This window comes from Megalobrama amblycephala, unplaced genomic scaffold (genome assembly GCF_018812025.1).
Source record: "Megalobrama amblycephala isolate DHTTF-2021 unplaced genomic scaffold, ASM1881202v1 scaffold253, whole genome shotgun sequence".
NCBI classification, from domain to species: Eukaryota; Metazoa; Chordata; class Actinopteri; order Cypriniformes; family Xenocyprididae; genus Megalobrama; species Megalobrama amblycephala.
This window is the reverse complement of record NW_025953340.1, coordinates 820,999-893,087: the sequence shown is the minus strand read 5'-3', so window position 1 is coordinate 893,087 and position 72,089 is coordinate 820,999. Positions and strand designations below refer to the sequence as shown.

General features: G+C 39.6%; 2 protein-coding genes across 2 annotated transcripts; one reads left to right on the top strand and one right to left on the bottom strand.

The window, feature by feature from the left end:
* Positions 1 to 23,924: 23,924 nt before the first annotated feature.
* ednrba (endothelin receptor Ba) lies at positions 23,925 to 32,314 on the bottom strand. Its single transcript, XM_048179612.1, has 7 exons — positions 31,321 to 32,314; positions 29,610 to 29,722; positions 29,309 to 29,513; positions 29,005 to 29,154; positions 28,626 to 28,759; positions 28,322 to 28,430; positions 23,925 to 26,932 (listed from the first exon to the last, which is right to left on the bottom strand). The coding sequence occupies exons 1-7, from the start codon at positions 31,732 to 31,734 to the stop codon at positions 26,795 to 26,797; spliced, it is 1,263 nt and encodes a 420-aa protein (XP_048035569.1). The 5' UTR covers positions 31,735 to 32,314; the 3' UTR covers positions 23,925 to 26,794.
* Positions 32,315 to 44,895: 12,581 nt separating this feature from the next.
* Positions 44,896 to 48,221, top strand: LOC125261026 (zinc finger MYM-type protein 1-like). Its single transcript, XM_048179567.1, has 3 exons — positions 44,896 to 46,924; positions 47,004 to 47,147; positions 47,246 to 48,221. Exon 1 carries the CDS (start codon positions 45,056 to 45,058, stop codon positions 46,919 to 46,921), a length of 1,866 nt encoding a protein of 621 aa, XP_048035524.1. The 5' UTR covers positions 44,896 to 45,055; the 3' UTR covers positions 46,922 to 46,924; positions 47,004 to 47,147; positions 47,246 to 48,221.
* The last annotated feature ends 23,868 nt before the right edge of the window (positions 48,222 to 72,089 follow it).

Below are 72,089 nucleotides of genomic sequence, written 5' to 3'. Positions count from 1 at the left end.
AATATGAGTCATCAACACAAGGTCCCGAAGGAGCCTGAGAAGTTTCAAACCAGCGCCACCTAGTGTTTTTTTTTTCATTTGCTTATAACTTTTGATCTGGTTGACTTATTTTCACGGGAGTCATATCCTTAGCGAGTGTCATTTTTACCTCACTCTGACCATACCACATTAATTTGGTCACGGCACCACCTATTGATCAAAAGTGATAAACTTTTAAAGCTTTATAATTGACTGTATATATCATTTTTCAACTCTTTTGCCTAAAATGATCCTAATAGGTCTTTAAATGCTTAGTGTTGCAGCTGGTCTGATGCTCCCAGCCATCTTGGCTGGCTTGTTGTGCCTTTTTTGCTTGGCCCCGTAATCGCTGCTTTCAGCTATATTTAGGGGCCAAGCACCGAAGGTGCTTAGGCACCTATTGTTATTGTTAGTTTTCTTATTATTATTATTCTTCCGCTCTTGGAGTCTATGGCAGCCCATAGAACCGTATGGTAAAAAGTTGTGAAATTTGGCACACAGTTAGACGACAGTCGGAACTGTGTCCATAGCCAATTTGGAGTCTCTAACTCAATCCCTCTAGCGCCACCAGCTGTCCAAAGTTGCACTTATGTTTATGTTAATAACTTTTGAACCGTAAGGGCTAGAAACAAAATTCTTTTGTCCCCTGATTCCTTGGCTCATGCCGATTCGAAAGCACAATATGACGTCATTTTCCGTCATGACAATTTTCCCGCCATTTTGAATTTTCCGAATAACCTACTTTTTCGAACTCCTCCTAGGGCATTACTCCAATTTTCACAAAAATTGGACCAGATCATCTTCAGACCATGACTGCAAAAAGTTATCAAAAGCTTTTCGATAGATCCATCTGTTCTCAAATAGGGCACAAACGAATTAGACCGAAAGCTCGCAAAATCACACTTAAGGCTATATCTCCAAAATGATTTATCGTATTTTGACCAAACTTAATACATGTCATCACAAGCATGACTTAAGCCAACATGCAGTGTTTCAGTGCAGTGCCACCTACTGGTCCGGAGATACGAAAAATGGATATTTTGGCTAATAACTTCTGAATGGTTTGTCCAGAAATCATAAATGTGGTCACGTCAGATTCAGGGTATCATGCCGAGTCGAATGATAACCATTATTACCATATCAGCCATTTTGGCGTTATAGGATCGGCCATTTTGACTATTGTGAGTCAAAGTGCTAAAATGCTGTATTTTATGAACGCATCAGCGTATCGTCACAAAACTCGGTATGGGTCATCAGCATGATGCCCTGAACCAGCCTGAGAAGTTTCGCACCAGCGCCACCTAGTGGTAAAATCAAATATTCAAATGCTTATCACTTTGACTGTGGTCGACTTGTTTTCAAAAGAGTCATGTCCTTAGACTCCCGAATCCCTGCTGAGTCCAACGATACCAAACATGTTAGATTTCGAAATATGGTTTGTCCGCCATGTTGAATTTTGCGAAAAACCTACTTTTTCAAACTCGTCCTAGACATGCTTCATTTGATTGTCATGAAAATCAACATCAGATCATCCATTGTCAACCAGTTGACATGGCACAAAAGCCATAGAAATGCGTAGAGCACCCAATTTGGACTCATGGCTGTATCTCTGCTCATCATATTCAGACCAAAGTTCATACATTCATCCCAAGCAAGACCAGAGCCTTGCTGAGTTTTGGCGCAGCAGCACCAAACTGGTTTGGATACAAAAATGGTTATTGTTCTCTGCAATGCTTCAGATCATATTGTCCAAAAATCAAACTTTGGTCTTGTACATTAGGGGCATCATGCCGAGTCGAATGATAACCAAGACCAGGATAGCCTCAGCTGAGTTTGGTGTCGGCCATTTTAATTTTGTGCTAAAATGCTGTATTTTACGAATACAAATATCATCACAAAACTAGATTATGGGTTCAGTACGATGCCCTGAACGAGCCTTAGAAGTTTCTACCAGCGCCACAGATAGGTAAAATCAAATATCCAAATGCTTATCACTAAGTGTGGTCGACTTGGTTTTTTCAAAATTCGTCATGATCTTAGACACATTGAAGTCCCTGTCTGAGTCCAACGATACCAAACATGGTAGGTTTCGACATATAGTTTGTGCCTCATGTTGAATCTTGCGAAAAACCTGCTTTTTCGGCCGTCCTAGATGCTTTATTTGATTGTCATGAAAATCAAATCAGATCATTTCAGACCATGGGCAAAAAGTTATCAAAAGCTTTTTGATAAACTCAATCATGTCTCAAATAACACGCAAATTAATGTTAACGCAGAGCACGCATTTGGACTCATGGCTGTATTGTGCAATGCTTTATCATATTCAGAAACTCATACATATCATCCCAAGCAAGACTATAGTCATGCTCGTTTTGTCATAACAACCTACTGGCTGAGATACAAAAAAGCCAAAATAGCCATTATTTTTGCTGATAGCTTCAGTAGGTTTGTCCAAAGTCATAAAGCGCTTTTTCACGGGGCATCCTGCCAAGTCGAATGATATCCAATTTTCCCATGTCGGCCATTTTGGCGGGAGGACATATCAATTTTGAGTTTAAAATCTGTATTTTGTGACCTTAGTATATTGACTTGCAAACTCTGTATTCATCAGCACAAGGCCCTAAAAAATCTGAATAGTTCCAAACTTGGCACATGTATTTTCCTGGTTGACTTAAATTCGGGAGTCATATCCTTAGTGAGTGTCATTGTCACCTCACTCTGACCAAACCTTTCATTTGTACAGCGCCACCTATTGGTCGAAAGTGTAAACCAGTAATTTTATTACTGACTGTCCTTTGATGTTTAACTCTTTTGCCTAAATGATCGTAATAGGTCCTTAATTGCTCACTGTTGCAGTTGGCCTAATGCTCCCAGCCATGTTGGGCTGGCTTGTTGTTGTTCCTTTTTTGCTTGGCCCCGTAATTGCTGCTTGCAGCTATATTTAGGGGCCAAGCACCGAAGGTGCGGAGGCACCTATTGTTATTGTTGGCGTTCTTTTTTTTTTTTTTTTTTTTTTTTTTTTTTTTTTTTAGGGGCCAAGCACCGAAGGTGCGGAGGCACCTTTTGTTATTGTTTTTTTTTTTTTTTTTTTTTTTTTTTTTTTTTTTTTTTTCCGTCTTCCGGGGCTTTTTGGGGGCCTTAACATGCTCAAAAACTCTTGAAAATTGGCACACACATTGGAATCCGCTGCCAACTAGGGCCGGGCAGAAGCTGGTACCCGGGCGTGGCAGGGGGCTCAATCCCTTTAGCGCCCCTTGAAAAACTCTGAAAATTATGGTCCATATATGCTAATACACGCTTGAACCGTATTAGTGCTAGAAACTCGTACACATATAGACCTCATCGGGCCGAACGAACTTTCGATTGCTCTAAGTTAAACGTCATTTTCCGCCATGACAGGAAGTCAGCTATTTGAAGGGTTGTTCTGAAAAACGCATGCTCTGGAATTTCGATATACTCCTCCTAGACGATTAATCCGATCGCCACCAAACTCGGTCAGCATGAAGTCAAGACACTGATGATTAAAAATTGCCAGGGATTTTTGATATCTCGAACGGTTTGGCCGTGGCGAGGCAACGAATTTATGGCGAGAAAAAGGAAACAGGAAATGTGTTATAACGTCTGCATACATATATTGATCTTTATGAAACTTCACAAGTGTGTTCGTTATAGGAGTCTGATCACATGGATGTGACTATTGTGAGTCAAAGTTATAGCGCCACCAACTGGCAGCAGGAAGTGTATCACTTTTTGAAATGTTTTGAGATCACCCTCTTATTTTTACCTGTTTGCTTCAAACTTCATCAGAATAAACACGCGAACATATTGTACGAAGTGCTTGCGAAAATATACATAAGCTTCAAATTGCTGAAACTATCTCCGCAACGCTTTGGTGGAGGGGCTCAAACCTTTTGACAAAAGTGGGGGGTTAGTTTTTCCAAACACCAAACTTGGTACATATTGTCATCAAGCCGGAAATTTTCATGACATTCTGAGGACAACAGGAAGTCAGCATTTTGGTTTGAATGTTAATTTTTTGAAAAAACAGGCGAATTTTATACACTGCTCCTACAGGGTTTATCCAATTTACCCAAACTTTTTTTTAACTTGTGGTAACACATTGAAGAGATAATGCAAACGGATTTTGGATATCTAAACGGTTTGGCCGTGGCGAGGCAACGAATTTATGCAAGAAAAGGGAAACAAAGTGTTATAACTTCTGATGGGTAATTGTCCAAAATCACATCGTTGGATTTGGGGCATCATGTACAAGGCGAGTCACATGATATGATATTGTGATTCAAAGTTAGCCCATATCGGAAGCAGAAATTTCACTTTCAGCATACTGAGATCGGCCTTATTTTTACCTGATTTGCTTCAAAATTCATCAGAATGTGCTAAAATGCACATGTATTTTAAAATGGGCAGAACGCATATAGCGTATCTTTAGTGCAGTAAACTTGGTATGACATAGGTCCTTTGATGTTAACCGTTTTAGCACAATGCCCGCTGAAGGAGTCTAAGAAGTTTCGGACCAGTGCCACCTTGTGCTCAGCTATAAGTCTATAACAAAATTTACAACATGCTAATAACTTTTGTCTATATTAACCGATTGTAATCCGCGGCCATTGGTCTCAGTAGAGGCTTACCGGGCGTGGCAGGGGGGCTCACAGCGCCCCTGAAAAAAGTCTGAACATTGGTCCATATTAAACACGCTTGCACGTATTAGTATGAAACCATAGTTAGACTGAACAACTTCCTGTCCGCCGTATTGTTTTTCTTTAAAAAGCTACTTTTTCGAACTCCTCCTAGACCGTTGCTCCGATTTTCACCAAAATCGAACCGTATCATCTTCAGACCATGCTGACAAAAAGTTGCCATGGATTTCAAGTCGATAAGTCAAACCGTTTTCGTATACCAGAGCAACGAATTTGAGGCATGATGAAAAATGAAACAGGAAATGCTGTTATAACGTCTGCATACATATATTGATCTTTATGAAACTTCACGAGTGTGTTCGTTATAGGAGTCTGATCACATGGATGTGACATTGTGAGTCAAAGTTATAGCGCCACCAACTGGCAGCAGGAAGTGTATCACTTTTTGAAATTTTTGAGATCACCCTCTTATTTTTACCTGATTTGCTTCAAACTTCATCAGTGTAATGTCAATACACAGCAGATGTAGACCTATGACAGGATTTTTGATATTTGAAATATTGTTGCCATGGCAACAGGTCAAACTGTAATAATATTCTTGAGTGTTTTTGAGGCTCTTAACATGCTTCAAATTGCATGAAACTCGACACACACATCAATATTGTCAACCAGTAGACATGGACAAAGCCATAGAAATGGGCGTGGTGGAGGGGCTCAGTAGCGCCACCTTTTGACAAAAGTGGGGGGTTAGTTTTTCCTACAGTCACCAAACTCGGTACAAATGTTCTCATCAAGCCGGACAATTTTCTAATTTACATTCATTAGCTCCGACCAACAGGAAGTCAGCTATTTTGGTTTGAATGTTAATTTTTTGAAAAAACAGGCTATGAATTTTATACTACTGCTCCTACAGGGTTTATCCAATTTACACCAAACTTTTTTTAACTTGTTGCTAACACATTGAAGTTGTTTAATTGCAAACGGATTTTGGATTTCAAACGGTTTGGCCGTGGCGACAACAATTATGCAAGAAAAGGGAAACAAAGTTTATAACTTCTGCATACATTAATTGTTTTGATGAAACTTCGGCTTAGTCTTCGTTGTACAAGGCTGATCACATGGATGTGACTATTGTGATTCAAAGTAATAGCCACCAACTGGAAGCAGAAAATGTGTCACTTTCAGCATACATTGAGATCACCCTCTTATTTTACCTGATTTGCTTCAAAATTCATCAGAATAATGTTAAAACTTGGCACATGTAATCCTTTGAAAATGGGCAGGGAGGAGGGGCTCTATAGTGGCCCTTGTAGTGCAGTAAATGTGGATGAATTTGACAAGTCCTTTGATGTTTAACCGTTTTATGCCTATTGCCCGCTGTGCACAGTTGCCCTGAAGCCACCGGGTGGCGGTGCCACCGGGCTTGGCCCGCCACGCTGCTCGCAGCTATATTTATTATTATTATTTTTTTTTTTTTTTTTTTTTTTCCGTCTTCCGGGGCTTTTTGGGGCCTTAACATGCTCAAAAACTCTTGAAAATTGGCACACACATTGGAATCCGCGGCCATTAGGACGCCGAGAGGCTGGTACCCGGGCGTCAGGGGGGCTCGACAGCGCCCCCTTGAAAAAGTCTGAAATTTGGTCCATATATTAAACACGCTTGCACGTATTAGTATGAAACTCAGACACATATAGACCTATCGGGCCGAACAACTTTTGCTCTAAGTTAAACCCACGCCAACAGGAAGTCAGCTATTAAGGGTTGTTTGAAAAACGCATGCTCTGGAATTTGAATACTCCTCCTAGACGATTAATCCGATCGCCACCAAACTCGGTCAGCATGAAGTCAAGACACTGATGATGAAAAAGTTGCCAGGGGATTTTTGATATCTCGAACGGTTTGGCGTGGCGAGGCAACGAATTTATGGCGAGAAAAAGGAAACAGGAAATGTGTTATAACGTCTGCATACATATATTGATCTTTATGAAACTTCACGAGTGTGTTGTTATAGGAGTCTGATCACATGGATGTGACTATTGTGAGTCAATGTTATAGCGCCACCAACTGGCAGCAGGAAGTGTATCACTTTTTGAAATGTTTTGAGATCACCCTCTTATTTTTACCTGATTTGCTTCAAACTTCATCAGTGTAATGTCAATCAGGCAGATGTAGACCTATGACAGGATTTTTGATTTTGAAATATTGTTGCCATGCAACAGGTCAAACTGTAATAATATTCTTGAGTGTTTTTGAGGCTTTAACATTTCAAATTGCATGAAACTCGACCACACATCAATATGTCAACCGTAGACATGGACAAAGCCATAGAAATGGGCGTGGTGGAGGGGCTCAGTAGCGCCACCTTTTGACAAAGTGGGGGGGTTAGTTTTTCCTACAGTCACCAAACTCGGTACACATATTGTTCTCATCAAGCCGGACATTTTCAATTTACATTCATTAGCTCGACAACAGGAAGTCCTATTTTGGTTGAATGTTAATTTTTTTAAAAACGGCTAGAAATACTACTACTCCTACAGGGTTTATCCAATTTACACCAAGCTTTTTTTAACTTGTTGCTAACACATTGAAGTTGTTTAATTGCAAACGGATTTTGGATATCTCAAATGGTTTGGCCGTGGCGAGGCAACGAATTGGCAAGAAAGTGAAACAAGTAAACTCTGCATGTTAATTGATCATTTGAAACTTCGGCTTAGTGGTGTTCAGCCTGGATGTGACATTGTGATCTTAAGAGCGCCACCGTCTTTAATGTGTCACTTTCAGCATAATTGTTAAGCCATTGTTGGCCCCGTAACTATATTTTATTGGGGCCAAGCACCGAAGGTGCTTAGGCACCTATTGTTATTGTTGGCGTTCCGTACGCTTATTATTATTCTTCTTCTTCTTCCGCTCTTGAAGTCTATGGCAGCCCATAGAACCGTTGCGGGAAAGTTGTGAAATTTGGCACACAGTTAGAGGACAGTCTGAACTGTGTCCATAGCTAATTTAGAGTCTCTAACTCAATCCCTCTAGCGCCACCAGCTGTCCAAATTTGCACTTATGTTTATGCTAATAACTTTTGAACCCTAAGGGCTAGAAACAAAATTCTTTTTTCCTCTGATTCCTTGGGTCAAGCCGATTCAAATGTACTATATGACGTCATTTTCCGTCATGAAAATTTTTCCGCCATTTTGAATTTTCTGAAAAACGTACTTTTTCGAACTCCTCCTAGGCCGTTACTCCGATTTTCACGAAAATTGAACCAGATCATCTTCAGACCATGGCGACAAAAAGTTATGGAATTCAAGTTGATTCCTCAAACCGTTTTCGAAAAACACGCGAACAAATTGTACGTAGTGCTTGTGAAAATAGACATAAGACTGTATCTCCGCAACGCTTTATCGTATTCAGACCAAACTTGGTACCTGTCATCACAATCATGACCTGAGGCAACATGCAGCGTTTCGGCGCAGCGCCACCTACTGGTGCGGAGATATGAAAAATTGTCATGTTTTTGCTTATAACTTCTGATGGGTTTGGCCAAAAATCATAAATTTGGTCTCGTTAGGATTCGGGGCATCATGTCGAGTCGAATGATAACCAATTTTCCCATATCGGACATTTTGGCCGTCTGCCATTTTGAATTTTGTGCTAAAATGCTGTATTTTACGAACGCATTAGCGTAATCTTTACGAAACTCGGTATGGGTCATCAGCACAATGCCCTGAAGGAGCCTGAAAAGTTTCGGAACCAGCGCCACCTTGTGGTCAAAAGTTATAACAAAATTTACAAAAATGCTAATAACTTATCACTATTTTAACTCATTGTAATGAAACTGGTCTCATGTTGATTCCTTGGGTCATGCTGAGAACATAGATATCAAATTTGCCATAGTTGGCTGAACTTCCTGTCCGCCATATTGTTTTTCTTTAAAAACCTACTTTTTCGAACTCCTCCTAGACCGTTGCTCCGATTTTCACCAAAATTGAACCGTATCATCTTCAGAACCATGCCGACAAAAAGTTATGGATTTCAAGTCGATATGTCAAACCGTTTTTGTATAACAGGAGCAAAGAATTTGAGGCATGATGCAAAAATGACTCTTGAAGCTGTATCTCTGCAATGTTTTATCATATTCAGACCAAACTTGGTACTTCATCACAAGATGACCTGAGGCATCGTACAGTTTCGGCACAGCCACCTACTGGAGTGGAGATATGAAAACTTTGGAAGTGTCATTGTCACCTCACTCTGACCATACCACAACAATTTGGACACAGCGCCACCTATTGGTCGAAAGTTATGAACCAGTAAATCCTCATTTTTGATAATTTTTCAGCTCTTATGCCTAAAATGATCTTAATACGGTCTTTAATTGTTCACTGTTGCAGTTGGTCTGATGCTCCCAGCCATGTTGGCTGGTTTCTTGTGCCGTTTTTGTGCTTGGCCCCATAATTGCTGCTTGCAGCTATATTTAGGGCCCAAGCGAAAATTCGCGCAGGGCCCTCTTGTTTTTCTAAGGATTATTATTATTATTATTATTTTTTTTATTATTTTTTTTTTTTTTTTTTTTTTTCCGTCTTCCGGGGCTTTTTGGGGCCTTAACATGCTCAAAACTCTTGAAAATTGGCACACACATTGGAATCCGCGGCCAACAGGGCCGGGCAGAAGCTGGTACCCGGGCGTGGCAGGGGGGCTCAACAGCGCCCCCTTGAAAAAGGTCTGAAAATTTGGTCCATATATTAAACACGCTTGCGCGTATTAGTCTGAAACTCGGTACACATATAGACCTCATCGGGCCGAACAACTTTCGTGCTCTAAGTTAAACGTCACGCCAACAGGAAGTCAGCTATTAAGGGTTGTTTGAAAAACGCATGCTCTGGAATTTGATATACTCCTCCTAGACGATTAATCGATCGCCACCAAACTCGGTCAGCATGAAGTCAAGACACTGATGATTAAAAATTGCCAGGGGATTTTTGATATCTCGAACGGTTTGGCCGTGGCGAGGCAACGAATTTATGGCGAGAAAAAGGAAACAGGAAATGTGTTATAACGTCTGCATACATATATTGATCTTTATGAAACTTCACAAGTGTGTTCGTTATAGGAGTCTGATCACATGTATGTGACTATTGTGAGTCAAAGTTATAGCGCCACCAACTGGCAGCAGGAAGTGTATCACTTTTTGAAATGTTTTGAGATCACCCTCTTATTTTTACCTGATTTGCTTCAAACTTCATCAGTGTAATGTCAATACACAGCAGATGTAGACCTATGACAGGATTTTTGATATTTGAAATATTGTTGCCATGGCAACAGGTCAAACTGTAATAATATTCTTGAGTGTTTTTGAGGCTCTTAACATGCTTCAAATTGCATGAAACTCGACACACACATCAATATTGTCAACCAGTAGACATGGACAAAGCCATAGAAATGGGCGTGGTGGAGGGGCTCAGTAGCGCCACCTTTTGACAAAAGTGGGGGGGTTTGTTTTTCCTACAGTCACCAAACTTGGTACACATATTGTTCTCATCAAGCCGGACAATTTTCTAATTTACATTCATTAGCTCCGACCAACAGGAAGTCAGCTATTTTGGTTTGAATGTAAATTTTTTGAAAAAACAGGCTATGAATTTTATACTACTACTCCTACAGGGTTTATCCAATTTACACCAAGCTTTTTTTAACTTGTTGCTAACACATTGAAGTTGTTTAATTGCAAACGGATTTTGGATATCTCAAACGGTTTGGCCGTGGCGAGGCAACAAATTTATGGCAAGAAAAGGGAAACAAAGTGTTATAACTTCTGCATACATTAATTGATTTTGATGAAACTTCGGCTTAGTCTTCGTTGTACAAGGCTGATCACATGGATGTGACTATTGTGATTCAAAGTCATAGCGCCACCAACTGGAAGCAGAAAATGTGTCACTTTCAGCATACATTGAGATCACCCTCTTATTTTTACCTGATTTGCTTCAAAATTCATCAGAATAATGTTAAAACTTGGCACATGTAATCCTTTGAAAATGGGCAGGGAGGAGGGGCTCTATAGTGGCACCTTGTAGTGCAGTAAATGTGGAGTGAATTTGACATAGTCCTTTGATGTTTAACCGTTTTAAGTGCCTATTGCCCGCTGTGCACAGTTGCCCTGAAGCCACCGGGGTGGCGGTGCCACCGGGCTTGGGCCCGCCATCGCTGCTCGCAGCTATATTTATTATTATTTTTATTTTTTTTTTTTATTTATTTTTTTTTTTTTTTTCCGTCTTCCGGGGCTTTTTGGGGCCTTAACATGCTCAAAAACTCTTGAAAAATTGGCACACACATTGGAATCCGCGGCCAACAGGGCCGGGCAGAAGCTGGTACCCGGGCGTGGCAGGGGGGGGCGACAGCGCCCCCCCTGAAAAAAGGTCTGAAAATTTGGTCCATATATTAAACACGCTTGCGCGTATTAGTCTGAAACTCGGTACACATATAGACCTCATCGGGCCGAACAACTTTCGTGCTCTAAGTTAAACGTCACGCCAACAGGAAGTCAGCTATTAAGGGTTGTTTGAAAAACGCATGCTCTGGAATTTGATATACTCCTCCTAGACGATTAATCCGATCGCCACCAAACTCGGTCAGCATGAAGTCAAGACACTGATGATTAAAAATTGCCAGGGGATTTTTGATATCTCGAACGGTTTGGCCGTGGCGAGGCAACGAATTTATGGCGAGAAAAAGGAAACAGGAAATGTGTTATAACGTCTGCATACATATATTGATCTTTATGAAACTTCACAAGTGTGTTCGTTATAGGAGTCTGATCACATGTATGTGACTATTGTGAGTCAAAGTTATAGCGCCACCAACTGGCAGCAGGAAGTGTATCACTTTTTGAAATGTTTTGAGATCACCCTCTTATTTTTACCTGATTTGCTTCAAACTTCATCAGTGTAATGTCAATACACAGCAGATGTAGACCTATGACAGGATTTTTGATATTTGAAATATTGTTGCCATGGCAACAGGTCAAACTGTAATAATATTCTTGAGTGTTTTTGAGGCTCTTAACATGCTTCAAATTGCATGAAACTCGACACACACATCAATATTGTCAACCAGTAGACATGGACAAAGCCATAGAAATGGGCGTGGTGGAGGGGCTCAGTAGCGCCACCTTTTGACAAAAGTGGGGGGGTTTGTTTTTCCTACAGTCACCAAACTTGGTACACATATTGTTCTCATCAAGCCGGACAATTTTCTAATTTACATTCATTAGCTCCGACCAACAGGAAGTCAGCTATTTTGGTTTGAATGTTAATTTTTTGAAAAAACAGGCTATGAATTTTATACTACTACTCCTACAGGGTTTATCCAATTTACACCAAGCTTTTTTTAACTTGTTGCTAACACATTGAAGTTGTTTAATTGCAAACGGATTTTGGATATCTCAAACGGTTTGGCCGTGGCGAGGCAACGAATTTATGGCAAGAAAAGGGAAACAAAGTGTTATAACTTCTGCATACATTAATTGATTTTGATGAAACTTCGGCTTAGTCTTCGTTGTACAAGGCTGATCACATGGATGTGACTATTGTGATTCAAAGTCATAGCGCCACCAACTGGAAGCAGAAAATGTGTCACTTTCAGCATACATTGAGATCACCCTCTTATTTTTACCTGATTTGCTTCAAAATTCATCAGAATAATGTTAAAACTTGGCACATGTAATCCTTTGAAAATGGGCAGGGAGGAGGGGCTCTATAGTGGCACCTTGTAGTGCAGTAAATGTGGAGTGAATTTGACATAGTCCTTTGATGTTTAACCGTTTTAAGTGCCTATTGCCCGCTGTGCACAGTTGCCCTGAAGCCACCGGGGTGGCGGTGCCACCGGGCTTGGGCCCGCCATCGCTGCTCGCAGCTATATTTATTATTATTATTCTTCTTCTCCAAAGTGAATCGCATTTTAGAGGGCCTAAACGTGCTCGAAAACTCACGAAACTTTGCACACGCGTCAGAAGTGGTGAAAATTTACGTCTGTTATGGGTTTCGGAATTGGGCGTGGCAAAATGGCTCGATAGCGCCATCTAACGTACAGCCCCGCTCGCTACATAACACTAGGGGTTTGAAATTCGGTACACACATTTATCAGCTCAGTACCTACAAAAAATTCTCTTGGAGCGAAATCCGAAACCAAACAGGAAGTCAGATATTTTGAATTAATTCACCGTTTTTTGCATTTTCCAGACGTTGTACTTTAACGAACTCCTCCTAGAGATTTAATCAGATCAATGTCATTTTTGGTCAGTCTAATCTAAAGGCCTTTGTGACGTTAAATTGCGAAGATCTAGAGTTTTCGCTGAAGGGCGTGTCCGTGGCAGCCTGACAAAGTTTGATGTTTTCGCCATGAAAAAGGAAGTTGTTGTAACTCAGACAAACCATATCGGATCTGCCCCAAACTTCAAATGCTTTATCAGAGTCCTGACCTGAAGACATCTTCATAACAATATTCAGTTACAGTCATAGCGCCACCTGCAGGCAACAGGAAATGACATGTTTTACACTGTGATTAACTCCTTATGGAGATTTAACCAGATCAACATCATATGTTGTCAGTCTAATCTTAAGACCTTAGCGATGATAAATATCAAAGATCTTGAGTTTTCGCTGAAGGGCGTGTCTGTGGCGGCCTGACAAAGTCTGATGTTTCGCCATGAAAGAGGAAACTGTTGTAACTCCGGCATACTATGTCCGATCTGCTCCAAACTTCACATGTGTGATAAGAGTCCTAGCCTAAAGACGTCTATATGATAATATTCAGTTAGTCATAGCGCCACCTGCTGGCAACAGGAAGTGGCATGCTTTATACTGTAATTCACTACCAGATTCACATTTCATCATGCCACGAAGTACCAGACATGCTAGAAACATGTTAAATCATGCAACACTTGGCTGAGTGCTAATGTATGCGATTAACGCCACGAAAGAAACAGGAAGTTGTTGTAACTCAGGCATACAATGTCCGATCTGCTTCAAACTTCACGTGTTCAATGATAGTCCTGGCCTGAAGACATCAACATGGCAAAATTCAGTTACGGTAAAAGCGCCACCTGTTGGCCGCAGGAAGTGTGGCATTTTGAAATGACTTTGGCATAATTCTCCTGTATTCACTCACTTAAATGCATGACGCCCACTGTTCACTGTTTTCCTGAGGCCAACGGGTGGCGGTGAGCCCGGGTGCGAGGGCCCTCTCAACGCTGCTTGCAGCTTTAATTAGGGCCCGAGCAACGATGGTGTGAGGACCCTATTGGAATTGCTCAGCCAATTATTCTTCTTCTCCAAAATGAATCGCATTTTTGAGGGCCTAAACTTTCTCAAAAACTCATGAAACTTCGCACACGCGTCAGAAGTGGTGAAAATTTACATCTGATATGGGTTTCAGAATTAGGTGTGGCAAAATGGCTCAATAGCGCCACCTACAAAATTTCAATTAAGCGCCCTTCGTGCTACGTTTCACGTACAGTTATGAAATTCGGTAGACAGATGTAACAGCCCAATACCTACAAAAAAGCCCCGGTGCAAAGTTTGTAAACCCAACAGGAAGTGAGATATTTTGAATTTTCTCTACAAAATTTTGGCAGTTTTTGCCATTTCCACATGTTGTACTTTAACGAACTCCTCCTAGAGCTTTAATCAGATCAACATCATATTTGGTCAGTCTAATCTAAAGGCCTTTGAGACGTTAAATTGCGACGATCTAGAGTTTTCGCTGAAAGGCATGTCCGTTGCGGCCTTGCAAAGTTCGATGTTTCGCCATGAAACAGGAAGTTGTTGTAACTCGGGCATACGATGTTGGATCTGTCCCAAACTTCACATGTTTTATTAGAGTCCTGACCTGAAGACATCTACATGACAATATTCAGTAACAGTCATAGCACCACCTGGGGGCAACAGGAAATGACATGTTTTACACTGTGATTAACTCCTCATAGAGATTAAACCAGATCAACATCATATATGGCCAGTCTAATCTTAAGGCCTTTGAGATGTTAAATTGCAAAGATCTTGAGTTTTCGTTGAAGGTCGTGTCCGTGGTGGACTGACAAATTCTGATGTTTCTCCATGAAAGATGAAGCTGTTGTAACTCAAGCATACAATGTCCGATCTGCTCCAAACTTCACATGTGTGATAAGAGTCCTAGCCTAAAGACATCTATATGACAATATTCAGTTAGCCATAGCGCCACCTGCTGGCAACATGAAATGGCATGCTTTACACTGTAATTCACTACCAGATTCATGTTTCATTATGCCACGAAGTACCAAACATGCTAGAAACATGTTAAATTATGCAACACTTGGCTGAGTGCTAATGTATGCAAATAACGCAACGAAAGAAACAGGAAGTTGTTGTAACTCAGGCATACAATGTCCGATCTGTTTCAAACTTCACATGTTTGATGATAGTCCTTGCCTGAAGACATCAACATGGCAATATTCAGTGACGGTCAAAGCGCCACCTGTTGGCCACAGGAAGTGTGGCATTTCGAAATGACTTTGGCATAATTCTCCTGTATTCACTCGCTTACATGCATGTCGCCCACTGTTCACTGTTTTCCTAAGGCCAACGTGTGGCGGTGAGCCCGGGTGCGAGGGCCCTTTCATCGCTGCTTGCAGCTTTAATTATTATTATTATTCTTCTCCAAAGTAAATCGCATTTTAGAGGGCCTAAACGTGCTCGAAAACTCATGAAACTTTGCACATGCGTCAGAAGTGGTGAAAATTTACGTCTATTATGGGTTTCGGAATTGGGCGTGGCAAAATGGCTCGATAGCGCCATCTAACGTACAGCCCCTCTCGCTACATTTCACTAGGGTTTTGAAATTCGGTACACGTATTTATAAGCCCAATACCTACAAAAAAGTCTCTTGGAGCGAAATCCGAAACCGAACAGGAAGTCAGATATTTTGAATTAATTCACCGTTTTTTTGCATTTTCCAGATGTTGTACTTTAACGAACTCCTCCTAGAGCTTTTATCAGATCAATGTCCTATTTGGTCAGTCTAATCTAAAGGCCTTTGTGACGTTAAATTGCGAAGATCTAGAGTTTTCACTGAAGGGCGTGTCCGTGGCGCCCTGACAAAGTTTGATGTTTTCACCATGAAACAGGAAGTTGTTGTAACTCTGACAAACAATGTCCGATCTGCCCCAAACTTCACATGTTTTATTAGAGACCTGGCCTGAAGACATCTTCATAACAATATTCGGTTACAGTCATAGCGCCACCTGTAGGCAACAGGAAATGACATGTTTTACACTGTGATTAACTCCTCATAGAGATTTAACCAGATCAACATCATATTTTGTCAGTCTAATCTTAAGACCTTAGCGATGATAAATATCAAAGATCTTGAGTTTTCGGTGAAGGGCGTGTCCGTGGCGGACTGACAAAGTTTGATGTTTCGCCATGAAAAAGGAAGCTGTTGTAACTCAGGCATACTATGTCTGATCTGCCCCAAAGTTCACATGAGTGCTAAAAGTCCTGACCTAAAGACATCTATATGACAATATTCAGTTAGCTATAGCGCCACCTGTTGGCAGCAGGAAGTGTGGCACTTTTACATGATTTTGCCATAATTCTCCTGTATTTACTCGCTTACATGCATGTTGCCCATTGTTCGCTGTTTTCCTGAGGCCAACAGGTGGCGGTGAGTCCGGGTGCGAGGGCCCTTTCATCGCTGCTTGCAGCTTTAATTAGGGCCCGAGCACCGATGGTGTGAGGACCCTATTGGAATTGCTCAGCCAATTATTCTTCTTCTCCAAAATGAATCGCATTTTTGAGAGCCTAAACGTTCTCAAAAACTCATGAAACTTTGCACACGTGTCAGAAGTGGTGAAAATTTACATCTGATATGGGTTTCAGAATTAGGTGTGGCAAAATGGCTCGATAGCGCCACCTACAAAATTTCAATTAAGCGCCCTTCGTGCTACGTTTCACGTACAGTTATGAAATTCAGTAGACAGATGTAACAGCCCAATACCTACAAAAAAGCCCCTGTGCAAAGTTTGTAAACCCAACAGGAAGTGAGATATTTTGAATTTTCTCTACAAAATTTTGGCAGTTTTTGCCATTTCCACATGTTGTACTATAACGAACTCCTCCTAGAGCTTTAATCAGATCAACATCATATTTGGTCAGTCTAATCTAAAGGCCTTTGAGACGTTAAATTGCGAAGATCTAGAGTTTTCGCTGAAAGGCGTGTTCGTGGCGGCCTGGCAAAGTTCGATGTTTCCCCATGAAACAGGAAGTTGTTGTAACTCGGGCATACAATGTCTGATCTGCCCCAAACTTCACATGTTTTATTAGAGTCCTGACCTGAAGACATCTACATGACAATATTCAGTTACAGTCATAGCGCCACCTGGGGGCAACAGGAAATGACATGTTTTACACTGTGATTAACTCCTCATAGAGATTAAACCAGATCAACATCATATATGGCCAGTCTAATCTTAAGGCCTTTGAGATGTTAAATTGCAAATATCTTGAGTTTTTGTTGAAGGGCATGTCCGTGGTGACCGACAAAGTCTGATGTTTTGCCATGTAAGGTGAATAACTTTTTTGAGGGCCGAAACATACTCGAAAACTCATGAAACTTTGCAGATGCGTCAGAAGTGGTGAAAATTTACGTCTGATATGGGTTTCAGAATTAAGTGTGGCAAAATCGCTCCATAGCGCCACCTAAAAAAGTTCAACGAAGTGCCCCTGACACTACGTTTCACGTACAGGTATGAAATTTGGTACACACATCTAACAGCCCAATACCTACAAAAAAGTGTTTTGGAGTGAAATCAAAAAAAAAAAAAACAGGAAGTCAGATATTTTGAATTTTCTATGCAAAATTTGTGCAGTTTTTGCCATTTCTAGACGTTGTACTTTAATGAACTCCTCCTAGAGCTTTAATCAGATCAACATCATATTTGGTCAGTCTAATCTAAAGGCCATTGTGACGTTAAATTGCGAAGATCTAGAGTTTTCGCTGAAAGGCGTGTCCGTGGCGGCCTGGCAAAGTTTGATGTTTTGCCATGAAACAGGAAGTTGTTGTAACTCTAGCATACAATGTCTGATCTGCCCCAAACTTCACATGTTTTATTAGAGTCCTGGCCTGAAGACATCTTCATAACAATATTCAGTTACAATCATAGCGCCACCTGCAGGCAACAGGAAATGACATGCTTTACACTGTGATTAACTCCTCATAGAGATTTAACCAGATCAACATCAAATGTCTAATCTTAAGACCTTAGCAATGATAAATATCAAAGATCTTGAGTTTTCGTTGAAGGGCGTGTCCGTGGTGGCCTGACAAAGTCTGATGTTTCGCCATGAAAGAGGAAGCTGTTGTAACTCAGGCATACTATATCTGATCTGCTCCAAACTTCACATGTGTGATAAGAGTCCTGGCCTAAAGACATCTATATGACAATATTCAGTTAGCCATAGCGCCACCTGCTGGCAACAGGAAATAGCATGCTTTACACTGTAATTCACTACCAGATTCACATTTCATTATGCCACGAAGTACCAAAAATGCTAGAAACACGTTAAATCATGCAGCATTTGGCTGAGTCCTAATTTATGCGATTAACGCCACTAAAGAAACAGGAAGTTGTTGTAACTCAGGCATACAATGTCCAATATGCTCCAAACTTCACATGTTCGATAAAAGTCCTGGCCTGAAGACATCAACATAGCAATATTCAGTTACGGTCAAAGCGCCATCTGTTGACAGCAGGAAGTGTGGCATTTCGAAATGACTTTGCTGCGTACCGTGGGGGGCAGAGCGTTAGCTTTAGCCGTTACGCTTGTTTGGCTAAAGGTTGCAGGCTTGCCTTCCAGTGGCTTTGGTTTGCATTCGATGCATCCTCGATATCAAGAACACATCCGGGTACTTTCATGCGTCTTCCGTTCTTGCGTTCTTGAGTATTGGAATGAACTTCGACGGTTGATGATGACGTAGAGCAAGAACACAAGGACGCAAGATCGCTGAAGAACGCATATTGAGAAACAGCCATAGGGGCCGTTCAAAGTTGAAATTCTTTTAACTTGACACGGCGTCTTAAAAACGCAGCGCTCATGTGTGCTGCAAAAGATGCGAGACGCGAACGTAAACGGTCATGCACGTCCATCAAGCGCGTGTTTACATAGAAAAACAATGGGAAAGTAGCGCATTGGAAAAGAAAAACGCGTTCTGTGTGAATGGCCCCATAGTGTGGCCGCAGTGTGTCACTTGACAAGCATGACGCGTCGTCATGGAAACAATAAAGGGAAACATTCTAATCTAAAATAACAGTCGCCTTAATCTGGGAGGTCAGCCAGAATGTTTTGAACTTAAAGGGTTATTTTAATTTGAATGAAATTGAATTCAAAATTTAATCTAATTTCCTCCCAACATCCATTTTCAAATAAAGTCATTGGGTGACAGAGTTGTTGTCTGAATGACTTCTTTAGTTTAGCAAACAAATCGCTCGAGTGGGTGTAAATACCACTCACTTTCATGTTTTTTTTTTTTTTTTGCACAACCTGCAAAAATCACTCGATGCCATTGCTGCTTCTGCAAACTGCAAACTGAGTTTTCGTGTCGCTCTGCAAAGTACGTCACCTGGATCGTTGATCTGATTGGTTGAAGAACTATCCAATTGCGTGAATAATGCTCGTTGATCACGCCTCTTGTGCAGTAGAAAATACATACAGACTCCCCAGACCAATGTTCAATTTTAAATTGAGCTTGGTCTGGTGATAGCCAGACAATGAAAATACAGTATTGGTATGGGAAAGTACTAAAAAATAAAGTATCAATATTGGCCTTGTTCTGGAAAAAGTGGTATTGGTGCATCCCTAGTAATTATTGTGGAGCCGCTCAAGCCCGCTTAGTATGCCCAGTGTTAAAATCTGTAAATAAAAGTTAAAAACACTATGTTGTTTCAATTCCAGTGAATATTTCTCACCTGGCTGTCGAATTATCTCATCACCCTGATATTATCTTTATTAATTATCTGCTTACTGGTATCAAATACGATTTGAAACCCGGCGTTGAATGCCTGCTCACATCATCTGCAATAATCTTCAATCTGCTTTAGCAGAGCCCAAAGTAGTAGACAAGCTTGGAATCATGGAGTAGACCCACGCAACTCCCTGATTCCAAGCATTAATAGTCTTATCCCACTCGAAGAATACTCTCTTCATTACCATTATATCAAACAAGCTATAAAAATTATTATAAGCATTGGCCGCTACACATCGTTGGCAAAAGTAGACATCACATCAGACAAAGGAGAATGGAGACATGGAATCAGAGACGAACATCAGGTAAGGGGTCTTTAGGTGAGTAACAGCCAAGGAGCACATCCGGTTGGTCATAGAAGAGACTAGACAAAGAGAGCATGTGGAGAGTCCTTATAACTGGTGCAGGTGATGAGTGACAGCTGGAGGTGATCAGTGGTGATTGTTGATGGAATGCAGGTGAGTGGAAGGAGGGATGATGGGAAATGAAGTTCAGAGGGAATGACAGGGCTGGTGACCATGACAGTACTCTGGGAGGGCGGGTGGGTGTCCTGGAGTCTTGACAGGAGGGAGAGTGGCGGTGCAGGCAGGTATGAAGCCTCCAGGGCAGAGCCGGGAGCTTGGGAGGCCAGGGCAGCGCCAGGAGCTTGGGAGACAAAAGCAGAGCCGGTAGATTGGGAGACCAGGGCGAAGCCGGTAGTTCGGGAGGCCACGGCGGAGCTGGCCGTTCAGAAATCCATGTTTAGTAGCACAGGAGACTGGAGAACAGGGGATTCCATCGGCCGCCGTGGCCGGGACGCAGGAGACTGGAGAACAGGAGGTTCCATCGGTCGCCATGGCCGAGACACAGGAGACTGGAGAACAGGAGATTCCTTCGGTCACTCTGACCGTGGCGAGGAGGCTAGTGATGGTCATACATACCGCAAAATAGGAACAGGGAGGCTAGTAGGTCTGGCTAGCCTTTGTGGCTGAGACAAGGGAACTTAAAACAGGAACGGCCATTTATCCTCCAGATTCTTATTAAGTGGGGGTCATTTTTTAGGATTCTTTACATAACCTAAATCTCAGAGATCCTGACACCTTGCACTTCTGGAGACTCCAGGTAAGTTGCAGTTCTGGAAAATGGTCATGCTGGAGACTAAAGGATTCCTGATGGTTTCACACTTAATTATTCACCTTAATTCTTATTTATTTTGCAGTTAACATGTGTCTTTTTTTCTCCACCTGTTTTTCTTCTGACACTGCTGACCCAATGAGCATTTTGCTGTCCATTGGTCATGCCTTAACTTTGCAGTTTTTTAGAATTGCATTAGTATTGCATCCTTCTCATGGGCATTTAATAATTTTTGACTTTTCTTAATTATGCACACCTGAAAAAAGCGTTTTTCATTTACAGCCTTTATGAACAATCATATATCACTTATAAATGATTAAATACAAAATTAATAGTAGTTGTTAAGATTGATGTGTTTTGGAATTGGTAAAATGTGCCTGGAAAAAAATATGATCAGAAAATCAACTTGCCTAATAATTCTGCACACACACACACACACACACACGCACACACACACACACACACACACACACACACACACACACACATATATAACCATCCTGGTTTTGCTGCAGCATGAATCTCATCCAAAGCTGAAACACTTCAGAGAGTGACCATTTTGACTTTCTGAGGCCAAGGGGCATTCTGATACAATAAGGACAATTGATATGGAAATAGATTTATTGTGAAGATAAGGTGGGAAGCCCCTCATGTGATGAATCTTAGAGGTGCTGTTGTTGTAGATTTCACAGTGACTGAAGGAGGAGGGATCCTGTTGGAAATGTAACAGAGAGACTCTTTCATGGCATAATTTGCCACGCATTATGATCATTTAAAGAAGGGGGAGCTGGTCATGAGAGAAAGTTTCCTCAAAACATCTCACATGATGTCTTTTAGTCATGCTCTTATGAACCATGTGATCTTGTTTTAGAGGAGGCTATACACAAAGCTACTGTTGTCATTTAAGTTAATTCCTACATTTATGATATTGTCATGTTTAGTTTTAAACTGGTAAAGGTGGCCATACAGAAGAAAAATTAGGAAAATGAAAATTACCCATCAAAAAGTGTGAAACATGAGAGACTATTTACTTAATATCACACATGACCAGATATGCAGAATGCAGCAAGTAAATATAAAATAGCGCCAAATAAAAATACTTGATAATGAGGTTGTCCAATCTAACAACTGAATCCTCTGAGCCTATGCCCCTTTAATCGTTAATAGTAATTGGTTGTATCATATAGTGGTGATCCCAGAACGCGATTTTAACCAAGGGGGACCGCAACGGAACACACTTTCCCCCCAACCCCAGCGGAGGTCTGTGTACGCCACTGGTTCAAAGTCATGTTCAAATGCTGTTCAAAATCATTTTAAATTATTTTTTTTTTTTTAAATCAAGATTTGTTCTCATAAATAAGACTTATGTGAGAATCACACTTTATTATAATAATTATGTGGCCTTGCCTTCTTACGTTTAGTGAACAGTCTCAGAAAAAAGAAAAAAAAAGTGGAAAATTTGTACCTTTAGGGGTACAACAGCTTGTCAATGGGGCAGTAACCTCAAAAGGACATCTTTGTACCATATTTAGTACCCATACAAATAGTTGTACATTAAGGGTCTATATTACTACACTGAGGTGCTAATGTGGTCCTTTTAAAAGTAGATAAGATAAATAGATGTCTTTTTAAGGGTACTGCCAAAGTCACAAGCTGTTCTGGGAAATGGTGCAATCTACCTCTAACGTTGCAATTTTTTTTTTCTTAAGAATGTAGAATAATAACAGAGGAAAACTATCCAGAAACTACCCCTCTATTTCCCTATACTGCAGACAAGGACATTTCGAAATGAATCAATTTTTTTGATATAGCTGACTTCATATTTCTGAGGTCTTGTCTCCATGGTGTTTATAATTCAATGTACTAATGGTGCAGGCTATCATTAAATTAAAAAGTGACATAAGCTTTTAGACGTGTTTTATTTTCCAAAATACAAATATCTTCAGGAGCAAGATTGTGGTCCACTGGCTTGATGTGATAATAAAGCCCTGAGTTCATCTGCCTAAGCAAAATAATCAAGGTAACATTTTCATTGGGTAATATATGTAAACTACCATAAATAATTTTAACAAATCACACTTAATTGCACACTGATACCACAATCAACAGGAAATGGTGTGAACATATAGTTTTCTGTCTTTATTGTCTTAAACTTTGCATTGCAACAAATTTAAGACAAAAAAGTCTTAACAGTAAAACATAAAAGATGGACAATACACCAAAGAAATACATAAATATATATATATATAAAAAAAAGTTAACAGAGACAGCAGGAATTATAATACAATTAAGTGATAAGTAAAATGTTTGAAGCCTTGTGTCATGTTGGAGATTAATCATACAATCTGTGTAAAAGGCTCTAAGAAAACTCAGATCTAAAGTGAATCTTTGACAAACACTGACAAATACACTATCCTAAAAGACATACTGGATTGTGAAACCACATTACACACCCCCATCCCCCAGCATTTCAAAGCTAATAATAATGTCAATAATATAATATTACAAAAACATATATAAACAAAGATACATACTGCATACTGAATTGTGAAACCACATCCCCCATATATATATATATATATATATATATATATATATATATATATATATATATATATATATATATATATATATATATATATAGGTCATAGTAACCCACTAGTAATGACTGACGTATTACCAAATCGTCATTGTAAACTTTTGAGGTTTTGTACATTTTTGTACAGTAATTACTTCTGATGTATTTGGTAACACTTAAGTAATTACAAGTGGGTTATGATCTTTACTTTAGAATACTGATTCAAATAAGTAGTAGTTCCTTTAGAATTATGTAGTAACTCTTGAGTTATTACTATCCATTACTTTACAAAAACCTCAAAATTTTACAATGACTCCAGTAGTTACTAGAGAGTTATCATGTTTCTTACTTTAGAATACTGATCCAAATAATTTGCAATTCCTTCTGAAGGATTTGGTAATACTTCAGTAATTACTAGTGGGTTACCATGATCTTCACTTTAGAATTAATTATACATTATGCATTATTCACATTAATTATGAAAATATGTATATAGTAGTTCTTAGTAGTTCTCTGGGAGGTATGAAAAAAATAGTAGTTACTAAAGTTACTAGTATTCTAAAGTGTTACCCTCTTCTGTATTAGAGTTCATTAAATGGCATGAAAATGTCTGTAAGGCAATTCTTTAAATACATACACCACAAACAAACCCACCATTGTTCTTACAATCAATTGCTTTATGACATTTGGAAAATCATTAAATGTACAGGGAACTACAGAGAGCATGTGAAGTCACATTCAAATTTGGTTTAATATTTCCGTGAAGCATGAATATATGAAGGTTGGGAAAAACTTGCACAGTGTTGTTCAGATAGCGTGACAGTGTCAATGCTGAGATATTGAATCAGTGTTAAATCAGTCGGATGAATTTGACTTTTTTTTCCCCACGGCATCTTAAACTTTGAAGAAAACACATGCAAATAGAAAAACACCAGCAAATTAAGAAAACATCATTAGTTTGACAACACGTGCTGCAAATACGCACAATGTTTTCAAATACAAAAATGCGCAACAAATACTCACAACACACATACGATCAGAATGTTAAAATAAAAAAAATAATAATAATAATAAAAAAAACTCATCAGGGCTGAGTTTCCCGAAACCTTCTTAACTCTACGTCGTTCTTAAATTATACCTTAAGCTGTAGGCTACCCCTTAATGTTAATACGTGTTTCCCGAAACTTTCTTAGTTAAGTATACCTTCTGTCATACTTTCGTAAGGTTGGTCTGGAGCACTCTTAGCTATACCTTATCACTGTTGACAGTCAATACGAATATAATTCTGAAGCTGTAATACACCCAGTGTTCGATTAGGATTATGGCAAAGAATAAAATGCAAAACAATTCACTGCCAAATTCAAATGTGCTTTGGCACTGAACCAGAGACAGACGCGCGCTCTGCGCTTGTCATGTAACGTTATCACAACTATTCTGTGTTTTTAACCTCATCACGCTTTATTTTAGGTTTCAGACATTTAAATACACATTTGAATTAAGTAGGCTACTGCATAAAAAAAAAGACATGTATAGTTTAAATTCAAATTACACTGATGTCTACGGAAGCTGCAACAATAACCCTTTCGATTATAATTGGACGAACTGTTTTATTCATATCAGATACACATTGTTTATGAAACAATACAGTTTACTATATTTTTCTCCCAGTTCACCGGCCACATACTTTTATGTATTTCGGGGAAGATTTCGTATATCCGACAGCACTAACTGCCGTGCAAACTCATCGCGCAACGCAACAAAACACATTCACTTCCACATATTTTACAATCAGAATATATCATAAAATTCATGATATAGTTAACAAGTTTGTGAATATTAAAAAAAAACAAAAAAAAAACACGATATATACGCGATACCACATGTCTGTCAGCTGCATGACGCATCTCCAAGGAATTAAAAATTTGATCTAAATAACGGTCGCCTTAAACTCACGCTGATGGGGGCTCCGCGCCCCCAGAATATAGATAAATTACAATATAGATTTTGTTTGCAATTTGGATTACTTTTATAACATCCCATGTGTAACGACTGGAGACTCAGGCAGGGATCCATATGCAGCATTTTATTAAAGTAGAGTGGTCGTACAGGCAGGGTCAAAACAGGAACAAACAGGAACAGTAAGGAACAGGCAGAATCGTAGTAAGGGTACAGGCAGTAGATCGAGGCAGGCGGATATCATACACAGAACGGTATACCAGGCAAGGGTCAGGACAGGCAGCAACGGATCAAGAAACAGGAATAGGCAGCAACGGTAACAGAAAGGCAGACAAGATATAAACGCTCGGAATTGTACACTGGGGAAACAAGACTTCGCGGTGAGGTGGTGTGTGTGTGAGTCCTTTATAGTCCTGGTAATGAGTATCAGCTGGGTGTGGTGATTAGTGTGGAGTGTGCATGGCTGTATGTGGCAACAGGTGATTGGTGGAGTGAGTGCATGTGATTGATAGGGAGGATTATGGGAAATGGAGTCCGGAGTGAACAGGAACGGGCAATGATCGTGACACCATGAGTCCTGATAAATGCAATTTTTACTTCTGAAGTGCTTCTTTTTATAAAGAACACTGATTTCTCACATAATGCAGTGAAGCAGCCCCTGTATAGAGTGAATTATCGACTCTCGAGCCATCGATATCAACCAATTCAGCACCAACGCCATGGACAGCACCTGGTAACATCGCACTTAAGAAGATATACCTTAAGCAACCTCATAAGGTATAGTTCGGGGAACACGCCTAGAAACGGTACATCTTCAGTTAAGGTATATCTTTAGAGTCTTCGTAGCGCGCTAAGAGACAACGTTATCGGGAAACCCAGCCCAGGTCATCAAAAACACCACTGACGAGTAGATATTGAACAATAAGCATGTCCCAGCCAGGTTTGTCACTTGTTGGGGGTTTCCTTAAAACATTTCTGTTGTGGTCTGTGCTATTTGCAGCACATTTCTGTATTCGGTTGTGTTGTGAGTATTTGCAGCACGTGTGTCGTCAAACTGATGATGTTTTATTAATCTGCTGGTGTTTTTTTTCTATTTGCATGTGTTTTCATCAGTTGCAGCGCTTTGAGCTCTCTTGGTCACTGTAGGATGTCAATGTTAAATCAAACTTAAAGCAGTTCCTAACACTACATATAAAAAAATGCCAGTCAGGATTAAATGTAAAAACTGGGACTTAAAGATACATACCTTTCTTTGTACCTTTTCTAGCACAAAGTTAGATTTACCTTTCATGCTGTAGCATCATATTCACTTATTATGAGTATCCCACAAGCTGACTCAGAGTTAAGTTTAATGGTATTAGCTAGGCCTAAATGTTAAATGCAATTGGTAGGCCACCGATACCTGTATGCAGATCAGTGCCTAAGTTGAAGTGTATTTGTTGGAGGCACGGCTATTGCTTTGTTCAGATCCTCGCTCTGTCACCTTCAGCTTCATGCAGGACTGCTTGTCATCCATGACTAACATTTCAGGAGGCAGGCACCAGCAACATAGACATGACTGGAAGGGAACAGAGAAAGAAAAGGAATATGTATCATACTACAGCAGGACACAAGAAATCAAGTAAATATGCTGTATGCCTATAGCTCACACTTGAAAGAAAATTAAGATTAACTGAATAATTGCTTAAAATATACAGGTGAATAAACAAAATATTGAAATCTTTGAAAACCATTTACACAGCACACATCCTTGCATTCAAAAATATAATTGAATGAATGCAAAATCTCAAAACATGTTTTTTAAAATTTAAACGTTTATAACGACATGTTGAATAGCAAGAAGCCCATCTAATGCATATTATACAGAAAATCAAAAAGCAGTACAGAGGAATGCAAAAATGTGTTCTGTGGAAAGTGGCCCTGCGTATTAAACATTTTTATTATCATATGCAAATATTATCCTATTATTATCATATTTAGAGACTTTCATTTCAGTGATAAGACAAAAATTGATATATTTTTGTTTTCACTGACAACATCATATAAATGGTAGCCATCTATTTAGACATTATTTAGTACATTGACATAGGAGTTTTTATTTTCCCTAAATTTGGCAATGATAGTGATGTACTGATTCAATCAACTCACGATGCAATACGATTCACAATATTGGTTTCACAATATGATTTTCTCACGATTTATTAACAAAATGAAATTTAAGACCAACTATAAATGAAAGTTACTAATCCCAAAAAAACTAATCCCAAAAAAAATCGTCCAATTAGATCTTCCAATGCCGTTTTCTCAGGAGGAGGTTTGTTTCGGCTCAGCTCCTGCAATGTCTGTCTGATCAAGAAGCTGCAGATATAAGAAGTAAAATCTAAGTAAAACAGTGACAGAGGTTTCACATCGTTATAAAGGCAAGATTTTAATATTTGCTATAATTTGTATCTTTACACTTTCAAAAATTACTTTTGAACACATTTAGAAAAAAATATGCTAAAATAATCTACGTTATTAAAAAATCTGTTGGAATCTTACAGTAAGGTGTCATTTGTTAACATTAGTTAAATATATTAACTAACATGAACTAACAATGAGCTATACATTTGCTGCAGTATTTATTTATCTTTGCTTAATCTTAGATAATAAAAATGTTAATATGTTAATGTTAATGATAATACAAATGTTAATTGTTTGTTCATGTTAGTTCACAGTGCATTAACTGTTAACAAATGCTGCAACTTTTGCCATGAAAAACAGAGCCCTTGCTGCTTAAAATTTGTATGGTGATTTGTTTAACATCTCAACCGACTTGAATCGTAACATATTTTCATAGTTTTTCAACCAACTTGCGGTGCATCATTACACCCCTAGTTTTTACTATATTTATTTTAAATATTTTTACATAATAGCAGTATATCATTATCTGTCAGTCTGTTCTTACTCTGAAGCAGCTCTTGAAGCGTTTGCTAACCATGTACAAAGCGATTGGGTTTATGCATGAGTTCACTGATGCCATGTTGATCCCGATATAATCAAGAACCAGGAAGAAACTACAGGTAAACAAACACACAAACAAACTTTATTATAAAATTATTAAGACTGTGATTGACCAAAGAGAAAGAAATTATTTGTTTCTAGATTACATGCCAGAACTGTTGTCCTCCAAAAGCCACATTTAACTGTTTAGAAAAACATTGCAGTGTTTTAACAAGAGAAGCCTTTGAAAATAGTTGATGTGATCTTACCTCAAAAGCTCACAGCGGTTAGGGTCTCTTTCATCATAAATGGTAAGCTTAAGAATACGGCTGAGGTGCAGTGGAAGCCAGCACAGTGCAAAGACTAGCACCAGACAGAACACGGTTTTAGCCACCTCACGCCTCTGTAGGGCACAATCATGTCTTTTGCCTATTTATTTTTATTTAGTGACAATCATAATGCATTAACACATAATGACAAGTAAACAATCCCCAGAGTATTATTAAACTTTGGGACAAGTTATTAAAGTGAATAAGCTTTTTACGTCCTATAGGCAGTATAAAATGTTGTCTTTATGTTATATTTTATATATATTTTCTCTCTCAAAAGAATATACAGTGCAAGTCATAGATGACAGAGTGCTCTGACCTGTTTTAAGTGATCATTAAGTGCAATTTGGACTCCATTCTTCTTTCGAAGCATTTCACAGGTCATAAGAGTATAGAAGATGGCAGTACACGTCAGCGGCATGCAGAAGTAGAAACTGAAAAGCCACCAATCTTTGGCTGACTTATAAAACTGGAATTTAACAAAGATACCAAATTACCATTGACAAGTAATTGTTATCAGTATTCAGGTTTGTCCAATTATTATGTACCATTGATCCAACTATTGCATGACAGGCACAAACACAACAACATGGGGCCTCTTTAAAGTACATATGCAAACTGACCTGCATGAACTTGTTTTTCTGCATAGGGTGGAGCAAGCAAATCCTAAGCAGCTCTCCTTTGTAATCCATTGTGATCATATCAAAAGCGATGGCCTCTGGCACTGCAAGTATTATGGACAGCATCCATATCAGAATGATTTCAATAGCTGTCCATTTGGGGACGCCGATGCCTTTGATGCGGTTCCATGATGCCACTGCTCGAAACCTTGGGACAATGTTCAGTGCCAGATGCAAGATTAATTGGTGTTACTAGATATTAACTAAGAGCTAAAAGCAAACAAATACAACAAAATACAGATACCTGTCTATGCTCAGTGCACACAAACTCAGAACTGTGATGCCAACTGAAGCCTTTTGTATAAAAGGAACCAGTTTGCAAAGTCCAACACCAAATGGCCAATCTTCTGCCAGAAGCTGAAAGACATTTACTTTTGTGTCAATAAGAGCCAACAGAACATTTCTTTACCCTGTCATTTTCCTACGTTGTTTACATTCAGCGCTTCCAGGTTCTATGTCAGAATGCCGACTTGTTATTGGCCGGATCCTGCATCAGCATCACGCGCATGCATTGTGCTGCTTACGTGAACAGAGTTGTCCAATACTGAGCCGGCTTTCTGACGTAGAATCTGGAGGCCCTGAATGTAAACAGCGTAGGAAAATGACACAGAAGAGAAGATATTGTTGAATAAAGTAGTTATTTTTGTTTTGTTTTTTGCGCACAAAAAGTATTCTCGTCGCTTCATAAAATTAAGTTTGAACCACTGCAGTCATGTGGACTATTTTAATGATGTCTTTTAGTACCTTGAAACTGGTGGCTAAATTTGCTGTCTATGGAGGAGTCAGACAGCTCTCAGATTTGTGTTCTAAAGATGAACAAAGGTTTTAAGGGTGTGGAATGACATGAGGTTGAGTAATTAATGATAGAATTTTCATTTTTGGGTGAACTAACCCTTTAAAGCCTTTATGCATTAAAAAGTATAATGGAAGCAAGCTAGTAAGAGCTGTGTATGAAACCTCAGTCCACTGACTGCATTCTTTAGCATCTTTGTTAGGGTGCACGCCTCCCATGCCGGGTTGAATCCCGCTCAGAGTGGATTGAATAGGACCGTTTAGAAAAGTATTTAATTAATTATGCATTGTAATGCAACTTGTAATGCATTGTATGGTCTCATGAATAATTGTAGCATTTATAATACATTACTTATCTATTACCTGAACATACTTTTAGAAAGCATAATGCATTAAAACACATGACAATCAATTTCAGATGTAACAAGGAATGTGCAAATATAATGAATTTTAACTTCGGTTACAATTATTTATGAAAAGATATAATGCATTATAACGTACATTATAAACACCTTTATAATGCATTATACATAAAGGTTTTCAGCTTTTTTTATTTTTTTTTTATTGTTCAATATGTAATCTGATCTTTATATTAATCTTATATCCCCCTTTTTTTAATGCTGCATGATTCTTGATCACATTTGTTGACACATTTTTGTGTGTTGAGATGTATATGGATCTCATTTCAACTTTCAGATTTAATATATGTACCTCTTTTAATTGCATTGGCAATGACTTATTAAATTAAATAGACTGTTATTAGAAACTGCTATTTGAATTGGACATATTTAGTATGGTTAACTTTTTTTTTCTTTTCTTTTTTAAGTTAGGGCAACTTTTTTACATTGTGGACCCATGTCTCAATGATTACATCTCAAGCCTTCCCAAAGTTAAATTAGAAGCATGTGTGAATTTATCTACATACTTGGTTGAATATTGGAATTCTCATAAAATGCCATTGACCTGTTTCAGATATCAAAACTGTGAGCTACTTTTATTGCAACCAAGTGAACTGAATGAAATGTCATGTGCACTTAAGTTAACGCCTGTTAAGTTATTTTTTAAGGTCATAAAAAGGAGAAAGGGTTATAAACGAGAAAACTAAAGGTATTTTATAATTAAAGACTAAATAATAAAAAAGCGGTTCTGCAAACTTTGCTTACCTTATACACGTTGATGGGTATGTCTATAATGATATGCAACAGGTCCCCGAGCGCCAGACTTGCAATGAGGATATTAGGACCGTTACGCATGCATTTATTTTTATAAATGATTCTGAGCAGCGTGAAGTTTCCAATTATACCAACTACAAATACAAGGCATGAAACCACGGTGTTAATATACTTGAAAGTATCCCTGATTTCCGTGGGACCTGTGCACATAGGCGGCAAAACTCTTGGTCGTCGAGGCATGGAATCATTGAACACATTGCCTTTTCCAAGTGCAGATTTGAGAGTTGGAGACACGGGTCCAGTGGAAAATTGCCTCTGAGAAAAATTCTTCCCTTGAGCACTTATTAAGACGAGGTTTCCAGACAGGAGAATGAGCAAACAAACAACGCATCTCGTGTTCATCATTTGTATTAAACGTATGGTTAATAAACACTATTTTAAAACTGTTAATCAATTTAATCATACCATTGACAGCCAAAGGTCTGGGGATAAAATTACAAAGGCTTTAATAAACCTATGGCAATTGCCTCTTCACTATGATATTGGTTGCAGATTAAAAAGACAGCAAAAACGCGTATTTGTACCCTTCGCTAGTTATTCATACAGAGAAAATCGAGAAAAAGTCCTTGACGTCTCCTGACAAGTTAATCCATCACAACTCCAAATGACTTAATTTAACGCACAAAAACAAACATTTCCTTTCTTCAATCTCTTTCACATGACCGTAACGTTACGTTTTGGTCAGTGTAGTATCTGTGCAGCGTTTCCTCGGGAGATGACTACTCTCCCCACTGGCCCTCTCAGTATCTTGACAATCAGAAAGGACCACGGAGATGATAATGAGAGGGATGGCGATCGCGTGCATGTGATTACCCAGCAAACATGGTACGTTCTGACTACGTCACAAGTTAATCTGCCTTTGGTCAGCGTGACATTGGGCTCGTTTGAGATGCGCCTCGCCTGAAATTTAGGCGAGAACAGGCGACTGAGGGAGGAGAGAAATAAGTGCAGTTCTCTCTAATAGCAGTGGATCAGACCACTACGAAACCAAAAGCAGTATCAGTTTCAAAAACAAACATTAACAAAAAGAGAGCAATACATCCAGTGGTGGACACTAAGTAGGCCTATTTTTACTTCGTTACTGTAAGTAGGCTACATTTTTCAAGTATCTGTACTTTACTCGAGTATTTTTATTTTGAGCAACTTTTACTTTTACTTCACTACATTCCAAAGCATAAGATTGTACTTTTTACTCCAATACATTTCATAAAACATAACTCCTTATTTTAAAATGAAGAAAACGTCACATAGTCAGAGACGCAAAAGCAGTGTCCGATTCGTGCTCATCCTGTTAAATCAGTTCACAAATACATCAACAATTCATTCGCAAATTTCTCGAGTGAACAAATCATTGATTCAATGATCCGTTCAGAGCGACTCTCCAGTGAATGAATTTACAAGTCTGACTGAAAATTAGCCAAGAACTGGGGGGATCTCGAGTGAGCGCGCGACTGATGGTGAAAAATAAGTCAGCTTACTAATGTTGAATTTTAGGATGAATTAACTGAAAATCATATTGCGGTTAGTTGTTTTTCAACTAATTCTGCTGTAAAAGGTGATCTGTTTAAGCCCACTGAAATGCTTTAATGCGACACGTCCACATCAATGTGTCTACAGATCGCGATCTCGATTCAAACAGATCAAATCCCATTTTAAAACTAACTTGCCGCTTCAAATAACGGTTGTATCAATTACAACATTACGTCACTAGGAGGCGACAAAGTGACTGTTTCACGAGTTCACATGTAGGCCTACATATATTCAATAGAATAAAAGTTATGCGTATTTGGCGTGCTGTCCGGGGGGAGGGCTCTGAGCTAGGAATATTGGCCCGAACCAAGAGTACTCCCCCCGGTATGGAAAAAATAGATAGAACTAGAAGTGAGGAGATGGGGTGGAGCAGGCACGTGCACACATAGACATAAAAGGGGGCTTGAGCCCCTGCCTTTTTTCTTCCTTGAGAGAAAGTGCCCTTTTTTCTGGGGTGGTATTTTTTTTAATAAATGAATAAATATTCCTGTTTGCGCACAGCTTCTCTGTCAAACAAATATATATTTACTGAATAGTAATAATAAAATAATAATAAAATACTATATATCAGGTCGGCTTTGTCGAGTTCGGCTGCCCTCCCTCCATGACACGCCATTCATTTCCCGAACGCGCGCGCCCCGCCTCGTGTTTGCTGCTGGCTGAAAACTTGTGACAACTATACCCGGGAAAATACAACTGCTGTCTGGCGATGAGAAGCGAAAAAGAAAAAAGCCCTAGATGGATCCATCCCGTGCATTCCTTTCAGGTTGCTTATATATGTTCACAAACATGTGGAATTTTCGGCTATTGATTTGATACTAATGCAATTTATGTCATATTATAATTTCAATTATTTTAATGTGCTATGCATTGCATTTTGAACCATGGTAAAGATGTAGGGCTGTCAATACCGGAAGTTTTCTAAGGATGCACGATTTATTAAAACTATTTAAAAATCATAATACAGCATTACATAATGCTATTCTTCAATCTACACTTACACAGGATAATACAACAATAAGTTTAAACCCTCACTCTGTCTTTGCATGTTTGATGTCCACATATTCTTGTTGAAGAAATTACAGTGGCTGTAGCATTTCTATAAAAAAAAAAAAACAAAGTGGCCGAATAGTATTACTTTAATAATATATTTTTAATTATGGTTGTTGGCTTTGATCGTGCTGTGCTGTTTAACAACAATAATCAGCAGGCTTTTGGCGCCCTCTGCAGGCATGTGTTATAATATATATTATGTACTTGCAACATTTCAGGGGAAAAAACTCTTGATGTGTTTAAATATGCAGATTAGCTTGTTTTGGTTAACTTAGAAGAAATCTACAGATGCAAACAGATGTATGATAGTAAGCTTAAAACACCATCTAATTAGAGTAAAAGTCATGGAAGCAAAAATGGACCACAATCTTAAAACTGTCCACTACATGAAAGAAGTATTCCAATATCACCAAAAGAATTAAAACGATTTATTGATTTGTGCAAAATAAACAAATTATTAGTGAAACTATGTCCCTCTCCACAGTGCAGTCATTTATTCTGTTACGATTGTAGCGGTTCGTACAGTTATTAATCAATTTATGGGTTAGATATATGAATATGATAAATCATAAATCTTTATGATTTATGATGATGCATATACCGACCCAAGGGGGAATTAAACATATATTGTGAATCAATTACAACGAATTATAATTGGTTACATATATGATTAGTTCAGGTTCAATAATTATTTAGAGAAACTACCAGCTCGTCCAGCAAACCGTTGCTTCTCATAGAATATTATGAACGGAGTTATTCTCTGGCCATGAGAATAAATTCCTATTATAGCATCAAAGCATAAAACGATCAAAAAACGTTAAAGTGACTTTGTCTTCAGTTGAAAGAACAAACAGAACAATCGAGCGTGAATAACGTTTTTAATATATGCAAACTACGAATACAGAGGTTATACGTCTAAATATATATACAAGAATATACACACATATGTACAAGAGTGGAAGTAGAGAAGGAAAGAGAGAAGGCAAGTAGCAAAACTTACAAAACAGTCCTTGAAGCCAGCACGGAAATCAGTTTCATTATCTAAGATTGAGAAACGGCAGTATACTTGCATTGGTTGTGCGTGTCGAATTTCAGTTTAGTGCTGGTGCAGTTCGTTGGCTTCTTCCATTCCGTGGGAAGGTTTGAACTGAGGACTTGAGAGTTAGTTTCGCTGGAAGATGGTGTTCCCGAAGATGAGCGCGATGGCAGCGCGGTCGCCGTGACGTCCGGGAGAGACGTGCGTGAGTGATTCAGGGCCGTTGGGAGAACACCCAGAAGAATCCTGGTGCCCCTTTTTATGATAGATAAGCCGACACACCTTGAGGTGGAATAGCCAATGACATAGCTGCAAAGTTGGCGGGCAAGTTATTTCTTTGTCTTGTCTCCAAGCTGAATTTACATACCTAATGACTATCAGATCGGATTTCGAGATGGAGTGCTTTCTTCACAATATCATTAAACACATAGAAAAATGCATTTGTCAGCTATGTGACCTATCTCAGTGAATAGCTCGAGTCCGGAGCTTTACAGAGAGATTAAACTCGATAGATCAGAAAGGCATAGAAAAGAAGTTAAGGTTTACAGACAAAATCACCATCACACTGGGTCTGCCAGTAGCAAAGTCCAGCACAGTTTGCCAGTAGCAAAGTCCAGCAAAGTTTGTGTAGGATACTGAGGAATCCTATTCATAGCCACTCTGTCCACAGAGAAGCTAACTTCTCGCAGCAGGTCTGTCAACAGAGCTATAACCAGCTGATTTTGGGCAAAGTCATTCTGGAGGACTGTAAACAGTTGCTTCCTTGAGTTCGCCGTTTGGATCAGCAGGAAACTGTGAGTACAGAGAACAGCCACAATACCTTTCCAGGATTTGCAGATGGATTGCAGGGTTTGGCTCTGTGTTGCGAGTTGTTCTCTCAGTTGTAGGCGGAGCTTGTTGCGATGCTGATGAGTGGAGTAGGCTGTGATGAGACTCGAGTCTCCTGGTTGGTACAGGTGCAGCGGCAGAGGCACCTGCTGTGCCATCAGTAGTTCCGTGGGGAACACCTGAGTTGACTCCTGTATGGTGTCTGTGATGGCCATGAGCGTCTGGGGAGGTTCTACAGTCCAGTCTTTCTGGTCGACTGACCGTGGAAACGTGACTCCTCTGTGTTGCAGTGGAGCTCTGTGATTTGGGTTTGCAGTTCAGACTTGACAGCAAACTTGACATCCTCTGGCGTGCTCTGCCACATCTTGCTGCATGCTGGGCCAGTACGCCACTTGTTTTGATGTCTCGTCCGTGGTTCTGGTACCATGGTGTTTGGCACATGGTGTGTTGTGGGTGTATATCAGTTCACCCCCCTTTTGGCCCTGTGGCAGTACAAGCTTTGGCGCTGTGAGGACATCAGGGACATACTTTAGAAAGTACATTCCCACACGCAGCATGTGGTTGGTCTTATGTAGTCGTTTGTGGCCAGGGGCTGTCGTGGGACCAGATGACGTGAACAGGAGGTTGGAGGGGTATGAGTGGTGGTGCAAAACATTTCGCATGGAAGTGTTGGCAAGTTTGGTTGTCAGTGGCAGTGGCAGTAAGGTGGGAAATGTTGCAGGAACAGTCCGCTGGCTGAGGGTTGTTGTTGCCACACTAAGGGTGGGTGACTGGGGTGGGGGTACCCGTAGGTTGCCGTGTGGTGTGCCAGTCTTGGCACGGGCAGTAGTTTGGACGTTTGCGCCTTTGCCACGCCCTGGTTGCTTTGAACGTCTTTTCACCTTTTCCCAGTAAACAAACGTGTTGTGTCTTTGGGTGGTGTCACGTGTTTGGAACAGGTTGATGTTTCACCGGCATGTTGTGTTCAGTTTTGAAACCAGTCTGTTTCCAGCTCAGAAGATGGCATTTGAACCCACGTCTGGCATAGTGTGAGTCTGTGCAAATGAGTTCTCTGAGGTTATGAGCTGAGGAGACGTGAAGGGTTTTGAGGGTAGCTGCTGCTTCACCATACTGACATGATTGGGGACCCCACCTGTTGTTCTGTGGTTGGCAGGGTTGGTTTCTTAACCATCGTACCCCTGCATTTGCCTGTGGGATGCCCTCATAGATGTAGAAACCTCCATCGACGTAGGCCATGGGCATTCCTTGGCACGCATTCTCTTTGAGGTACCTGTGACAGGTTGGTCGCTGTTGTTGGGGTACCATTATCTCAAGTGTCAACGCTGGTGTGCTGTTATAGCAGTTTTGGCAGGCAGCTGACTCTCCGCTCTTTCTGGCACGTCGTGGCAGTGGCACTTGCTGGTTTGACTTCCTGGAGTCGATGGTGGGTCGCCACTTGCTGTCTGGTTTGACAATGGACCAGATGGGGACTGAATAGGTGCTGTTGCATGGGTAGCTAACACCTTTTCCTTCCATGACACAAATAGTTTCCTCCACTGGTTCATGTGAGGTGATGTGACTTTTGTATTGCCTGATGAAGGTGGGAGGAGCATTTGGGTGTGTTGCACTATGCAATGGGTGAAGTTTACTGAGACCCCAGCCTAAAAAGTCTTTGTCAAATGTCACTTTAAATTTGTTCAGGACCTGTCAGAGTTTTTGTCAGTCTGCATCATTCTTTGGGACATTTGCATCTTTCTGAATCTGTTGGTCTTTAGATTCAAACCTTGGGAATGACTCCTCCATGGTGGTGTCAGCTGTCAGATTGGCTATCAGAGGTGCAGCGCTTTCCTGAGTTTCCCAGGCAGGCTGGTTAGCGACTGTGGGTACAGCGAGGTGTTGGTCCTCCATCAGCTCCGTTCTGCACACCTGTTCTGTGGGTACCAGTTTGATGGAAGTGATGGAGATGCTCTTGAAGGATGCTGTGAAACTTGTATTGCTTAGGCTTCCTTCTGGGACCATGGCAGCTGGTATTAAGTTAATGACTGTTAACCTGAGTTCAAAGTCATAGGGGCCGTGGTCCATTATCCATTCTAGATGGTGGGCTTTGGGAATGCTGATGTCTGTGACCATGCATTCGTTGAGCCAACTGTGAACTACATAGGGTGACACTTCAGTTAGCGGTGTGGCTTTTAGAGTGGGTCCAAGTTCCACGCCTTCAGGTGAGAGTGTGAAGGAGCCCAGCGTGGGGTTTAGGGTTTGACCACATTGCCTGTTGAGCCAAACAGCACCCCCTTTGGTGTAAATCAGCTGAAGGCTGAGTTGTCTGCCCACAGTGCGCGAATACTGTCTGTTGTAGTCACACAATTCAGCTGTGAGTCTGTCGTGACCTTGAAGCAGAGGGAGTTACAGTCTATGGTCAGTTGAGGTGCGCCGGGTAGCGAACTTGAACTGTGCTTGGAGACAGGGTTCCCGCGGCTAGCTGTGAGATTTCCCGCAACCTCTGTGACCTGACCGTCTGGCTCAGGTGGTCTGGGTGACTGGGAAGGCAGAAGTTCACACACTTGAGCCCAGATTTTCAGCGGTCTGGTGTTCAATAAGGGCTCAAAACAGTCTAGCAGTTCTTTGTGGGTGAAACAGAGAAACGTGTCCATTTGCGCTACGCACACCGGAGGTACCAGGCTCACTCGACCAATGGTGTGGTGCCTGGGAGCTGTGTGTTCAAGGTGGACCTCATTTGGACTGTGCGAGTGCACATTCAGCTCACATCTTTGTGACTTGAGAGTCTGATTTTGTCTTTCAGCTTCATTTCTCAGTCTTTCAAAAAGGCAAGGACAGGTTTCTGGGCAGTGATCGGAGCCTGGATAACTGGTTGGATTTTCTACAGTCTTTTTAGACGCAGTTCTCTGCTTGGCTTGAGCTTCGTCGACCAAGTCTCGCAGCTGCTGAATAGACATGCTGCGTGAGCAGGCCAAGGCTGCCAGATGATCACTCACCGCAGGGTGCAGCTCTCGGAGAAGCAGAGTGTTGAAGATGAAATCTTCCTCCGTTGCTGGCTGGTTACGTGCTCCGTAGTACCCTCTTTGCATTCGGCTGTAGAAAGTGTATGGGTTTTTCAGTCTGCCCCGTTTTAGGTCCATGGCAGCAGGGAGCCCTTGATCTGATGCAGGGTCAGAAAGCTTTTGGATCAGAGCCTGTCGCAGGTGCTGGCAGATGGATGTGACAGCTGCTGGCAAAGTTTCTTGGCCGCTGGACGTTTTGGGCAGTGGACTTTTAACCCCATTTGGCATTAGGGCTTCTTAACTTTCTGGGCCTGTTTGAGATGATTTTCACAGGCCATGGCTTTGGTGTGTCTGTCTTTCAGCTTAGTCTCTGCTTTGGCTAGGGGAGTTTCGCTGTGTTGGAGTTTTCCAGTCAGTTCTTCTCTGGATACCTTTTCCAACAGTTCTCTACGCTCCACCTCCAGGTGGAGCTCTGCAAGGGCTTGAAGTCTTTGCAGCTCCTCCTGTAGCTCGAGTTTGGATTCATCCGCTGTCCAACGCTGGTCCTGGGTCTCGACGAGTCGCTGATCGTGGTGACGATGAATCTGGGCCTGATTCCTCCGGGCATCCTCCGCCTGGAGCTTGAGATTGTGGGCGATGGCTCGGATGACTTTCACCCATTCTTTGTAGCTCGGCGTCGGACCGTGGGACATCAGTCGATTCAGGTTGTCGTCCAGCTGCTCGTTGCTTAGGTGCTGGGGATCCACAGCGTCGTTGGGCAGGAGCATGCTGGTCAGGGAGCCCAACCAGGTCTTGAGTCGGTCCCCGTGGGTGCTGGGGCTGGCTGCTCTGAACACGTTAGCTTGCTGTTGGCGAGAGAAAGACAGCACAAACAGAACCAATGCAAGCATGCGCAGAACTAACGACTTATAATAATGCATGATTATATAATTCTTTGGTTTGGTTCCAGTTAACTGGTGCAGACAGTTAATGGAGTGTAGGCTAGACACTTAATTGTCGATAGCCAAAAGGACCACGTGGGTCAATTTGTGTGGGTGAGTGCCGGATTTAAACAAAGAATTTGACAGGCGGTAGCTCTAAGAGTTCTTTGATGACTCTCGCTGCTCGGTCGTCTATCTATTACTCAGTTTTCCGTGATGGCTCTCACAGGCTCTGCTTTTACATGAACTGAAAGACACAAACGCAGTAGAAAAGCAAAACAGAACAGGGTGGATGCAATTAAATGAGAGATAGAGCAGTAAACAAATAGAAAGGAATAAAAATAGAATAGCAATAAAATAAAACAGAAGGCTAGAGGGGAGAAGTGAAACTTAAACTTCCTATCACAGCTGGGTTTATGATGGGGCAAGGCAAGGGCACTGTTGCGTCATAAAACCTAGAGGGATGGTATGGATCGAGAGTATAAGGGTTGGCCCGCACCTGAATAATCGAAGAATATGTAATATTCTGTGGCTTTCAATTAGGTGAAGTGACTGTATGTCACTAATTTAGGCCTGGGTGAATCGTGGGTGCTCAGATAAGAACTCAGTGGCAGGCAACCTTTCCTAGACGTTCAAACACTCGACTGCGGTGTCCGTGGAAACCTGTCCCCTTTGTACCACGGTGCAACCTCTCAAACAGGGAACATCAGCACAATTGCGCACTTCGGTAAGGTATTTGCGCCAACGGCCAGATTGACCGGTCAAAATTGAGTTTTCCCTGAACTCAGAGTCTGTCCCCTTTACGGGCAGTTACTCCAAGTGGGCGGTTCTGTCGTGCAGAAGCCTGAGCAGGGAAATTAAACAAAATTGCCTTTGTCAAAGCTGGACTTGTTGCCTCCCTGTACCTGACACACAACTCTCTGACGTCCTTGCGTGTTGCCCGTGATATGAAGTCAGAATGTCCCCGATTCACACACAGTTAGTGCAAGACCTGCCAGGCTAGGCGGCTCCACTCACTGGAACTCACTGGAGCAACCATCAATTCGCCACCGGGCGCTGAAGGGGCCCTATCTGCAAATACACAAGTGGTCACACAACACAGCTTAATTGTAAATTTAAATCTAAATTTAAACCTTGTTTAAACTAAATTTAAATAATTAAGTGTGTAGGACAAAAGAAAATGAGCCTAAAATGACAGAACTAGCTAAACTAGAACAGAAATGAGCTGAAGGGGTAAAGAAAAAAACAAAATAGTTCAGATGCACTTGATTCGAATTTGAATTAAACGAGTGCACAGAATAGCAGAATGGGAAAAGAGAAAGCAAAGAGGATAATTCAGATGCACTTGATTCAAACTTGAATTAAACCTTGTTCAATTAAATTTAAATGAGTGCATAGAATAACAGAATGGGAAAAAGAAAGGAGAAAGCCTTCCCTATTTGTGAGTTTCCCTAAAGAGAATCGCTTCTTTATGAGCGAAATGACACTAATTGACACTACTTAATTGTAAAACTCAATTAAATGTTATTTGATTAAATTTAAAATAAGTGTATGAAATAAGGGAGGCTTGGGTGTGCGTGAATGTTATTGCCAGCCAATAACAAACAGGACCCAGAACTAAGAGTGAATAAAATAAAACATTAAGTGATAAAAAGGAATGAATTTCCAAAGTAAAAATAAAAAAATAAGAAAATAACTCGAGAGAAAGAGAGAGAAAAGACAAAAGGGAATAAATGAAATAAAACAAAGTAGAGTAAAGTAAAATAAAATAAAATAAAATAGAGTAAATCTGTGAACACAGGAAAAAAAATACAAGGAAAAGAGAATTGACTTATCTGGCAGTGTCCACCAGGGGGAGCACTCTCAGAAAGTGAATTCTTTGTGAATTGGAAAGCATAACCACCAAAAGCAAATTACTTTTACAACTCCCCGCAGTATAGAGCAGCAAAAGATAATTTGGAGATAATTTCAGTTCAAAGTATGGAGAGCGGCTTTAACTCAGAACGTCCACACGGTGGCGTCAATGAGTCCACACAACCAATAAGTAGGAAGTGGTGCCACACCTGAACAGACTGCCCTCTGGCGTCTGGTCAGAGTTACTGCATCCACCTACTGTAATTCTCGTGAGAAAGTTATTAGTTTTATTAAATTTAGAATTTAACTGCACTTAATCACGGGTACGAACCTTCAGAATCTCTGCGGATTCTTTGGTGCCAGTTACTGGACACAACTATGCAACTTTTAATCACGAGTACACAATTTCTGGAATCTCGGCGGATTCTTTGGTGCCCGTTTTCTGGACACAAATATGCAGTCCTTATCGCGAGTACACAATTTCGGGAATCAGTCCCTTTTCTGTGCAGACTTAGTGCACACAAATATGTAACGCTTGCGGGGTTTCTTCGCCGCGGTCACGGGTCACGTTGGATCAGGACGTGGACCAGCTCCAAAATTGTACACATCAATCGATAAACCAGATGAACTGCTCTCCGATTAGATCTGTAAGGGGGATCACGTGGTTTGGGTAGCTAGGCCAAATGACTTCACCCAGGAGCGCCAGCTATTGTGAATTACTGGACGACACAAGTAATTCAGATTTAATAGTGGCAGATAATAATAAGGCCTTTTTAAAGATAGGTGGGAGAATCTCGTCCCACAAATCTTTCAAAGCGCTGAATACGATTCAATTCGTTTATTCAAGCGGAAATTAATATTCAAAACTGTATTGCAAAAGATTGTCGCCCTCTTGCATACGAGTCTGAATATTAATGGACTGCAGTCTTATTTCACGGTCAACAGTTCACTGCAGTGTCTTCAGACACAAAGCAGCTTGTTAACGTATCTTCAAAGTGAGGCGTGTGCGTCTTATCTCACTGAATAAAGCGCGCATGCACATTAAATCACACACAAATTATTCTACATTGCTCTTTTACCAAAAACCAAGTTTAAAACGTTCCCTGCGTTACTCCACCAAATAAATGTAACGATTGTAGCGGTTCGTACAGTTATTAATCAATTTATGGGTTAGATATATGAATATGATAAATCATAAATCTTTATGATTTATGATGGTGCATATACCGACCCAAGGGGGAATTAAACATATATTGTGAATCAATTACAACGAATTATAATTGGTTACATACAGTGGCATAGCCAGAATTTTATTTTTGGGGGGGCCCATCTAAAAATGAGGGGGCCGCTATATATATATATATGACACTTATAATGACTACAATGACACTAATAATATATATATATATATATATATATATATATATATATATATATATATATATATATATATATATATATGTATGTATGTATGACACTTATAATGACTACACTAATAATTTTTAATTTCTAAAAGAAATGCAAAATCAATCGGTAGTTACTAATAGAATAACGAGACACAAACCTTTACATTCAATCGCGTTTGGTCCCATTTATTTTTGATCACAGTGCATACCTACTACATATACAAACTTTTACTCTCAAAGTGCGCACATTTGTAGAAATACACGTTTACCTCAGATTTCAGTAGATAGAATTTATAGAACATGTACGCAGAGTTTCATAATTACCGAGGTCATAAAATGTAGTTTCCTAGGGGGGTACGGGGGCATGTTCCCCCGAGAAAATTTAGATTTCCCTGGTGTACATATGTGCATTTTTAAGACGTTAAGAACAACAAATTGGTATAGCTTTAAAACCATGTCAACAAATACATGCATGCACAGTTTTGAGGCAGCTTTAATCGCATGTTTGGCAATTTCATTTTCAAACGACGGTCATTGCTCGTAGTATCTATTGCGCTTAATTTCAGCTATAATAAAGTAATTATGCAGCGCGCGCTGGCGCATTTGCGCATGCAATTCTTGAGTGCGCGCCACGAGCACAGTATAATGACTGACTGGACAGTCGTGTTATTTTTTCTGAGTTTTACCGACATAGCCTGACATCATCTCATCTGACCGCAGTTCACTGCTGTTTAACTGAAGCTCCCTCGTCGTCACCTGCACCTTTTCCGCGCTCGTTTGACTTGCGCCTGGTGCTGAGGCGAAGTCGGAATGCGCCTCTGAAAAGTGTCCCGTTGTTGTGGTCGTAAAGAGACAGTTCTATATAAACAAAGCGTTTTACTTGGCAATGTTTTAAAAAAACGATTTTTATTTTTGGTATTTTATATGCTCTGTTGGTGGTTTGTGGAGTAGCATCACCCGGGAGGGATTTTTTTTTTGATCCCCACCAGGGATAAAAATAATTCAGCAGAGGCAGGGATACATAGACCAGACCATAAACCATTTTGATTACACTCATGCTGATATTGTACTATTTGATGATAAGTAGTGGTTCGCTAAATATAATATTTCAATACGCATTTAGGCTACAATAAGCACTTAACTTTTTATATATAACTTAAAAAAATATATATTAAATAGATAATAAAAATATCTAGATAGCTGGCTGACTAAAGTAGGCTAAGTTTGAAAATGATATCATTTGTACATGGAGTTATTAAAGATACTTAATTTCTTTACAATTTATAGGTGTTGTTTTAACAGTCAGTTATGTAAATTTGATGGTTAATAGCTTCTAGCAACATTAAATCCAGGAGAGGATTTAGAAGAAAAGGCAATTCTAGAGAAGAGAAGACAATTCTAAAGAAAAGGCATGTTTGATTTACATATAACAAAGTTTGAGCGCGCACAGCCGCGCACGCAATATCTGAGCGAGAGCAAATAACGCCACGGAAACTGCCTCAAATTAACAATAATGACGAGAAGAAAGCTGTGTGTGCTGCAGTCAGAGGTTCTTGATTCTCTAACAACTTTTTATTGGTTAAAACGAATGGAGAGTTAGGAGCCCGAGCACCCACCGGATTTCACTGCATTGAGATGCGCGTCCTGGAAACGGGAAGCCTCGGGTGCCGCTTCACATTGTCACTCACTGCATAATAACGAACTCTCACGCGCAAAGATAATAACAGCAGAAGCTACGTGCAACACGTGAAATAATCAAACTAATAAGTCTAAAAACAGCTGTTGCATTTTACCATGCAGCAAATGCATCAGTATAACAAATCAACATAAAAAATAAAAAAATCGCTCAGAAATCTGGGGGGGCCCCCTCAGGCCCCCCCGTGGCTATGCCACTGGTCAAAAGACGCGGCTTTTTGTTTTGCCTGTCGTCATTTTTTTCACAGTGTGCATGGATCTGGTGGTCACTCAGAAAAGTGCTTCACCCAGGAAGGGTTTAAAAACTGGAGAAAAGGAGGAGAGAAACTGGCGCAACATAACGCCAGCGCTTCTCACAAAGTGGCAATGGAAGGGTGGTGTGAATTTAAGGAGAGAGAGAAAAACGGATCGAGGATTTTGACGCACCTCCATGACGATGGACATAAGAAAATTGTTAAAGAAAACAGGATCTATATGCGAGCAGTTGTTGAGTCACTGCGCTTTACAGCTTGTCAAACCATTGGTCAGAGAGGCCACCGAGAGAATGAACAGTCCACCAACAGAGGTAATTTCCTTGAAATGTTACATCTGCTGGGGAAGTTTGATAGCACTGTATCCAAAAAATTATCTAGTGGGCCAGGTAATGCAAAATATGTCCATCATGACATTCAGAACGAGTTAATTGATATAATGGCCTGCATTTTGAGAGAACAGGTTAGTAACGAAGTTAAGCTAGGAGAGCACTTTACTTTAATGGTGGATGAAACAAAAGATGTGAGCAAAAAAGAACAGATATCTATTGTTCTGTGCTACATACACAATGATGACATTTATGAAGAGTTTCTTGATTTTGTTCCAGCTGATGGTTTGGATGCAGAGTCTTTACTTGTGACAGTGAAAGGGGCATTGGCTAAATTCAATATAGACAAAAATGCATGCGTTGGACAATGTTACGACGGGGCATCTGTAATGTCTGGCTGCAACAACGGTGTTCAGGAAAATTTTCACAGAGAAGTCCCACATGCAGTGTACATCCACTGCCATGCACACAGATTAAACTTGGTTTTAGTTGACTGTGTCCATAATGTAAAACCAGTTGCTGACTGCTTTGCCACAGTTCAGCTACTTTACAACTTTTTTTCTGGTTCATTAACTCACAAAGTGTTCATGGAGAAACAAACAGAACTTGAGCCCACTAAAAGAGCTGTGGAATTAAAACGTCTGTCAGATACCAGATGGGCATGTCAGTACTATAGTCTTTGGGCAATAAAGCAAACCCTCCCTAGCATCTTAGCCACTCTTGAGGAAGTCAGCAATCAAACAAATAGCCATAGAGCTATTGAGGCTAGATCACTAAATGGCTTGATTGATGCACAGTTTGTTTTGCAAATCTACATGCTGGAGAACATATTTGGGCTCACAAAAACTTTATCTGACCAACTACAGGCCACAGATTTAGATTTGGCATCCGCCATTGATCTGGTCTTTGCACTGGTTGAAGTCAAAGAAGAACGCAATGGTGAAACTTGGACCCATTTGTGGCAGGGCGCAAATGACATGTGTGAGAGAGTGGGCATTGACATGCAGCGCCAACAGGCAAAAAGAAAAATAATACAGCCCTCCCACCTGCAGCAGTTTCATGTCAGTAATAGCCACACAAGGAAAAAGATACTGCAAACACCAGAAGACTACAAAATCCAATGTTTTTTCCCAGTACTTGACCGTTTAATCAGTGAATTGAATAGGTGCTTCTCTGCTGACAGTTGCCACGTTATGAAAGGAGTTGCAGCTATTAATCCCAAACACAAGACCTTCCTGCACCAAGATGCCCTTCAACCCATGGCTAGGCACTATGGCATATTAGAAGACAACCTTTCAGCAGAACTACATCAACTGAAACGCCTCATTGACAGAAAAAAACAAAATGGGGTCTCTCTCAACAGCACCCATGACTTGCTGATTCTATTGAGGCCATACAAGGAGGCTTTCATTGATTTATACAAACTTGTGTGCATCTCCATGACACTGCCTGTATCAACAGCTGCTTGTGAGAGGAGCTTTTCCTGCTTACGGCGTTTAAAAACCTACCTCAGAAACAAAAATGGCGATGTCCGAACCAGCAATCTTGCTGTGCTGGCAATCAGCTCAAGAAGAACAAAAGAGATGGATGTAGATGTTGTTATTGATCGCTTTGCAGCCAATCATAACAACAGGCGAATTGTTCTCTTTTAAGTGGTGAGTACACTCCTTACGTTATACTTTAACAGGTTTAAATTGTACTGTATTTAATGTGCTATAAACACAATTGTTGCAGGAAATCATACCTGTGGAGAATGGAGAGAAGACAGGAGGAGACTGGACAAAAGAGGAGCAGAGAAGATGGCAGGAAGAGACTGGAGACTTAAGAGGAGCAGAGAAGAAGACAGGAGGAGACTGGACAAAAGAGCTGTCAATATTGGTGAGTGAAGTGAGTTAGGTGAACCTCTTGCTATTGTATTGATGTATTTAGCATAAATACTAACCTAATTATGTGTACTATAAACTCATATGTTGCAGTAAATCACACCTGTGGAGACTGAAGAGAGGAGAGAAGATGCCAGGAGGAGACTGGAGAGTAAGAGGAGTAGATAAAAAGACAGGAGGAGACTGGAGAGTAAGAGGAGCAGAGAAGAGGACAGGGGGAAACTGGACAGAAGTAGGGCAATCAAAAGGTGGTGTCATGGGTGTGGCTATGGCAATTAAAGTTTAAGCATATTGTTTGCAAACTGCAATTGATTAATTAATTAAAAACAAAGTAGTTGATATGCTGTGTTGTTTTTGTTGTTTAGTAGCATAATATGCAGTTATTATGCATTGCCCCCCCAATCAAAATTGTCTGGAGCCGCCACTGCTCCCACCCTCTGGATTAATGGCTTTGGTGACAAACATTTTAAACAAAGCGCCCTTCCCCCATTTCAAATTTGTCAAGTGTTGCAGAGCAAGTGAGTGCCTTTTATACACACACGATGATGTAAAAATTATACATTGATATATAAATGGAATACAATCGGTTTGTTGTTTTTGTTTGTTTTTCTTTAACATTTTTATTTTATTTCTTTGTCTTTAAGGAACATTGGATGGCAGTAAAGATTCTGTACAGTTATTGTTCTAATAATAAGGAGCCATAATGTTACATATCTTGGTCAATTCTTTCGAGCTGCTTTACAGCTTAACCACAGTTTGCAACATCAGCAGTTATTGAAATGAACTGAATCAACACAGATCTGCTGATATAAATAAATAGGCCTAAATAAATAGCAAAAACCAAGATTGGGTTTGTACGGTTCATTTGAACTATAATTTAATAATTTATGTTATGATGTTATAGAGGTACAATGTACAGATGCCTATATGTTTTGCATAAAGTAAGAATATTTAATAAAGAATCTTAAACTTCCAATGTTAAACATGTTCTCGTCATTTTGCTCTAACTGCAGTCAAAATACAAATAGGCCTATAAAATATTTTTATGCATTGTGTAGCCCATTGTGAAGAGTCAGATTAGGCGCAAACTATAGCAGAAACCTTTTATCTTAAAAGCCTAGCACTTGTTGAATAACAAAATTTTGATTATTGGGATATCAACTTTTTTTGTTGTTCGTAATTGTGTAGCTTATGGCATGACATTTCTTTTTGTAATGTTTATGAGCGTGTTAATGGATACAAACTGCACAATTGCGGTTTATCAGATTGTTACATAGCTATAATTGCACGATAGTTGAAACATTAACACATTAAAATCGTCTGATTATCATACAGTAGTTAACATGAACCCTTTGTAAGCGATGTATTACCATTACATCATGGGCGTACGGGACACCCCCGCACCACCAAAGCCTTTGCTTTTTTTAGAACTAAACTAAATTGACTAAAGATAAAAATAAAGCATCCAACTGAAGCCCAAAAATGTAAGCAGAATACCATAGAAAATAGTGCTAAATTACCACAAAAGGGGGAAAAAATCACTGTTTCCATCGCCGTTTCAAGACAACAGCAAGCTTTGATGCGCTGTGCTACTGTGTTACTGTTAGCGGTCGTGTGCCGAGACAAAATAAATATGTTCGGTCTTTGCTGAGATATTATTATTATTATTATTATTATTATTATTATTATATATTGCCCAAATGTAAAAATATCTACTTAAATATCTATTTCTTTATTCTTTTACTGTAAATACACGAATTTAGTTTAGGCCTATATCATTTGATGCACCGATCGAAATTACTGAAAATTTGCGGCCGAAACAGCAATTTACGCGTTTGTCTAGAAGGGAACCTTATATAGCCTAGCATATACGCAAATTTGTGTCTAACTTAGAATTTAGACCACCTAAAATATATTGTTAGACCAAAACATCTTATCAATTAATTAAGTAATAAAGGCATGTATTTAAGAAATTTAATAAAAACAGAAAGACGTCTATTGCTTCAGTCTTATTCAAAGGCCGCGGAAACATGAGTTCGTTTGTTACGCACTTCAATCCATTCCACACCCGACGTTCATGGTTTTCTTCCTAATTATTAATAATTGGTTGATGAAACATTGATTGAAATTAAGATACAATTTCTACAAAATGAAATTCGTTTTAAAGAAAGACTTACTATAAAACAAAACTTAATGAAGTGGTCAAACTCATGTCTGACCCGCTGCATTTGTCTCCCAACATTGCGCATCCGTCATGCTATCCACTTTTCATAATCAACTTTTCATTGGTGACATCTTAAAAAAAATTATATTAGGCTATAGCCCAATATTTAAATATAAATATGAAACTAGATTGGTTACATTTTTATCCCTCTGGCCGACGATCGCGCCGGCGCGTTCTGATGGATTTTCTCCTCATGACAGCTGAAACAACTTAAAACAGGCCTTCCGTCATTTTGGCGATAGCCTACAGATTAGTGCAAGACTACAAATGGTCTACTTTTATTTGTGTACGCTCACAATAACAACAAAACCTTGTACTTTTGAAAAATAAAATAAAATAAAATAAAATAAATAAAAAACAGGCTGAGCTTTTAGCTGTCTCTCTGTGAGAATTTGAAACGTCTCAAAAGTGAACTTAAACTCAGCGAATAATTGTACCTAAAAAGAAAGAAATATCTCAATTCGATAATAAATTCGTAGGTCTGTGTTAAATAAGAGGCGATCTATCTGCTGGAATGTGTTGTTTCTGAATTTGATATTTGATATTTTAAGGAATAGAATACACTCCTGCATTTAAATGCGGCTGCAGGAGTTGCAGTTTTTTTATGACATTTTATTAATCCGTCCATTCTTTTTAGTTTCAATGATTTAGCTAAATCGTGCCTTAATAATGGGAGCGAAATTATTCAGTGACTCACGTTTTACTAAAATAAAGGATATAATTCATGAAACACGCAACAATTTCTTAATCAGTGTCCAAACAGGCTATATTTTTCCTAAGTAGTTATCTGTCAAATAAAGGACAGGTAACAAATAACAAAGTATGTGCGTGTCAAAAATCCATGCTGTTTTATTAAAGGTAATGTATTTAAATTAAAATAAATTAAAATGTATTTGTGATAAATATAGGCATAATATGTGAGAAAATTGACATTTTGCATAAAGATAAATGTGCTTTGATGCATTTGTTGGATAACGTGGTTAAAACGCCACTCAGCGGTCAAAAGCTGCAAATGCACTTTGCGACGCGGCGGCGGCGGCGGCGGCGGCGGCACGCGCGGCGGTAGAAAAACCGTTTTGGATGGCCACCTACTGTACATATCTTTTACTCTTTATGAATGTCATCTTCTGGATTTTTTTAGCTTTTGAGAAGCTCAAGGACTGTATGTCTTTGGTAACTGTGATATTGTCTGGCAGTAAAAGCAGTATTAAAGCAAATTACCTCAGTATATTTGTAGCAGCTGCCTCATGCAGGACACTTAGGAAATCGTTTAAAATATATTTTTTGCAAATAAAGTAATAAAATATCTGCTGAATCTTTTTCATATCTTTGTCATTTTTGTGCCAAATAATTGATAGTAGTAATCATAAGAGTATCTATAAATATAATTGATAAAATCATTATTTAACTATACCCATCTAATGATAAAACACTTACCATTAGATGGAATAAAACATTAAATTAAAAGAATAAAACATATTAATCACTGGTTACATTTATTTATTAATTGTATTGTTTGATCTATGAATGTGTTCAATTTATGAATTCATGTGTTCAGTTTTCTGTACTCATAACTTAATAACACTTTACATGGTTAAAACATGGTTACATGGTAATGTTCAAATGTATTGGCTTAGTAATTGTACAAATTAACAATGCTGATGATTTCATGGATGCAGTGTGTTTCTAGCCATTTTCTCTCAGAATTTAATGAGGGTTTCTATTGGTTTCCACTACATATTTTGATCTGCAAATGTATTAACCAAAGCAATACAATTCCGTATAACAATTAGAATTTATAAGGTTTTATAGCAGACAATGAAGTGTTTATCAGTTCTGCATGGATTTCAAGGTCATGGACGGAGCACATCTCCATTCCCTGGAGTAAAGGTGAGAAGCAGAGTTAAGATAAAGGTCGAGGTGGTATTTTGGTCTTCAGGACGTACCTGTTACGTTCCAGCAACGTACCACTAAAACGTCACCACAACGAATATAGGAATCACAAAGTTACGTCGCTGGAACGTTATTCGGGACGTCGTTGCGACTAATATGAGCCGATCCGGTTACGTTTTTACAACGTGCCAGTTTGGTAGTTGAGACGTTACTGTCACGTTCCAGCGGCGTACCGCCATAACGTCGCCGCGACGAATATGGGAATCACAAAGTTACGTCCCTAGAACGTTATTTGGAATGTCCCTGCGACTAATATGAGCTGATCCGGTTACGTTTTTACAACATGCCAGTTTGGTCGTTGAGACGTTACTGTCACGTTACAGCGACGTACCGCTATAACGTCACCACGACGAATATGGGAATCATAAAGTTACGTCCCTAGAACGTTATTTGGAACGTCGTTGCGACTAATATGAGCCGATCTGGTAACGTTTTTACAACGTGCCAGTTTGGTCGTTGAGACGTACTCCTCACGTTACAGAGACGTACCACTATAACGTCGCCACGACGAATATGGGAATCACAAAGTTATGTCCCTAGAACGTTATTTGGAACGTCGTTGCAACTAATATGAGCCGATCTGGTAACGTTTTTACAACGTGCCAGTTTGGTCGTTGAGACGTACTCCTCACGTTACAGAGACGTACCACTATAACGTCGCCACGACGAATATGGGAATCACAAAGTTACGTCCCTAGAACGTTATTTGGTACGTTGCTACAACAAATATGGTCCGGTCCAGTGATGTCGTTACAACGTAACTGTGTTAGCTGGGTTCTCACACAACAGCTCAATTTGTCTCTTTTGACCGTTATTCTGTCTAATCCTGGCCTGTCCCTGCTCTCTTGACCAAATAGCAGGCTAATTGTATGGCTGTGGTTAGTTATACGAGTATGAATAAACATTTACAATTTCCTCAGCGTCCGAACTGTCATTGCGATCCATTGTTTTCCTGTTGTTTATATTGATCGCACTCCCTTGAGTTACGTCACTTCCGATTTGGCATTTTTCAGATGCGGAAGTAAAATTCTCTCACAAAAAACGACTCCAGAAGCCTATGTATCGTATTTATACCTGTTTTTTCAAGAAAATCTATTTCATACATTATTTTTCTATACATTGAATCACTGAAGCTCTAACCTGCAATATGCCCTTTAAAGTAATTAGGGCCAAAGCCACAGGCTGAAGGCCCTTTTGTTTTCTTTAGGAAAATTATTCTTTTTTTCTAAGTTTTTGGGGTTTTTGGGGGCCTTAACATGCTCAAAAACTCTTGAAACTTTGCACACACATTGGAATCGTCGGCCATCAGGGCCGGGCAGAAGCTGGTACCCGGGCGTGGCAGGGGGGCTCGACAGTACCCCCCTAAACGGTGCCTAAAAAGTTGGTCCATATATCAAACATGCTTGCATGTATTTGTATGAAACTCGGTACACATATAGACCTCATCAGGCCGAACAACTTTCATGCTCTAAGATATACGCCAGATCAACAGGACGTCAGTTATTATGAGTTGTTTGGAAAACGCATGCTCTGGAATTTGATATACTCCTCCTAGACGATTAATCCGTTCACCACCAAACTCGGTCAGCATGGAGTTAAGACATTGAGGATGCTAAATTGCGAGCAGATTTTTGATATCTCGAACGGTTTGGCCGTGGCAAGGCAACAAATTTATGGCGAGAAAAGGGAAACACGAAATGTGTTATAACATACAGTGATTGATTTTTATGAAACTTCAGCTGTGTGTTCGTTATAGGAGTCTGATCACATGAATGTGACTACTGTGAGTCTAAGTTATAGCGCCACCAATTGGCAGCAGGAAGTATGTCACTTTCAGCATGCTTTGAGATCACCCTATTTTTAGGGCCCGAGCACCGATGGTGTGAGGACCCTATTGTAATTGCTCCGTTTATTATTATTAGGGCCAAAGCCCTGTAAGGGGCTGAAGGCCCTTTTGTTTTCTTTAGGGAACTTTAGGAAATTATTTTTTTTTCCGACTATTCGGGCATTTTTGGGGCCCTTACCATGCTCAAAATCTCTTGAAAATTTGCACACACATTGGAATCGTCGGCCATCAGGGCCGGGCAGAAGCTGGTACCCGGGCGTGGCAGGGGGGCTCGACAGCGCCCCCTTGAATTGGGTCCGAAAACTTGGTCCATATATCAAACACGCTTGCACATACAAATATAAAACTCGGTACACTTATAGACCTCATTGGGCAAAACAACATTCGTACTCTAAGTTATACGTCACCTCAACAGGAAGTCAGCTATTATGGGTTGTTTGAAAAACGCATGCTCTGGAATTTGATATACTCCACCTAGGCGATTAATCCGATTGCCACCAAACTCGGTCAGCATGAACTCATGACATTGAGGATGCAAAATTGCCAGCGGATTTTTGATATCTCGAACGGTTTGGCCGTGGCAAGGCAACGAATTTATGGCGAGAAAAGGGAAACACGAAATGTGTTATAACGTCAGCATACATTGATTGATGTTAATGAAACTTCAGCAGTGTGTTCGTTATAGGAGTCTGATCACATGAATGTGACTACTGTGAGTCAAAGTTATAGCGCCACCAATTGGCAGCAGGAAGTGTGTCACTTTCAAAATGCTTTGAGATCACCCTATTTTTTTTACCTGTTTTGTTTCAAACTTCATCAGTGTAATGTCAATACACAGCAGATGTAGACCTGTGAAAAGAATCGTGATATCTCAAACACTGTTGCCATGGCAACAAATCAAACTTTAATTTTCATTATGGATGCTTTTGAGACACTTAGCATGCTTCAAATTGCATGAAACTCGATACAAATGTCAGAGATGCCAACCAGTAGACATGGGCAAAGCCGTAGAAACAGGTGGGGAGCAGGGCCTCTATAGCGCCATCTTTTGTCAAAAGTGGGGGGGTTAGTTTAACCTACAGTCAACTCAGGACACATATTGTTCTCATTAAGCTGGACAACTTTCTAATTTACAGTCATTAGCTGCGACCAACAGGAAGTCAGATATTTTGGTTTGAATGTGGATTTTTCACACACTCACATAGACGTAGGGTCTTCAACCCCCTCCCCCCCCCCCCCCCTCCCCCCCCCCCCCCTCCTCCTAACTCCTCACACCAGTCTGTGTGTGTGTGTGTGTGTGTGTGTGTGTGTGTGTGTGTAGAGTGAGTGAGTGAGTGAGTGAGTGAGTGAGAGAGAGAGAGAGAGAGAGAGAGAGAGAGTGTGTTTTACACCCTTGATCAGTTATTTAACTCTTTTATTTGTAGGCCACTGACAACATAGTATTACATTATTAGTTTGATAATTAGGTTCATTAAAATATAAAAACACACTGCAAATGATAACTTCACACTCATTTGAAATTGAACTATGAGAGAGAAAAGTTCCAGAAGGATAACTGTTTTGTCCAATCACGGCTCTCATTTCAGTGACTGACTCTCCTAAGAGCCAATGTTAGCAGCTCTCTCATAAGGCCCGCCCACAGGCTGCGCCGGCGCTGTTGCACCGCGTGAGAGGCAGAGAGAGAGAGACCGAGTCTGACGAAGTAGAGACCGAGTCTGACGAAATAGAGACCCTCCGTAAAAGCTTCTAATATATAGAGAAAAGAGATTAAATGCAATAAATAGATCATATTTCTGAACGGATGTGGCCACATGAAGCTGTCATCGGGGTGAGAAGTCGACGAGGCACCAACGGAGAATCGGAGTGTTGCAAATGAGCTTGTTTCTTTGAATATATGTGAAGTTATTGCCTTGGAGAGTCTCATTCTAAGTCATATCATATTATGTAAGAAAAGAGTCACTAACTCAATAAGTAAATTGATATGAGAAGTGACTTATATATATGTCGATTTATATGCGCTGTAGTAATAGCACAAGGGCTACTCGAGTGCTAACGAGCTAATGAGATGTCATGAAATGTGACGATTAAGTGTCAATAAGTTCAAAAAGTGTTGAAATGATGAGTTAATGTATTATTTAAAGTGTATACAAGATATTTGCTGTTGATGTTTGAATTTGATATTAATTGTTTTGCTTTGTTTATGCAAGGCTAGGTTTTTTTCCTATGTTTATTTCTACGTGATCTCCTGCGAGAGTTTACTGTTTTGTGCCATATTTATGGTGCGTTCAAGTCATGTCGGAAAGATCGTATTTACGAGCAGAGCCGACATGAACGCCACCACAATGTCGTAAATACCAGTGGGAAGCTCGTAATTTTCTTTAAGCTCCGATCTGTACGAGTTGGGAGCGTGTCAGTCAGAAACATAGTGAAATACCACAATACCAGGTATTTAGCAGTGACATTGTCAGGCTTTTCTGTTTACAATGAAGTAAGCTGATTACCAGTAAAAAAAATACGAATGCATCACAATATAAAAATGTAATATGTAACAATAAAGTTTACAATGGCTTCATAAATTAAAAAAAAAAAAAAAAAAAAAAAGCAACATACAACTAATGCACATTCTTTGCTCTACATTTTTTTAGAAGCAGAAGTGTTGTTATTTTGTGTAATTAATTTAGAGAAGGCACACCGCCATCATACTCAGACAAAAGTGACTTGAACATACAGTCGTACACACGACTTCCCACCTCGTAAATACGAACTTCCCAGGAGGACTTGGACACACCATTAATCCTTTTGGAGAAGAATTGTCTGTGTATCAGACGCAATTAAATGTGCACAATGGTGAGCTACCCATGGACCTGGTTCCACTTTGAACTGCTTTGAAATCATCAACTGGTAGGAAAATTTAAATTGTATTTATTTTATTTTTTTGGACCCCATAACAGTATATATCATGAGTAATAGTCACACAACATATTTATGAATAAGCATTTATTAATAAAAAGTGAAAAAAAAAAAAAAAATGTATAAAACTTTTCCTTCTATCACTTTGAATGTGAATGTGGTTTGAATGAAGTCTGTGTTTTGCAGTGATAGTCCCTAAGACTATCCTCTTTTCATTTGAGAAGCACAGGCGAACATGCACTTGATACAGTGTATTTGTGTATCCATTATTGCAGTGTCTGCAGCATCCTCTCTTCGTTTTTACTGGTAAATGTGCAGTCATGTCTTTGTGTACATCCAGACGGGGTGGTCCGATGACATCTTGGCATTCTGAAATGGAAAAAGTAAAAAAAAATAAATAAGTGAATAATACATATGGGTCTTATATTGTAGTAGATAAACTGAAAAAATAGACAGGGTGGTAGACCATGTGTTGAGGGTAGAGATCTAAGAATTATCCATCAAAGTATTATAATTTCAATGCAAATGCTAATCAAAATTCTAATCAAAATACTGTCTGGATCACCTATTATGCTTTCTACATATCATATTAAAAGTAACACATGCATACCCCCAGAGTACTTACAGGTTCATATTCAAGACCATTCACAGACATTCAGAGCCGGTTTTTTACATCCTAATGCTATAAACTGCTATCTGGGCAACACTCATAAAAAATTCTCAGGAGCATTTAGAAGTTAAAAAACAAATAAACTACAAGGATACAGGGAGTTTCAGATACTGCTCTGGATGATGGAGTTTCAAATTCCACATACAATTTATTCCTGTGTTTAATTATTGTCTAAACTAAACTAAGTACAAATTTAACAGAAAAGCACATTTAGAACTTAGTAACAATGAATCTAACAGTTTAAATTTCAATTTGTGACCATGTGAGAAGTGCAGTGTCCTTATGTGATGCGTAGGAGCACAGGCTATTTTGACTACCACTCTAGCCCAACGTTGTAGAATTACGACATGGTATAACAATCTCTAAATCAAATTTGATTAATGTTTTCCAAAATAACTAAATATACCTGTGTTCTAGACATTGTAATAAACACACACACACACACACACAAAAAAGGAATTTTACTTACTTGAATCTTGACAAATCCAGTCATGTAAAAAAAAAAAAAAGGAGATGAGCTTGATGCAAAGTTTGCAGGTAGAGTGAGTTCATGGTCAGATGACCGGACATATAAACACTTCATCTATCCAATAGCATTGTGTGGACAAACAGTAGAACCCATTAACTATGTAAATGTGGTCTTGAGAGAAAAAAAAAAAAAAAAAAAAAACATTTGCAAGCCTTTTTTTTTTTTTTAATTTTTGAAAGTGGTGTAACAATGGTCTTTACCTTTTAACCCTTTTATTGCAGACTCACTGTGCTTCAGAGTTTATTGCCAACTCTAATCAAACACACCTGAAGCAGCTAATCAGGCCAGTTTATTTGTAGGCCACTGACAACATAGTATTACATTTATTAGTTTGATAATTAGGTTAATTCAAATTTAAAAACACTGCAAAAGATAACTTCACACTCATTTGAATTTGAACTATGACACTATATCACTATTGTTACAGGACTAGTTTTCTAAATGTTCGAGTTACAATTATTATTTTTACAATTAAATTATTTTTAAAATAAATTATTGATATAATTCAAATTATATTCAAAATTATAATAAAATCTTTAAGTACATTTCACAAGATTATAAAAGTGGCTGTTTAAAATAAACTTAGACATGTACCTTATTATTACCTGAGACTGACATTAAAATTGTCTTTGCAGGTTCTGTGATTTGGCTCTATTTATAAATTTTTTTCATTTTATTTTTTTACTTATACCACACATATTAAAATTAAATGAAAGCATGCTTTTGGTGCATAAGATTGGTGCACAAACAACAGCTCAGGGAAGTCAAAAAACGCATGAAGAGAAATGTGAGGATTATACAACATCAGCAATCACAGACATTTGCATTAAGGCTGGATTAGTTTTTTCAGAGCACTGTGGAGTTTGCACAAATAACATGTAATTTGGTCTGGAATTTTTATAGGGGTTGCCTGAGAAAAAACCCAGACATTTCAGATTAGGATGATATTCTGCACTCATTTGAAATTGATTTATAACATTCTGTGACATGAAAGTCATTTCAATTTAAATGATCATGGATGTGGCTTTTGTGGTTTATCATAAAAGCATCAGCCACTGCAGTAAATGTGTAACCGTTTTAAATGCCCACTGTCCGCTGTGCACAGTTGCCCTGAAGCCACCGGGCTTTGGCCCGTCATCGCTGCTCGCAGCTATATTTAGGGCCAAAGCCCTGTAAGGGGCTGAAGGCCCTATTGTTTTCTTTAGGATTATTATTAGGGCCAAAGCCCTGTAAGGGGCTGAAGGCCCTATTGTTTTCTTTAGGATTATTATTAGGGCCAAAGCCCAAGGGGCTGAAGGCCCTATTGTTTTCTTTAGGATTATTATTATTATTAGGGCGAAAGCCAAAGGGGCTGAAGGCCCTATTGTTTTCTTTAGGATTATTATTAGGGCCAAAGCCCTGTAAGGGGCTGAAGGCCCTATTGTTTTCTTTAGGGTTATTATTATTAGGGCCCGAGCACCGATGGTGTGAGGACCCTATTGGAATTACTCTGTTTATTATTAGGGCCCGAGCACCGATGGTGTGAGGACCCTAGTTGAATTGCTCTGTTTATTATTATTATTATTAGGGCCCGAGCACCGATGGTGTGAGGACCCTATTGGAATTGCTCCGTTTATTATTATTATTATTAGGGCCCGAGCACCGATGGTTTGAGGACCCTATTGGAATTGCTCCATTTATTATTATTATTAGGGCCCGAGCACCGATGGTGTGAGGACCCTCTTGGAATTGCTCCGTTTCTTTTTATTAGTGCCAAAGCCCTGTAAGGGGCTGAAGGCCCTTTTGTTTTCGTTAGGATTATTATTAGGGCCAAAACCCTGTAAGGGGCTGAAGGCCCTATTGTTTTCTTTAGGATTATTAGGGCCCAAGCGAATTAGCACGCAGGGTCCTCTTGTTCTTCTAAGGATTATTAGGGCCCGAGCACCGATGGTGTGAGGACCCTATTGGAATTGCTCCGTTTATTATTAGGGCCCGAGCACCGATGGTGTGAGGACCCTATTGGAATTGCTCCGTTTATTATTATTATTATTATTATTATTATTATTAGGGCCCGAGCACCGATGGTGTGAGGACCCTGTTGGAATTGCTCCGTTTATTATTAGGGCCCGAGCACCGATGGTGTGAGGACCCTATTGGAATTGCTCCGTTTATTATTATTATTATTATTATTATTATTAGGGCCAAAGCCCTGTAAGGGGCTGAAGGCCCTATTGTTTTCTTTAGGATTATTAGGGCCAAAGCCCAAGGGGCTGAAGGCCCTATTGTTTTCTTTAGGATTATTATTAGGGCCCAAGCGAATTAAGCGCGCAGGGCCCTCTTGTTCTTCTAAGGATTATTAGGGCCCAAGCGAAAATTCGCGCAGGACCCTCTTGTTCTTCTAAGGATTATTATTATTAGGGCCCAAGCGAAAATTCGCGCAGGGCCCTCTTGTTCTTCTAAGGATTATTATTATTTTTTTTTTTTTTTTTTTTTTCCGTCTTCCGGGGCATTTTGGGGGCCTTAACATGCTCAAAAACTCTTGAAAATTGGCACACACATTGGAATCCGCGGCCATTAGGACGCCGGAGAGGCTGGTACCCGGGCGTAGCAGGGGGCTCGACAGCGCCCCCTTGAAAAAAGTCTGAAAATTTGGTCCATATATTAAACACGCTTGCACGTATTAGTATGAAACTCAGTACACATATAGACCTCATCGGGCCGAACAACTTTCGTGCTCTAAGTTAAACACCACGCCAACAGGAAGTCAGCTATTAAGGGTTGTTTGAAAAACGCATGCTCTGGAATTTGATATACTCCTCCTAGACGATTAATCCGATCGCCACCAAACTCGGTCAGCATGAAGTCAAGACACTGATGATGAAAAATTGCCAGGGGATTTTTGATATCTCGAACGGTTTGGCCGTGGCGAGGCAACGAATTTATGGCGAGAAAAAGGAAACAGGAAATGTGTTAATAACGTCTGCATACATATATTGATCTTTATGAAACTTCACAAGTGTGTTCGTTATAGGAGTCTGATCACATGGATGTGACTATTGTGAGTCAAAGTTATAGCGCCACCAACTGGCAGCAGGAAGTGTATCACTTTTTGAAATGTTTTGAGATCACCCTCTTATTTTTACCTGATTTGTAAAAATTATGCTTCAAACTTCATCAGTGTAAGACACTGTCAATACACAGCAGAGGTAATCTCCATGAATAATGGCCTATGACAGGATTTTGAAAAGACTGATATTTGAAATATTGTGAAAAAAAACTGTGATGTCCATCATCATGGTATATGAAACAACAGGTCAAACTGTAATAATATTCTTGAGTGTTTTTGAGGCTCTTAACATGCTTCAAATTGCATGAAACTCGACACACACACATAAAGAAACAATATTAAAACATCAATAGAAGAAAACCAGTAGAATGTCATTCCAGGACAAAGCCATAGAAATGGGCGTGGTGGAGGGGCTCAATTTGTGTGAGCGCCACCTTTTGACAAAAGTGGGGGGGTTAGTTTTTCCTACAGTCATAAACCAAATGTTTGTTTTCTTTGACGGTACACATATTGTTCTCATCAAGCCGGACAATTTTCTAATTTACATTCATTAGCTCCGACCAACAGGAAGTCAGCTATTTTGGTTTGAATGACAGAGTTAATTTTTTGCTGCAATGTGAAAAAAAACCTGCAAAACGGCCGGCGAATTTTTAGACCTGAATTTTATACTACTACTCCTACAGGGTTTATCCAATTTACACCAAGCTTTTTTTAACTTGTTGCTAACACATTGAAGTTGTTTAATTGCAAACGGATTTTGGATATCTCAAATGGTTTGGCCGTGGCGAGGCAACGAATTTATGGCAAGAAAAGGGAAACAAAGTGTTATAACTCCTGCATACATTAATTGATTTTGATGAAACTTCGGCTTAGTCTTCGTTGTACAAGGCTGATCACATGGATGTGACTATTGTGATTCAAAGTCATAGCGCCACCAACTGGAAGCAGAAAATGTGTCACTTTCAGCATACATTGAGATCACCCTCTTATTTTACCTGATTTGCTTCAAAATTCATCAGAATAATGTTAAAACTTGGCACATGTAATCCTTTGAAAATGGGCAGGGAGGAGGGGCTCTATAGTGGCACCTTGTAGTGCAGTAAATGTGGAGTGAATTTGACATAGTCCTTTGATGTTTAACCGTTTTAAGTGCCTATTGCCCGCTGTAGTCATAGCGCCAACCAACTGGAAGCAGAAAATGTGTCACTTTCAGCATACATTGAGATCACCCTCTTATTTTTACCTGATTTGCTTCAAAATTCATCAGAATAATGTTAAAACTTGGCACATGTAATCCTTTGAAAATGGGCAGGGAGGAGGGGCTCTATAGTGGCACCTTGTAGTGCAGTAAATGTGGAGTGAATTTGACATAGTCCTTTGATGTTTAACCGTTTTAAGTGCCTATTGCCCGCTGTGCACAGTTGCCCTGAAGCCACCGGGGTGGCGGTGCCACCGGGCTTGGGCCCGCCATCGCTGCTCGCAGCTATATTTCTTCTTCTTCTTCTTCTCCAAAGTAAATCGCATTTTAGGGGGCCTAAACGTGCTCGAAAACTCATGAAACTTTGCACACGCGTCAGAAGTGGTGAAAATTTACGTCTGTTATGGGTTTCGGAATTGGGCGTGGCAAAATGGCTCGATAGCGCCATCTAACGTACAGCCCCGCTCGCTACATAACAGTAGGGGTTTGAAATTCGGTACACACATTTATCAGCCCAGTACCTACAAAAAATTCTCTTGGAGCGAAATCCGAAACCAAACAGGAAGTGAGATATTTTGAATTAATTCACCGTTTTTTGCATTTTCCAGACGTTGTACTTTAACGAACTCCTCCTAGAGATTTAATCAGATCAATGTCATTTTTGGTCAGTGTAATCTAAAGGCCTTTGTGACGTTAAATTGCGAAGATCTAGAGTTTTCACTGAAGGGCGTGTCCGTGGCGGCCTGACAAAGTTTGATGTTTCGCCATGAAAAAGGAAGTTGTTGTAACTCAGACAAACAATGTCGGATCTGCCCCAAACTTCACATGCTTTATTAGAGTCCTGACCTGAAGACATCTTCATAACAATATTCAGTTACAGTCATAGCGCCACCTGGGGGCAACAGGAAATGACATGTTTTACACTGTGATTAACTCCTCATGGAGATTTAACCAGATCAACATCATATGTTGTCAGTCTAATCTTAAGACCTTAGCGATGATAAATATCAAAGATCTTGAGTTTTCGGTGAAGGGCGTGTCCGTGGCGGCCTGACAAAGTCTGATGTTTCGCCATGAAAGAGGAAACTGTTGTAACTCAGGCATGCTATGTCCGATCTGCTCCAAACTTCACATATGTGATAAGAGTCCTAGCCTAAAGACGTCTATATGATAATATTCAGTTAGTCATAGCGCCACCTGCTGGCAACAGGAAGTGGCATGCTTTATACTGTAATTCACTACCAGATTCACATTTCATCATGCCACGAAGTACCAGACATGCTAGAAACACGTTAAATCATGCAACACTTGGCTGAGTGCTAATGTATGCGATTAACGCCACGAAAGAAACAGGAAGTTGTTGTAACTCAGGCATACAATGTCCGATCTGCTTCAAACTTCACGTGTTCAATGATAGTCCTGGCCTGAAGACATCAACATGGCAAAATTCAGTCACGGTAAAAGCGCCACCTGTTGGCCGCAGGAAGTGTGGCATTTCGAAATGACTTTGGCATAATTCTCCTGTATTCACTCAATTAAATGCATGACGCCCACTGTTCACTGTTTTCCTGAGGCCAACGGGTGGCGGTGAGCCCGGGTGCGAGGGCCCTCTCAACGCTGCTTGCAGCTTTAATTATAACTATGATTGCATTTGTCTGAAAGAAGAAAGTCATATACACCTAGGATGGCTTGAGGTTGAGTAAATCATGGGCTAATTTAAATTTTTGGGTGAACAATCCCTTTAACTGTTTTTAATATCAAGGTGTCCTGCACATTATTCTCTCGTACATGTTTCATCACTAAAGTTTCAATATTGCTGTGCTACGTGTATGTTTTAGGGATGCTCATTTCAGTTAATTTTCCCGACCGACAACCGCCGCTCATTATCCGGTTATTAACTGTTAACTGATAAGATTATAATATTGAATTGGCATTACATAAAAATAAAATTGTTGAGTGTCTGTGACCCGTAAAAATGAGTATGCAGTATTAAAGGACAAGTTCGGTATTTTACACTTAAAGCCCTGTTTTCAGATCGTTTCTGATGAAATACAATGGTTATGATTGAAATTTGGACAGATGCTGTTCACCCGAGATTTTTAGGTTTTTGTGGTATCAAACCCCCCATTGTGAAGGTGTGGGGGGGTGATACCACAGAAACCTAAAATTTGTGTCAGCAGCATTTGTCCAAATTTCAATCATAACCATTGTATTTCATCAGAAACGATCTGAAAACAGGGCTTTAAGTGTAAAATACCGAACTTGTCCTTTAATACTGCGTAGCATATTTTGCAAGTAACTTTGTCGCCCTTTCTGTCGAAATGGTCCCACACAGTAGCCTACTTTTCGCTCGCTTCATTTGGCTTGCTCAGCGAACTATGTCTGTAGGCGCGTGGCTGCGCGTGCCGAAGCACCCAGTCAGTTAACAATAGGCTTTATACTTTTTTTTTTTTTTTTTTTAACCATGCAGCAAAAAATAAAATAATATATATATATATATATATATATATATATATATATATATATATATATATATATATATATATAAAATTTTAAATTTAAATGCAAATGTAAAATTTAAATGAAAATTTTGTACATTTTAAATTTAAATGCATAAATCTGGTGTATTCTGAGAGCAAAATTACGTGACTAGATCAGAAATGTGTTCTCTTGTAAACAATTTTGTGCTCTAAAAGTAATTTATTTATTGGTGATGGTAGGGCACATTAGTCACGTACACAGCATGTAGTAGGCTAAATGATAGTTCATAAGTGGTCAAACATGTAGAGTACACATTTAAACCATTAAAAATATGTAGCAAAAGAGGTTACATTTGTTGAATTAATTTATTAGTGGGAGCCTGTATCTTTGATTTGTTAACCAATCCAGAATGCACTAAACACACCATCTCATTATAGAGAAAAATAACAAATGAATAAAAATATTCAGCTGACCAATAAATAAATAAGTAAACTAGGCGAGTATATAATTCAGCAGCAAAAATTATTCTAGCCTTAAAACTTTGCACAGTAATTTTATAAATCCAAATGTTAATAAAAAGTTTAAAATTACTACGGGGGGGCGCGGACACTCTCCCGGGGGGCGCGAGTAAGCTACAGGATGGCAGGGAAAAAAACCTGGGGAAAAAAATTGCATTTTTTTTATCACTAAACTACTGTCATGAAAGTTATAGTTTTGTATATACATAACTCCTGAATAAAAATTAAAATGTGTTTGGACTGATTTAAAAAAGTTTTGAACAAATTTGGTTTGTCGATTAGTGTGCGCAAATGCAGGTGATAAGCTGTTTTATTAAGCGAGTCATTGAGTCGTTCATTCACGATTCGTTCAAACGGTCGATTCATCAAGAATGAGACATATGTTTGTGAATGTGTCATTGAATCTTTGACTCAAACGATTTGTTCAAAACAATGAATCATTCAAAACACGGTTGAGTGTTGTTTTGAGATGCGCTATATATATATATATATATATATATATATATATATATATATATATATATATATATATATATATATATATATATACATACGACAGTTTCGGACTCAGTCAGGGTGCAAGGACCTTAAACTTTTGAGGCTTGCGCAGCCTCTCGAGGAGAAATCAAACAAATGAGCGCCGTTTTCTAAAGTCTATGAACGCAGCACACACAAATAAACTAAATTGACATACTGCAGTTAAATTTCAAAATGTGGTGTTTTTATATTTATAACATTTGCATTTGAATACAGTTCAGCAACCTACATAACACGACCTGACGACCAGAGAGCTGACAATTGACCATCACTTCTTAATTGACCATCACCTCGCGATTGAAAATGTGACACTGATATGACAGTTCAACAAACAAGTTAATAATATTAAGTCACTTACATTTTAGACGAAATAATGTCTGTTTTGGTCTATTTTAGCAGCGAAAATAGATCCGATGAATCCAAACAAAGATCACAACATAGCCAGTGTTGGGGTAGTTACTCAAAAAATGTAATTAGTTACTAGTTACTAGTTACTTCTGTAAATTGTAATGAGATTACTTTACTAGTTACTGCATTTGAAAAGTAACTTCACTACTTATTACTTTACTTTACTTTTTCTTAATTTACCGTGTAGATACATGGACAAACATCATAGCCCTATCATCACTTAACCTTTCTGCATAGAGTTTATTGTATAAATATTGAACCATATGAAAGAACAATAACCCCGTCTGCACAAAGAAATATGCCTCACCGTAAACATGTAACCGTAAAATGGTGTCAACACACAAGTTTCAAAACACAGGCTTTGAATCGCTAATTCAAAAGTGAAAGTATAATGCTCACGGCCGCACGGGCATTCATAACGGCACCGCGCCAGTGGACACACACGGTTATGAACGCCCGTGAATGCATTTTAATGATGGGTTCATTAATGATTTTATTATTATTCTTAATAAAAAACCCAACAACAAAACAATACAATCAATGACAAAATCGCTTAAATAGGCGCTCAGTCAAAGGTGAGGCGAAATGGGCAAAGTGAGGAGCGACTCTCATTCAGCCCACTTTGCATTGAGCAGACGCGTTCAGTTCAGTAACTGAATGGTCACATGCAAAATAAAGAAATAAAATATTAGGCTAAGTTTTGTTGCCAAATTTTGATTTTTTTTTTTTTTTTTGATTATTATTTAGTCTATTTGTTTGATTTGTAATGATTTAATTATAATTTAATTAATTGCTTGTCATCAACTTGCAATTCCCTCGCGAACCCCCGTTTGGGAAACCCTGTTTTTTTTAGAACATTAGCCTATTTACATTCATTCCTTGGCGACGCGTCATGCAGCCAAGCTACAGGTAGGCTATCTTGTTTATTTTGTTTTTCCTTTTTTATTTAAAATATACACAAACTTGTTAACTAGGCTATATCATGAATTATATGATATTTTCCGATTGTCATATATGTGGAAGTGAATGTGTTTTGTTTAAACACCTTTATAAATTATAATGATCATGTTAGTTGATAAAACAGAGGATCTGTTGGATTTACATTACATAAATTCATCAATTTTTCCCGAAATAAACGTAAGTGGCTGGTGAACTGGGATAAGAGTAAACTTTGTTTCATACGCATTGTATCTGATATGAATAAACAACTTCGTCAAATTATTATTTAAAGGATTATCGCAGCTTTCATATTCGTATTGAATCTGCATTTAACAAACTATAAATGTCTTTTTTATATATAGCCTAGTCCTCATTCAAACGTCTGAAACCTCAAATAAACATGTGGTTGAAAACTTAGTTGTGAAATATGAAAAGCACAGAGCGCGTCAATCTGGCTCAGCGCCAGCAGCGGGAAAGCAGGTTTGAATTTAGCTTATTGAACGTTCTCATCACACCGGTGTTATCGTACACGTTAAAAAAGTTAAAATCGATCGGGTGAAAGGGGACAAATTGAAACTGAGGGGGCACAAATCAGATATGAGGGGGCAAACACGGCTTGGGTAACGAAGGAAAGCGCGTTCCTATAGTCTAGTAAAGTAGTGTAGTTACCAAAATTATTAGTGTAATGCGTTACTTTACTTCGTTACCCAAAAAAGTAATATCGTTACTGTAATCCGTTACTTTGTAACTCGTTACCCCCAACACTGTATATAATGAACGAATGTCAGAATATAGGCTACAGGTAAAGCTTTCCTTTAGTTTTTGTGAAATGCTCACACGCACGCACGCAGCCACGCACACACAAACATATTTAAATACATTTGTTGTTAATAAATAAATAAATAACAATAAATTGTTGTAATAGCAATATCTCCAAGTTTTGTTTTTCACTGTAAAAATGTCATGATTTGCCAATGCAAAGAGAGTACCACCACCTTTTTCCCCATTTCCAGCATTATAACACAAACAAATAATCCTCCTGGCGACCTTTTTTTTTTTTTTTTTTTTTTTTTTTTTTTGTCAAAAGCGACAAATCCAACGACTTTTACTGGTGTTTTTGGAAACTTTTGTGGTGTTTGGAGACTCGAAAGCACGAATCACTCTGCAGTTAGGCCTACTGCGGGAGCTGCCGTGAGCCCCTCTCCCGTCCAAAAGCACTCACAGGCGGTCAGTTTCTCAGTAGCCGCGCGCAGCAGTCCCAGCCTGCAGTCAGAGCAGAGAGGAGACCCACACCCCTCCGCGTCCAGGCTGCAAATGAATCGCGCATGCGCATGCCGCCGCCGTTCCCGCCCTAGCTTACAGAGCGGGGTGTAAATGTAAATGTTCACTCACTCTCACACAAAAATAAATTATTTTATGAACTGCATTTAAATTGACTCACGACATAGCTCTCCATTCACTCTAGTCTAGTCTCTTGCAAGTTCGCTTGTGCCAGCTCTCGCTAGTCTTTTATCAATCTCGATTTACATAGGCCTTTACTACAAAACCCCAACCGTCTTTTTAAAGACTAAACCCACAAACATTCTTTTTAAAGATTAGATCAAATCTCAGCCCTAGCCAGTATTTTTTTTTTTAACTGCTAGGCAGTAGCTACACTTAGCTAAAACTACCCACGCGGCTAAGACACACACACACACACACACACACACACACACACTGACGAGGACTACAATCGTTAAGTATTAAAATAAAATCTGAATTGTCTGCAAAATAATTATTTTGTTCGTTTAATTGAAGATCGTGCCTAAGTCCCGACTGATTAGCCCCTGATACGTCTCCCAACATAGCCACACACACAGTTACATATTGCCTAAACTTTATTGAAAACACAACAAAAATGGAGAAATTTCTTGTGAGGACCAACAAGCCAACCGACGCACCACCAGCTGCAAAAAAGCTTCGAAGGTATGATGAAGCATACCTGCAGTTTGGGTTTACAGTCACAGCTGATCTGAGACCTCAGTGTGTCGTGTGTGCCGAGGTGCTGGCAAACGACAGTATGAAGCCCTGCAAATTAAAAAGGCACCTCGAAACAAAGCATGCTGGCATTAAAAATAAACCGGCTGAATATTTTAAAAGAAAGCTTGATGGCCTCCATCAGCAACAGGCAACCATTTCAGTGCACAGCACTGTGTCTAAACAGTGTTTGGAGGCATCGTATGTAGTGGCCAAAAGAATCGCTAAACTGGGTAAACCGCATACAATCGCCGAGACTCTCATTTTGCCGGCAGCGCAAGACATGTGCAGAATAATGATAGGCGATAGTGCAGCAGCCAAACTCGGTGCAATACCCCTGTCCAATGACACAGTCGCTAGGAGAATTGTAGACATGTCCAATGATATCAGAGAGCAACTGATAGAGTTCGTAAAAAAGAGTCCTTACTACGCGCTGCAGCTGGACGAATCCACTGATATTGCTGGGCAGGCACAGCTCCTCACCTATGTCAGATATCTGCGGGACAAGTCGATTGAGGAGGATGTCCTGTTTTGCCGGCCTCTTCAGTCGCACACTACAGGAGAAGCCATTTTCAATGTCCTTGATATTTTTATCCGTGAAAATGGTTTGGCTTGGGACCGATGCGTTGGCCTATGCACGGATGGTGCGCAGGCAATGACGGGGCGTGAGCGTGGCCTAGCTGCTCGCGTTCAGCAAGTAGCTCCACTTGTGAAATGGACACATTGCATGATCCATCGCGAAACACTAGCTGTTAAAAAAATGCCGGTTCTCTTTGACTCTGTGCTGAACCAATCCGTGAAAATGATAAATCTCATCAAATCACGGCCGCTAAACTCTCGCCTGTTTGGGGTCCTCTGCCAGGAGATGGGGTCAGGGCACGAACAGCTGCTTCTGCACACTGAAGTTCGCTGGCTCTCCAGGGGGCGGGTGTTACAGCGGTTGTATGAGCTGCAAGAGGAGGTGAAGTGGTTGATTGAACCAGCAATGAACCAGCTCTGGGGGGGCCCAGCTTGCAAAAGGTTGAGAACCCCTGGTCTAGTCAATGTATGGGAAACACTGATATATATATATATATATATATATATATATATATATATATATATATATATATATATATATATATATATATATATATTAGTGGTGGGCCGTTATCGGCGTTAACATGCTGCGTTAACGTGAGACTCTTATCGGGCGATAAAAAAAATATTGCCGTTAATCTATTCTCAAAGTTGGGTTGGGAGCTGGGTCTATACTACGCAGGCTATGACTTTCACCTTGATTTTTTTAGCGCGGATGTATACCTAGCCGAACTGACCCTTCGCAAAGACCCGCCCCCCTTGCTTTGTCCGACAAGCCATGACGCTGTCACGCCACACACAGTGATAAATGCATCACGGAGCAAAGAGGACACTGACAATACGTCGACAGACAAGACAGAGCAGGTTACTTATGATATTTAACAAAGTCCCAGCTTTAAAACTGTGTAGTTTTTTAAGAAATTCAAACAATAAAACTCGTTTTCTTTAATGTGTCGTGTCGGGGGTGGGGGGGGGGGGGATAATCTTGGGGTGGCAATATTTTATATAACTATATAACTATATATATGTGTGTATGTATATATATATATGTGTGTATATATATATATATATATATATATATATATATATATATATATACACACACACACACACATACACACACACACACACACACACACACACACACATACAGGCCTATATATACAGCTATGGAAAAAAATAAGAGACCACTTAACATTGATTTCTGAACTTGGAGTGGTCTCTTAATTTTTTCCATAGCTGTATATACACACACACACGCATGCAAAATCAATCGGTACCGTAATTATTAATAGAATAATGAGACACAAACCTTTACATTCAGTCGTGTTTGGTCCCATTTATTTGCACACACATTAATTAGCAAGGTCAGAAGTTTGCTAGGGGGGTACGGGGGCATGCTCCCCCGAGAACATTTATATTTCCCCGGTGTACATATGTGCATTTTTAAGACGTTTTAAGGCCAACAAATTGGATAACAATAGCTTTAAAACAATGTCAACAAATATATGCATGCCATGCACAGTTTTGAGGCAGCTGTAATCGCATGTGTGGTAATTTCATGACTTAACTTACAACAGAACAACAACGGTCATTGCTCGTAGTTTCTTTTGCGCTTTATTTAAGCTATAATAAAGTAATTATGCAGTGCGCGCCGGCGCATTTGCGCATGCAATTCTTGAGTGCGCGCCGCGAGCACAGTATAACGCGGGAAGGCTGCGGGTCCATAAACGTGTACGTGACTCAAAAGTGAAATGTGTATTTACAACTTACCAGGTAGTCCAATCTCCTCACCGACACTCTTCCAAGCGAGGTCCTTTTTATTCCTGTCTGAAGTATGAACTTGTGTCATAAATCTCTGGGTGACTGCTCACTGATAATATCAGTCGTTCCTCCATTTTGAATGAGTGACTCCGGGCGGGCCTGCCGCCACAGCAGCAAGCAGGCTCCTGATTGGTTAACGCGGCGCGAATTTACGACAAAGTTCGAACTAGACGCGCGAATGAGGCGAATTCGCGTCTTCCGCGCCGCGAGACCTCCAGACGTGCGTAAACGCGTCTTTACATTGACTTAACATTGAAATAATTCGCGCCAGACGCTCTATTCGCGTTTGGTGTGAACACAGCATATAACGGCTGATTGGACAGTCATGTTAATTTTTCTGAATTTTACTGGCATAGTCTGACAACATCTCATCTGACCGCAGTTCACTGTTCAACTGAAGCTCCCTCGTCATCACTTGTAGCCTATCTTTTCCAAATTTCATTGATTCAACTTATTCGTTCAAATTAAAAGCTGATTCATTCAGTAAAGAAACAGCGCCATTTGTTGCTCAGGGACGCAATTACAGTGCTGTGGATTTGATTTGAACTATATTCGTTGGCGAAATTGAGCAAAAACAGGCAAGTTTTTGCTGTTTGGCAATGTCTGTTGCCTTAAATGTAAACATGAATAAAATGTATATAACAATTGTTATCATGCTGATATCTGGAGAAAAACGGCACTCTTCATGTGATATTTATTAACTATATTAAAGTCACAGAGTGAAAGCGTGCACTTTATGCGCACCGACACTATTGCTAGACAACAGCACATACAGGGATGTCAGATCAATTGTGCATCGTTAAAACAATAATTATGATAAAATCGCAGACTAAATATAAACGTAAATACATAAATAAATAAAAATAAATAAATAAAAGCCTCGTTTCATCCATTACTGCACACGAATGAGGTAGGCCTTTGTGTTTTACATTATCTGACGCGTGAACATGTTTACAACACAGCAAACTCGGTGAGAAAAGACAGCAAACTCGGGTTTGATTTGGGTATGCAAGAGCCTATTGCTGTGTAATAACTAAAATAATTTTTATATATCATATTTTCTGGCTAGTTTAGTTTAGTTTTTTATAATATACCATACGTTAAACCAAACGGAATAATTAGTTTAAATGAGTAAATCTTCTATAAATATTTTTTAATATTAATTTCTTTCCTGACATACTCCAATTCTTGTTAAAACACACTAGATATGCTTATTCTGTGCATTTTGAGCACTTTTTGTGTGAAATTATATTTATTTT

Excerpts from the sequence above, each read along its gene's own strand:
- ednrba (XM_048179612.1), bottom strand. The coding sequence starts at position 31,734 with ATGATGAACACGAGATGCGTTGTTTGTTTGCTCATTCTCCTGTCTGGA. Across the intron at positions 29,723-31,320 it reads TACCCATCAACGTGTATAAG|CTTCTGGCAGAAGATTGGCC; the intron begins GTAAGCAAAGTT and ends AATGTCTTTCAG. Across the intron at positions 28,760-29,004 it reads TTAATGATCACTTAAAACAG|AGGCGTGAGGTGGCTAAAAC; the intron begins GTCAGAGCACTC and ends TGTGCCCTACAG.
- LOC125261026 (XM_048179567.1), top strand. The coding sequence starts at position 45,056 with ATGGAAGGGTGGTGTGAATTTAAGGAGAGAGAGAAAAACGGATCGAGG.